Source organism: Diabrotica virgifera, chromosome 2 (assembly GCF_917563875.1).
Source record: "Diabrotica virgifera virgifera chromosome 2, PGI_DIABVI_V3a".
NCBI lineage: Eukaryota > Metazoa > Arthropoda > Insecta > Coleoptera > Chrysomelidae > Diabrotica > Diabrotica virgifera.
The window spans coordinates 262,678,219-262,750,307 of record NC_065444.1 but is presented as its reverse complement, the minus strand read 5'-3'; the positions used below and the strand labels follow the sequence as shown (position 1 = coordinate 262,750,307).

Here is a 72,089-nt window from a genome sequence, read left to right as displayed (position 1 = left end):
AGTACAAATTTAGTAGTTGAGAAAAAAAACGTGAATATCATAAGTACTTGCAAAATCATAAGTACTTGCCAAATGAGACATATCTCTTCTTGCTATAAGTAGCTTGGAGGATTTTGAAATTAACATTCCTCATTTCCATACGTTTATACTATCATGGCAACTTTGATTTACATATGATTATATCGTTATTAAATAGTTACTCAATTTTAAATTAAATTATACATCAAAAACGAGAAATGCTATTTTTGTTGTATGATTCAATTCTACAACTATAATTACTATAATTCCATTACACTACCACTGTACACATGTTTTAGCTCAAACATGTTGGAGTTACGATGTAAATTTTATTATATTATTTGCTATAGATAATTACATTAGGAATATGTATGTATCTGCTGGCTCGCCGGCCACTATTTTATACAGTTACCAATTATTTGATTACGGTAATATAAATTATATTTCATTTGAAATAATTATACAGTGAAAGAATCGTATGGATTTTTTTATCTTTTAATTATTACTTCTGGTGTTCAATACGGCTCTCTAGACTCGAAAGCTTATATCCTATACGAATAATTTAAGATTCATTTTATCTGAATATTAATGTAGAAATATGAAAACACTGAGACTATGCAGGGCCGGCGATAACGGGCCTGCAAGGGATGCACTGCAGGCGGGCACCCCTGTTTGCGGGGCCCCAAAATGAGCTAATTTTTCTGCTGGTGTTAGACAAAATACCAATTTAAAAAAATCAAAGGGCGCCTATGCTAGCTTTGAAGGCGGGCACCTTATACCCTAGCACCGATAGTGAGAATATGAAATATAAAAACTTAAGAAAAAAACTATACGGACCTACTCGTATTACGAGAGCTTAATAAAGATATCAATAAACTAATGAGAAAGGCCGAACATACGAGAAGATGTTTCAGCGAAGAAACAGGTAGATACAAGGGGAGAACATCAGAAGTGGGGAGAGGGCTATATTCATTGTGATTTGGCAGGACAAGTAAGGTACGTACAACGTGGGATGTCGTACAGACGGAGCACTGAAACCGAATCTGTGCAACTCGCTGGACTGCGGGCATAGATTATAGACTTATCTGACCCAGGTGCTTACAGGACACGGGAGCTTCTGAAGTTACTTGCAGAGGTTCAACAATGCCGAATCGGACAATTCCCTGTATTGTCGGGCTTCGAACACTGTATCACATACCCTTTTTGAAGACTGAAGTATTCAAGCTCAGGTAAGAAGAATACTATTGTTAAGCTAGCAGATTGAAATGGACAAAATATAAAAATAAAGAAGATAAAAAAGACGGTATCAAGTTGTAAAAAGTGGAATATGGATTCAGGGTACATTCCAAAAATAACAATTAAAGAAGTCTAAAAGCCAATAAATAAATGAAAAATAATAAATCAGCTGTAAAAACCGATGACCATTTCTATATTGAGGTAGTTAATTGTGCATTAGCACAATTATATACCTTATGTCTTTCAAAAGAAGTTATGGAACCGGCTCAATGAAATAAAGCTGTTATACATAGTAGTTATGCACAAAAAGTGACGTAACGGAGCTGAAGAACTGTAGATATATTAACAGCTTTTTATCTCGCATTTATAAGTGTTATATGAAGATAAATAACTAATAAATTGACATCAAAACTAGATTTTTCTACCAACCTTGTGAGTAAGCAGAATTTAGAGATGGATTCGGAACAAATAAGCATTTACAAACCAACAAATCGTTAATTAAAAAAAATCCACTGAATATAATACACCTTCATATTTTAGTCCGGGATCCGAATATAGGTCGATCTGTACCCATCTGCTTGCCAGATGAAACATTTTTTATGAATTTTCATAAATAGACAAATATTTCTAGCATGGATTGACAATCAAAATCGTGTCATAGCTATCCTTAAGGGAGCGCCGTAGGGGTTGAAATCAATATTTCAAGCACATTTTTTTTTGAAAGTATGGTAGAATTATTTTATTTTTAAATTAAATAGTCATATTCAGTACAATTCATAGATTATTCAAGAAAAAATTCAAGGAAAAATATCGAAAAATAAGCCAACGGTGGCAAATTTTTGAGGTGACATATGACACCTCAAAATATAATGAATTTTGCGGTTGACATTAGAACTCATCATTGGATCATGGTAAACAAAAAATTCAAAAAGATTTTATTAGCTTATGAGTTTCTCGAGTTTTGATTTTTTTGATATCACTCAGAAGTCAAAACAACGAATTTTTTTGCAAAAAAAGGTGAAAATAAACATATTTATTATTTTTAAACAAAAATAAGCATAAAACAAAAAATACCTCGACACAGCGTTACCTCAACTAATGTCTAAAGAAAATATATACAAAATTTCAGGTGGGTTGGTCAAATAGTTTTAGAGTTACAATGTCTACAGCCTTTGAAAAAAGCGTTTAAAGTATTGTGAACTTTTATTTTCAATTTTTTTTTGTCTGTCAAATCGTAAAATGTTGTCACATTCTTGAGGTAATGCTGTCAAGATATTTTTTGTTTAATGCTTATTTTTTGTTTGACAATAATAAATATGTTGATTTTCACCCTTTTTGCAAAAAAATTCATTGTTTTGACTTCAGAGTGATATCAAAGTCTAAAGCAGATAAAACTAAAAAAAACTCGACAGCGTTACCTCGAAAATTTCATAAGCTAATAAAATCTTTTTGAATTTTTTGCTTGCCATGATCCAATGATTAATGATGAGTCCTGATGTCCACCGCAAAATTCATTATATTTTGACGTATATTCAAAAATTTGCCACTGTTGGCTTATTTTGCAATATTTTCCCTGAATTTTTTCTTGAATAATCTATGAATTGTACTGAATATGACTATTTAATTTAAAAATAAAATATTTCTGCTATACTTAAAAAAAAGAATGTGTGTGTACTATGTATGCACGTAAGAAGATATTCTTCTATTATATAATGGGTAATTTAAACGAAGTAAATATACTTAAAAGGTTATTTGTATTTTATTTAAAAATCAAACTAACTTTCTTATCTACCACTTTAAAAAAATTTTTATTAAAACAACCAAAAATAAAAAAAATATGAATCGCCCGGGAATTGAACTCGCAACCTTCCAATCTCAGTGCTAACGCATTTCTAACTACTCCATCAAGGCACTAGGAATAGACATGTAAGTTTCGGATATAATTACACAACACGGCGACATATAGTGTAAAAATGTTATGCTTGCATAATATTTTATTAATCCAAAAACACAAGAATTATAATAAATAATACATTTCCTAAAACCACTAATATATTCTTTTAATGACTTATTTGCACGGTTACAGATACATACATACCTATCTTGAAAGATTAGCAATGAACTACATATTGTCAGAACTACATACTGTCAGTGTGCGCAGGCGCGCGGTAAATGTACAATTTTACCCTCAATCGATTCGCCGCTAAAGAAGAATATCTTCAAAAATGTGCTTGAAATATTGATTTCAACCCCTACGCCCCCCCTTAAGGATAGCTATGACACGATTTTGATTGGCAACCCATGCTAGAAATATTTATCTATGTATGAAATTTAATAAAAAAAATGTTTCATCCGGCAAGCTGATGGGTACAGATCGACCTATATTCGGATATTACACTATTTGTCTTTGTCGACTTTTAAAAAGAATTTGACACGGCCGCAAACGGAAAGTTGTCCGATGTGACATAAATAACTGAATAAAAGAAGTCTCATGACAGGGGTAATATTTTTTTTAAATGGTAGGCAGGAGGACCATAAGCATTTTCAATATTCAATTACCACACAAAATTAACATTTTTCCTATTAACTTGTATTGTGTAATCTGATATTATAAAAAATCTTTTTTCTCAGTTATAAATATTTATGTTTATCTTTTATGTAAAAAAAAACGCTGTCATTTATGCAAACATTCAGATGCCGGTATTATTATCGTTCTAGCCCACACTTATTGTTTTTAATTTGACCTTTTAAGAACAAATATGATTCTAACGGTAGTTTGTTGGCTAATATCGGCCGGTGTTCTATTCTCTACAATTATTTATTTACTAGCCTATCATTAAAGTTATTTGAAATTAGACGTGGAACATATTGAATGAGTCACTGTTGGTTACATTTCATGGGTATGCCCTGGCGATTTTGATCACAAAGATTTACCGGTTTCATTAAGCCGGGATCCGATAGAGTGTGGCGTGGCACTCTTCACCAGTTTACGTCGGCAAAGAGAAACAAAAAATATATAATAGTGAAAAGAAAAGAGATCAGGGTTAACACCTACCTTTACTAAGCAATTAATAAATATTTACTTTTTGATAAAATCGGTCGGAGCATGATTTTCCCCTAGATTATCGAGGGTATACCATCAGTGTTGGCGGTAGAAATTTTAGTAAGTTGATTAAAATAAAATAATAGGAATCTCAGCCCAACGTCGTTACATCACAAAATTACCTCATCCTCTACCGATTTCATTCAAAACTAAGTATTAGGAAAAAATTTGACTTGAGTTTATATAAACTTCAAGCCGCTTATATCCACAATTTGTAGCCGTTCAATCGGTTCAGATTATGGCTTACGCTTTCACGCTATTCTGAGATGCATTAGTCCTCTTTCCCTTTCTTTTGTTTAAAATTTGTTATGTGTCCTGGCTGATTTGGTTATCTGTCTCCATTTCTTCCTATTTCCGCATTTCTCTTTCCTTTGTTTTGATTTTATTATTTTTGAAGTTATACTTCTTTACGGGCGTAATGACGGTGAAATTTTATATGGGAAAACCTAGCGACCGGGCGCATGCGCATTATAACTTTGTTCTGATTGGATGTTCAAATGACATGACAAAAATTATCCAATATGGCAGCTGTGGCACAGCTGTGGGACTGTGCATGGTTTGGTTATAATGTATGCTTGTTGCGTTTTAAAATTTGTAGGAAGAGAAACAACAAACAAAAAGTTAGTTAATGGTTATACTGCCTTTTTAAATAGTTTTCATATTATATTTTTGAACTTATTTACATAGAAGAGATGATTGTTGCATGCCAATGTGAAAGCTCATCAAACTGTGCCTAGTATGAGTGCCGCAGATCTCGCTTATTCAAAGCTAAAGAATCTTTCACTGGTAAGTGTTTTATAAATAGTTGATCAAATTTTGTTATGATATTTGAACATAGCCACTTTGCACGACGCAAGTGATTGCGAAATTTATTAGTCGTTATACGGGCTCCGATACCTACCTTGAACCTACCAAAATACATAAGTAGTATGTAATACTTTTATTTACATAATTTGATTACCATCAAAATTTCTATCAATATTCACCTAATATATTGTTTTCTTACCCTATGTTTTGTTGTATTTTTTCAATTCTAAATCATTTCAATTCAAAATCAAAATAATTTGATTTACATAAGTTAAAAATGTCAAAAGGTTAATCTGTTTAGTTAGACGATCTTCGCACATAATGACAAGCTGTCTCTGTGGCGAAGTTTTAATGCGGGTGAATCCCAATACAACGCAAATACCAGCCGCGTGGTAAGTTGGTTCGAATCCCAATAGAAACTTTTATTTTTTTATTTTTTTTATACATTTTATGATTGTAAGTATATTTATTATATAATTTTATTTTCAGAAAATACGTATTTAGTTAAAAAAATTTCCGACAATTAATGTTCAGAAATCATTTGTGGCATTTTTAATGTGTTTTTTGGCACTGTTTTAATAAAAATGTTTGAGAAGTAGTAAGTATAAATTAATTTAATATTTAAATAAAATATAAATAAAAAGTATATTAATTTCGTTTATAATCATATAATCATATAATAGAAGTATAACTTCTTACGTGCGTACAAAGTACACACACATTCTTTTTTGTTACTTTTTTTATCGGAACTCGGAACTACTTTTATCATCTCATTTGCCGAAATTCTGATGAGGTTTATTATCCATTCCAAGATCTTAATTAATCTTACTGGATTTGGTCTCCTTACACTTTTCCTAGGTCATTTTTCCAATTTAATTTGCTTTCTTTGTGTGAAGTGACATCAAATTGGTCTCAATATTTTCCTTACAAGTCCTCTTAATTTTCTTCCTGCCGTTCATCAATTGCCTTTTGGTTACACTAGAGTTTGTTTCCACTATGACCACTAAATCATCTGCGGCTGTAATTATACAGTGAGGACGTTTGAGTTTGCATAAATTCATTATCTCGAGAATGGGCAAATTTAAAGAGAAATTCTTAGATTTTTATTTTTAAATTAGGACTTTTTGTCATATATATAAATAATACTAGTGACGTCATCCATCTAGGCGTGATGACGTAATCGATTATTTTTTAAATGAGAAGAGGGATCGTGTGATAGCTCATTCGAAAGGTTGTTCAATTCTCTATTCACTAATATAAACATTAACATAATTATTTATAGAAGGTGCCCAAATTTTTTTTTATTAATTGAGACAAAAAGCAGGATGTATATAATTTATTTAATTCGAAATACATTTTACTGTGGTCCGAAATCAGGAAAAAATGTTAATTGGAAAAATAACCATTGCTTTTCGCTTAAATTAAATGTTCAAACTGCTAAGACGCAGGTGGGTGGCAGCTTTAATATTGAATTTAAGCGAAAAGTAATATATGTTTATCAAATAAACATTTTTTCCTGTTTTCGGACAACAGTAGAATATATTTCGAATTAAATTATATACCTACACATTCTTCTTTTTTATTCAATTAATTTAATTCAAAAAAATGTTTTTGGGCACCCTGTATAAATAATTAGGTTATTGTTTATATAGCTAAAAAGAGAATTGAATTACCTTTCAAATGAGCTATCACACAATCCCTACTCTCATTTTAAAAAATCATCGATTACGTCATCAAGCCCAGATGGATGACGTCACTAGTGTTATATATATGCCAAAAAGTTCTCTTCAAATTTGACCATTCTCGAGATAATAAATTTATGCAAACTCAAACGTCCTCACTGTATGTATGTTACCTATGCATTGATATATTTTTATTCTTTTTTATATTTCTGTTCGTTGGTATTTGCTCAAGCATCAGGTTAAATAATGTTAAAGAGATGGAATCTCTCTGCTTTTATCCTTGGTCCGAGTTAAACGTCTCTGTAACGTTTCCTTTAAACTTCCAACCTGTTTAATTTTCAACAGTTTATCCCAGGATCATATCTGTCAGTTTCTTTAATATCGTTGATAACTTTTAATGCTTTCATCATCTTGTCTCTTTTTATCGCGTCTGGAAGGAAGCAGGATTTCTATCAATGGGTATCTGCACATACATACTAAGCTTTAATACTAAGCTCAATATCAATATTACTATGGAGCAAATTTATATACGATCAATTTTGACGAAATATGCGCATATATATGCAGTAAAAAATTACGAAATATGCGCAAGATATGCACAAAAATTCAAAAAATGCGCATTTCAAAAAACCACAAATTTTCTGTTCTATTCTATTCTAGCGGGTTCTTTTATAGGGGGGGGGGGACGGTAATCTTATTTATTATCTTTGAAATAAAATCATTATTTTAAATATACGCAATTTATTCACATTTTTTACAAAAACTGATACCAATAGTTATCTATTTAAAATAAAACAACAATATCACTATATATATCTTCGATTATAATTCACTACAATGGGTTTTTCCAAATTTTTTACGAGGAAACATTTTCTTTGATCAGATAAAATATAAAATATTTTTATAACTTGAAAAACTCCTTTCAACATCAACAGAAGTACTTGGGACGTATTTAAAATAACTTGTTAAAGCCGAAAATTCTGCAACAAAATCAATTTCAAAATTTTCATTAAAAATTTCTCATATGTCCTCCAAAGTTTTAAAGCCGTTTAAAGATGGGATCTGATCTGAGCATGAATATTTCAATTTCCGTTAGAAAATAAATGTGTAAATTCTCTTAACAGTAGGGGATTTAAAAGAATCACCAGAATTATAGGTACCTACCTACTAAATATAATAAAAGTAAATAAAATTCGGATTTCCCGGTAAACCATCCTTCATCATTTTAACATCCTACAATCATTTTATAATAAGCACTATAAGTACTTTGTGTAAAGATCGGGTATTTTCTAAGAAAAAAATGAAAAGGCAGTGAGTAAGCCGTCTCTTTTCAGGTAGTTCTCGAATTAATAGAACAGCCTGTGCGGGGAAATATTTTGTGTCGAATTAAAAAATTAAAATTTTTTTTTAGACTTAAATGTTTTTAAATAGGCACAAAATATGCATGTTTTTTAAAAATATGCAAAATTTAGTAAAGTTCTCAAATATGCGAAATGTGCATGCGATATGCATTTAGCATAAAATCCTCTCCCTAAATATTACTGTAAGGGTAATAAATGAGTTTAAAATAATTATTTAATAGTTTACCCCTATTTTTCAATGCCTGTGGATGTCTTGAGAGAGAGACACAAATACAACTTTAATTCAAAAATAATTATGCACAAATTATAATTTATATCACTACAGCCTCGATCTATTCACGTAATTCCTGACTTACACAAATGTACTTATTCCATAAAATTGGATCCATTAGCAGAGTGCGTGAGCAACCAGCAACACGTTTTACCAACCAAACAAAAAAATTAATTCTCTCAAGCTTAAGCTATTTTCTTTCCATGTTAGAATGACTTTGATTAATTGTATCTATTACCTACACGTATACCTACTACACAATCTGTAATTGTGCAAAAAGGGACATGCTCCATGTGTAAGCCGCTGTAGGGTACTTCTTTGGTAGTGATGTTTAAAGTACGATTACCTTTGACGCATTAATCCATTGGCGTAGAACAGGTACATACACTGATTTTACAACATTATATTCACAGTTAAACATATCAAATAGCTTAAACTTATTAAAGGAATATACAAAGTATTCGTGACGTTTCAGAATGTGACCTTCCTGTAAGCTTCTTGTAGTGGTTTTAATACTTATTTTATTTAGTTTTTATTTTAATTTATTTACACTTATTTTAATTTATTTAATTGATTATCCGATTTATTATTCAGACTCCTTCATGCAATACAAATTCTCTCTTAATATTCATTACGATCTTGTTTCAATTTTCCGTATTTTGCTTTAATAGTTTGTTATTTATCTGCTGTTATGCTATGTTATTATTCATGTTTATATGTACCTGTTTTTCCCGTTATCCCTCTGGGAATCTCAAATTATTTCTGGCGATAGTTAGTTAGACACACTAGCAATTATGATGGATACATGAAGAACCAGCATGTTTAAACTAAAAGATTGTGTACACTCCCCTTATTATTAACTTGACCCAGGACTCCACTCCCGGCAATACCTCTCAGCGGCAGTGTTATAAAATGGAACTTTTTAAAACACTAATTACCAGCACTCTCATAGACATATATTAACATAGACAGAGTTGACAGAGTTGTCATGTTAAGCGAAGTGACGACACTATCTTTTTTGGCTCAGTGCCGTTTCACTCGTGCGCATAGTAAAGCTGCGACAGTAGTCCTCCCCTTCCGTGCCTATATCCCAATTAGTTTCATGTTAGTTTTTCGGTACAATGTGCTAGAAAGGGATACCGCAAACCACCAAACCAGTCCAAGAGATCTTGTCGTCAGGAAGCACGGAGGGTACGCTCAGTATTTAATATATACGAGTACGTCCATGAGCACTCTATATCCTTAGTTGCAGTCTAAAGGTAAAAACATGCCGAAAATACATGGATGAACGCGGTGTAGGTCGCGATCGCGGTCGAGGATTACATTATAGCGTTTGAAAAAACTCCAACCATAAATTTTATATCTTGTCCTAAATATTTTAAAGCCCACCCTGTTTGAAGGTTTCAATTTGTTACGAAATATTATGCAATGTTAGGAAAGTACCCAACTCCCCTGTAATTTGTGTGTTAATCCCGTCCTAAGTAAATAAATTTTTGTCAAATAAGCACCTCTAAGGATCAGAATCGCTCGGTAATTGCGCGGTTCTTTTCTCAATCTGTGGCTTCAGAGCGAAGCGCAGTTCAGTTCTTAAGTACCCTTCATGCTGGTAACATATCTGCCAGCCGTGGAACTCCAGATGCCGTACCTACCGGCTTGAAATTGTTTGTTGTCTGAGTTTAACGAAGAGAATGTCTGATCCATCGTTCTGAGATCATTAAAGAACACTGGTGAAAGTTTCACTCCATGATGTTGGGTTTATAAAGTGAAAATCACAGTGCAGATTGTGCGACGTAGTTGAAGCCGGTAGGGAAATGTTGTGGTTTCTGTTATCTTTTGAAGCCCTAGTTGTTAGCCATGAAGTTCGATGTTCCCGTATTAGAGTCCCCTGTTGATGTCCCAGTGAGATGTTTGTTTCCCAATTTCGTCCTGTCTCCATTCGCTTGAGCCTGTTTTCATCGACAAGAAGTCCTACCCTCCCCCCTCCCCCCCACCTGTAGATTGACACATGAAAGTGTTTGAAGTGTGACATTGAGGAGTTTCTTTTGAAAAGTGTTTTAAAAAGGTACGAGATATTATTGTTTTTAATTAAATTCCAAGTGGATATTACAAGTTGATAAAATTTTAAATTTTTTTATGAAAATATTTTGTTTTCACAATGGTAATTTTTGACAGTGACATTTGACATGACATCTGTCAAATTTAGTATTTGTTTTGATCTTGTTTTGATACACTGTAAAAAGTTTAGTATTAAAAATCATAGATATTTGTAGATATTTTACCATTGATTTTACCCCATAGTAAAGTCAATCACGTCAATCATTTGAGGTTTTAAATCAATGTTTTTGAAGATGTACCTATTTTATTTCTCTTGTATACCCTTTGGAAAGTTATTAACCAGATGTCTAATGCAACTGTATAAGTTTTGGTGTCGCGAAAAAAGGTCGCCAACAATTGGTCGAGCGAAAAAATGTCGCGCACATTTGAGCGCGTATCAAAAGGTCGCCGGCGAAAAAACAGCGCCGACGAAATAAGGTCGCGTGCAATTGATCGCGCGAAAAAAGATCGCGTCATGTTTTACATTATTAAAACCATTCAATTGGTTTTCAAAAAGGTTCTAAAGAAATTCTATTTGCATACTTTAACTTTATGCATTATGAGCCGATTAGTCTTGGAATTCCATCTAATTACTTTTTAATGTATTTTGGATGTATAAGAAGATGGGAAAAATAACGTATATCTAAATACTTTTTAATGTATTTTGGATGTGTAGGAAGATGAGAAATATAGGAGAATGGGAAATTATTTCATATGGTATTTTCAGGTTATTCAAGTGAATATACTTGAAAATTGAACAATTTTTAACATGAAGAAAGTATTTTTTTTGTTCTACGTGAATAATTTTAATATATGGATCTAAATTCAGAAAGGTACTTTCCTTCACACTTTTTACAGGCTTAGGACTGTCAGCAAAAAACTGGCGTGTTTAAAAGTGTTTGCTCTTCCTAATCGGATATCGTTAAAAATGTACAGTAATAATAGTTCTATTTACAGTATATATTACATACAAACGAATACCAGGTACCAGTTTACCTATTTTTGGTATTTTCAGAGACCGGTAATTAGCATAATTGGTTCTTAGTAGAAAGTCGTTATGCAGATTAGTGAAGAATAAGTAGTTTAGATAAGGGCACCTTATTGTGTAGGTATTTATTAGGAATTCCATGAAGTCATTACGATAAGACATTATTGGAAATGCTAAAATAAATATTGTACAAAAGTTCTTTGTCTAATTGTGCGTTATTCACTAATGTGGTAATTATTATTCCATATTCGTGAAACGTACTTTTATTACTTTTTAATGTATTTTGGATGTATAAGAAGATGGGAAAAATATCGTATATCTCATTATTCATTAGCTTGTCGATTTGTCAAGATGGTCTTAACTTACGTAAAGAGTCAAAAAGGTGCCAATATGTTGGTGTATAATGGATATATCCATAGAAAGGAAAAAACGATTGATCAAAAGACAATTTGGAAGTGCGCTCAGTACAATAAGCATAAATGTACCGGGAGAGTTCACACAGTGGGAGATGAAGTAGTGAAAAGTACAAGTCACAACCACGTTGCCGATGCGTCAATATTAGAAGCAAAAAAGGCTTGTAACAGAATGAAAGAACTGGCTCATCAAGTTGAACTAACAACACAAGGAATCATAGCTACCGTTTCACAAGAAGTGTCTGTGGGTGCAACTGGGCAGCTACCTTCTATTTCATCCCTAAAGCGAACTATTCAGAACACACGCCAAAGAGTGGAAGCTATTCCGGCAAATCCAAGAAGCTTAACAGAGCTTATTATTCCGGAAGAATACACCAGAAACAATAACGGCGAACCGTTTCTTTTATTTGACAGTGGTCCAAACGAACAGAGAATTTTAATATTTTCCACTGAAAGAAATTTAACTTTGATGGCGAGCTGTGAACACTGGTATGCCGATGGAACATTCACATGTACTCCTCTATTGTTTGGTCAGCTGTATACAATACATGGCGTACAGTATAGCAACGTTATTCCAACTGTTTTTGCTCTACTTCCTAATAAAACTCAGGCAACATACACTCGACTCTTCCATGAATTAAAAACGTTACGACCAGGTTTACGTCCTACAACAATAATGGTGGATTATGAAAAAGCAGCAATTAATGCTTTACAACAAGAGTTTCCTGAAGTCAGAATCCGTGGATGTTTCTTTCATTTCACACAATGTTTGTGGAGAAACATGCAAGGTACAGGACTGCAACAAGTTTATACAGAAGACGCGAATTTTGCTCTACATCTGCGACAATTGGCAGCCCTAGCCTTCGTACCTGAAGTAGATGTTGTTGCAACATTCGGAGAGCTACTGGACAGCGAGTTTTACACTCAAAATGAAAATTTACTAACACCTTTAATAAACTACTTTGAGGATGTATGGATAGGCAGATTGGATCGACGACAACAAAGAAGACCGCCAATGTTTCCAAGGAATCTTTGGAATTGCTTCGAATTTATAGAGGAAGATCTACCGCGTACTAATAATGCTGTCGAAGGTTGGCACAACAGCTTCTCCTCGATATTAAATGCAGCACACCCAAATCTATGGAAGTTTATTACGGGGCTAAAGAAAGAAGAGAGTTTAAATCGATTAAAAGTGGAGCAATACATAGCTGGAAACCAACAACCTCAAAAAAAAATTTATAAAGATACAGCGCGGCGAATAAAAACGATTTGTTTGCAATACGGGAACCGGCCAAATCTAGAATATTTAAGAGGAATTGCCCAAAATTTTCAACTGCAAGTATAAAAAACTAAAAAACAATTAAAAAAAAAATTTAAAAAAAAAAACAAAAAAAAAATTAAAATTAAAAAAACACAAAAAAATAAAAATAAAAAAAAATAAAAATTAGAAAAAAATAAAAAAATTAAAATTAAAAAAACTTTTAAACACGCCAGTTACTAACTGCCAGTCCTAAGCCTGGATAAAGTGTGAAGGAAAGTTAAAGTATGCAAATCTGTTATTAATATAAATGTATTCTTTAACTATGATATCTTCAATAAGTACTCACCAGTGACAATGTATTAATGAAATTGTGCCTGTTATATAATTTTTAACCACAATATCATTATTTTATTTGGGAAATTTTATTTTAATAAAGATGGTAGCCCTTAACCTACCCTATCTATATGTAGTATATACCCTGTAAAATATATTAAGCTTATATTAAAACTTACTCTTAAATAACCAAGGGTAAATTTTGCGACACTGCCAAGTCGTGAAATAATACCTCTAGGTACTTTCCCTACAACATTTACAGTTAAAATTACCTTAATTCGACCATTAAATTGGTCGAACATTTTACATGATCAATTTCAAATAGGATTATTTACTTCCAATTATTTTCCTATTATTTAAAGTGGAAAATAAAACTAAAGTCATTTAGAAGTCAATATTGGGTTGACGAAATATTTTTTACCAATAGGTTAAAATGACTAATAAGAAAATATTTAACTGTTTGGGTCATTATTTAACAGCAATCCTTTAGTTCTATTGCATCATCTAAATCTGACCTAAGCCTGGATTAAGTGTGAAGGAAAGTTAAAGTATGCAAATGAAAACATATTTTCTGACGCGATCTTTTTTCGCGCGATCAATTGCACGCGACCTTATTTCGTCGGCGCTGTTTTTTCGCCGGCGACCTTTTGATACGCGCTCAAATGTGCGCGACATTTTTTCGCTCGACCAATTGTTGGCGACCTTTTTTCGTAGATCCATAAGTTTTAGAGTAATAGTAACAATGGCATAGAAGCCAATGTTGATGATATAATAGCCCAGTTTGCCCAAATGAGGAATCTACGATGAATGTCCCCCCAATTGGTACCCGTAAGTACAGAATAGGTTCAGTAAGTACTCAGTAATGAACCAGAGGATTTATTTCAAACGGCGTCCTTTTTTAAATAGTAGAAAAGTCCTCTAGTCTGTGTAAGTATCCTTTGTTTATTTGGTTATGGCAGTTAGTCTTTTTTAAACCCCCTCACCCCCAACGATTCCACGACTCGCCACCGCACAACCCATGAGCTGCCGTCTCGCATGAAGGTTTAATGTGTCTGTTCCTTCTACTAGACACATTTCGACCCCTAGTATCTTTGTTAGTAGTTTTATCCTTGATCCCATTAGAGCAGACATGTAAAACGCTTCAACATCGATCAACCGAAGATACTTTCCGTATCCTGTTTTGGCATCGACATCGCTGTAAACCGCGATACAAGGTCGCGAGGGTGAACGGGTGACACATCCTTGGTATGTGCGATCTCATAAGAAAATAAAGGTTTATTTTGTTATCGATGTAGCGACCGCAATCGCGTCCTACACCGCACTCATCCATGTATCTTCGGCATGTTTTTACCATAACTGGATGAGTCCTTGCTTTTGCTAATATTCAGTCGTGTGATGAATGACCGAAGTTAACTTTAACGTTTGAGTTAAAGTTAAGATAACTCTAAGGAATAACGATGCCCATAACTATTTAGGTAAAATTCGGTGTGATGGATCGGTCAGAATTATGAGATAGTTATATCATCAACGTTATATTAGAAATAAGGTTTGAGGCAAAAAGGTTAAAGTAACAAAGAGAACCTTTTGTAGAAATAGTACAAGTTGGAGTGAGCGCGAGAGATAGTTCGGAACATAATAGTAGATGACCGTGAAAGTAAATCCCCATCGTCGGCCACCGTCGATGACCGACCAGTGCCGAACAGCAAACAGCTGTTCGGGTTCGGTGTTGTTTCAAACAGTAGATAGAAACAGGGTTGCCAGATTGGTGTATTTTCCCACAATTTTGGGGTAATTTGAAAGCGTGGAAATTTTTGTAAGCAGAAATTGTAGTGGGATTTTTTGGGGGTGGAAAATTATGGAGTATTTTAAGGGGTCATGGTAAATTAAATTTGCGAATGTACATAGAACTGCGTATATTATACCGGTGATTATACTCCCATAAAATGAAGACCATAGGAACTATTAATTATTTCCAGGGCCCTGGTTGATAAGTAGTATAATTTTGGTGTACTGTTCTCTTCATTTGACTACTAATTTATTAAAATGCGGCAAAAATTTAAACGTGTCGTATTTGAGCTTCAATTTGAGGGAATTTCAGTTTCTAAGTGGGAAATTTATAAAATATCATCTGGCAACTCTGGATAGAAAGCTCAGTAGATACTTAAAATAAAATTTCAACTTATATCTCTCGATTTGATTTTTGTATCATTTTTAAAATTGTATTACCCTTCTATTCTTATTTATTAAATTATTAGCTTCTAAATTCACTTGATTTCTGTCTAAAAACAAGTCAAAAGATGAACGTAACCTTACATATCCTTACATAACTACAAAGTTATCTCATAACTTGAGGTTTAACGTCGCGTTATAAAGTGACAGTTGATATACGAGATAACTCAAGAACTGTCAAGAAATAACGCAAGTAGTTAAGTTAAGTATGATACATCACACCAATTCGAGGGTTATAACATAACTACAGGATAACTTAACGTTAACGATAACTTCGGTCATTCATCACACCGCTGATTATCTTATGACTCCTACAAAGTATCTATTTTAGATTAATTTTAATTTTTGTTTGTTTCAGGTTAGTGTTACATTCACTTTTTCTGAGATCGAGTTTATTAATTGGACATGTAAGTACATAAGTAAAAAATAGTGTGCATAATGGAGGCACCACTACATATGTGTGATTTGTTATGCGCCTTATTCGGCCACGTAGGACGAAGTGTAGAAGGTTTATTCGTCAATATTCGCTTTATGCGCAAGCATAGCGAATAAGCAGGCATAGTAAATACGTCTATCCGTCCAGTTGTCGGTTTTTACACACTTCAAATGACAAATATTTGGGCGCGTACAGCATAGCAGCATAACAAATAGTACACAACGAAGTGTGGTGCCGGCATATACGCTGGGCTAATTAGCAAAATTCATGGAAAAGTTATTTACCAGCAATTTTATTGCTGAAATCGAATTATAAGATCCTATATATTAATAATATAGGTATGCAAAGTCTGCAAATAGTGTGCTACTTTTTTTATAAACAAAATGGCGCCGACAAATCGTATTTTTTTCAATTATTGCTCTATAACTCCGAATATTTTAATTTTACAACAAAAACACCCAAATAAAAATTCACCGCAATTAAATTCTGCGTAGAGATATGTTTTTCACGATTTGCTCCGACGAAAATTTTCCTCGGAAAATGCGGGTTTTCCTAACAAAAACTCTAATTTTCAAATAAAGTTTTAGGTAAGTAATTATTGATCAATAATTAAATAACTTAGTGACATCAAAGCTTTCTTGGTATAGATTGTAATTCCAGAAGCCGGTAAAAATTAAACGAATATTTTAGCAACAATTCAATTGTTAATTAACAATTTACGATCGCAATAATAACCAAAATAATCATGATACATTGATCAAACTTATAAATAAAGATTATAAAGATGAGATGCTTATTTAATATTTTATCGACAAAATATAAATTTTTCTTTTTTTTTGCATAATCTTTAAATTTTGAAAAAAAAAATAGTTATATACGCTGGTCTAATTAGTAAAGTACAAAGAAAGGTTATTTACCAGCAATTTTATTGCTGGAATCGAATTATAAGATCCTATATATTATTAATATAGGTATGCAAAGTCCCCAGATAGTGTGCTACTTTTTATAAACAAAATGGCGCCGACAAATCGTATTTTTTTCAATTATTGCTCTATAACTCCGAAGATTTTAACTTTACACCAAAAACACACAAATAAAAATTCAACCCAATTTAATTCTACATAGAGGCATGTTTTTCCCGATTTGCTCCGACGAAAATTTTCCTAGGAAAATGTGGGTTTTCCCAACAAAATCTCGAATTTTCAAATAAATTTTTTGGGTCGGTAATTATTTATCAATAATTATATAGCTTGATGAAATAAAAGCTTTCTTGGTATAGATTATACATTCAGAAGCCGGTGAAAATGAAACGAATATTTTAGCAACAATTCAATTGTTAACTAACAATTTACAGTCGCAATAACAACCAAAATAGTCATGAGACATTGATCAAACTTAGAAAGATTATAAAGGTATGATGCCTATTTAATATTTTGTCGACAAAATATAATTTTTTCATTTTTTTGCATAATCTTTAAATGTTTAAAAAAAATTGTTATAAACAAATTAACATTTCTCAGAAATTGTTTATTATATTCTCATTTTAAAAAATACTTAAAATTCGTATTTCGTAGGTCTTGAAAATGAATGCTTTAAAAAAATTTTCCAACCATTTGCAAAAAAGTTATGAAACAGCAAAGTAAATATACGATATCTCCGTTGTTTATAATTTGTTTTAATTGTTTCAAAGCTTAAAAGTGAGTCTATGGTACAATCTAATTACTCACAACGAATGTCAAAAATTAGTGCAATGGTTATATTTTAATACAATATTAAAAATACTTTTTTTGTAATTTTTAACGCAAAAGTAGGCCTGATACAGAGTCGGAGCTAAAATGTTCACTCGAAGCGACGGACACGCAGCATACATTATTTATTAAAAGAGTACGTCGCGCGGCCGATCGTCGCTCCGAGTGAAAATTTTAGCTACAGTACTGTATTAGTCTACTTTCGCGCGTGTAAATTACAAAGAAATATATTTATAATCTTTAATTAAAATATAACCATTAAACTGATAATCGATATTTTTTTGTAAATAATTAGCTTGTACTTTAAACTCACTTCTACGCTTTGAAAGAATTAAAAAAAATTATAAACACCGTAGTAATCGTATGTTTACTTTGCTGTTTCATAACTTTTTTTGCAAATGGTTGCAAAAAAGTTTTAAAGCATTCATTTTCAAGATATTTGAAATGCGCATTTTAGCTATTTTTTTAAATTATAATATAATAAAAACTTTCTGAGAAACGTTAATTTGTTTATAACTATTTTTTTTTAAACATTTAAAGATTATGCAAAAAAATAAAAAATTTATATTTTGTAGAAAAAATGTTAAATAGGCATCTCATCTTTATAAGATTTCAAAGTTTGATCAGTGGATCATAATTATTTTGGTTATTATTGCTACCGTAAATTATTAATTAACAATTGAATTGTTGCTAAAATATTCGTTTAATTTTCACCAGCTTCTGGAACTATAATCTAAACCAAGAAGGGTTTTAAGTCACCAAATTATTTAATTATTGGTAGATAATTACTTATCTAAAACTTCATTTGAAAATTAAAGATTTTGTTGGGAAAACCCGCATTTTCCGAGGAAAATTTTCGTCGGAGCCGATCGGGAAAAACACGTCTCTATGCAGAATTTAATCGTGGTGAATTTTTATTTGGGTGTTTTTGTTTAAAATCTTCGGAGTTGTAGAGCAATAATTGAAAAAAACACGATTTTCGGGCGCCATTTTGTTTATAAAAAAAGTAGCACACTATCTGAGGACTTTGCATACCTATCTATATTATTAATATATAGGATCTTATAATTCGATTCCAGCAATAAAATTGCTGGTAAATAACTTTTCCCAAAAATGGCCTATTTCCGATAATCAGCCCAGACTAATAAGACAGTGGTCACCTGGTCACTGTTGTAATGTTTATGTGGATGTAAAACGGGGACTGACAAGATAGAGTGAAGTTACCTTCACTCGGGAGTAACATGTCGCTAAATAGACTGAGTATGGAGAGAGAAGAAATCTACATTTTAATTTCTTTTATCTCGTACTAATTATTTTCATACACATACACTTTAAAATATTGCTGAATATGTATATGGAGTGAATACAAATTTAATTTTTGCTTACTAGACTAGTTTCTCGACATAATCATCCACAATAAAAAATGAATTTTCTTGTTTTCGGGTATATCTCGATTCTAGATTATTTAATTATTCTCACGGTATCTAAAACATTAAGGTGTTTTTTAAATAGCGTTAAAGGAAATGGGTTGTTTTACGCTCTGCAATTGTAGCGGAATATGAAAATCATCTTGTGTTGTGGTCCATTGATTGAAACGCGGTGGTGGTAGTTCAAGGAAAAATGCACATTTTGTACGTGATCAGTACTTCTTAAGACTTAGTCAGCAATTAAATTACACTGTCCAATAATTTAAATAATGTTTTGTGATCCAAAACAAGTAATTACTATTATATTTTTGATTACTAAAATGAATAATAGTAAAGTCGATTCACTAATCTGAGACACAACTGTCTAGTGACGTTGGTAATTTTTGAAAGTTAGGTTGCTAGACGTGACTGGAAATTACTAAACAAGCAAACATACCTGCTCATAGCCAATATTATTAATAGTAAACAGACATAAATAACATAAACCTTACGCCAATTAATAATTATTTATTTACACCATTATAATGTATTGATAACAAATGAGAAAATTACAAATAAATTCCACAAAATTGTATGAATTTAGTATACACTCTATTTCCAATAATTCTTCTTTTTTATAATGAAGGATTAAGTTAATTTGAGCAGTCAATAGTGTGAGGTAGGAATTTGTGTGTTGTATGTTTCCTATTCCGAATGTGTCAAAATGAAACTCAACTGAGCGAATTCAGTATATTTATGTAGTAGCTTATATTGATTCTTAGCAACAAATGTTTTCAGTTTAAGGGAAATTTAGTTTTTCGAAGTTGGCACTCCCGCTAAATGACAAAAAAGTTTCGTGGATGTGACTGAAGACTGTTTCTTACCAATCGATATAGGATTACCAAAAGATATGAGATATTTGCGAAGAGTACAGGGAGTAACTAGAAGATATCGGGTAAGAAACAATAATATTAAGAAAAGAGATAAAAAAAATAGAATCGATGGAACAGTATGTTGAAAAACAGGCAGTTAAGTTGGAGGGGTCATATGCAGAGACTTTAAAATGAACTACCGATCAAAAAGATGTGGGAAACGAAAGCACTGGCGAAAAAGAAGAGACGAATACCTAGGGAGACTTCGAACGATTTAATACCGATTATATTTGTCAATATATTTAATATTAATACCTTAAAAAAACAAATTTTGTAGAAAATGTTTTCCAAGTATACATAATTATAGTTTTATAATTCTATAGGATATCATGTGACCTTATTTGTAACTCGTGACCTAACCTTAGTATCATATTGATATCTGAGAACTTATTGTGCATTCAACTAGCAAAAAATTCAATTTGAAACAATATGTCCTTATTGCAGACTTCTTGACATTGTCTATTGTTCGTGGAGCAGCTGAACTTGAGTGACATTGATGAATGCTTAGAAATTGCATAGACGGGTGTACTTAATATACAAAAAATTCATAGTTATTATAATATTCATTTATTCATATTTTGCGACAATAATAGAAGGTATTTAAAGAATTTATTAGGATCTACGGGATGGTTTTTACGGTTATAATTTTATAATACTGATGCTACTCGTAATTTATAAATCATATTTTGAAGGTATTTATAATTATCATCATCACAGCTTCGGTAGTCTTCTTGTTCTTTTTCCTACTGGCACTTGTTTGCTTATTTTTGTGGATTTCACCTTCTTCCATTGTTTCCACATGTCCCATCCAACACAGATGTCTTATTTTAATGAACGTTATCTAACCTTAATTGTCTTACCTAATATACATACGATTGCGAGTTTTTATATGATGCACCTACTGTTATACGGTATATAAAATATTCACTAAAGATGAGGCCATTGATCCACAGATATGAATGCAGCGCAGATTATTTTAAATTACATGAAGAGAGCAAGTTATCAACGAAGAGCCAAAGACAGATCATATTCGCATGTTCATTAAGGCAGATCTTACTATTACTATACTATTTTCACTACAAAAACACACTTACGTCATTCAAGATTTCTGACAACAGAGCATTGCCAAAACATTAGAATATGACTTTTCATCATGACCATGTTTCTTGTTTAGTGAGAAGCTAGACAGCACCACTTGTCAGAGATATTTTTCTTTGTTATTCTTTATTCTAATTATTGATATCAATCGCTTTTCGTTACTGGCCGAAATATGTTAATAATATGTCAAAATATATTAATTAACAATAATTTTGGGGCGGTATAATAACAATAATGGGCGATAGAGAGATAAAAAATACTCCGTTACGCTGATGACACCGTCTTAGTAGCAGAATGCGAAGACGACCTACAAAGATTACTGCACGAATTCAACATTAACGCAAAAGAAATGAATTTCAAAATATCAGCCCAAAAACCAAAAAGGTTAATAAGAGCCAAAGAACCAATAAAATGCAAATTGGAGTTGGATAATCAAATTATATCTACAACAAGTAATGACTTTCAAATACCTGGGAATTAATCTATCAGCCGACAATAATATCGAAGAAGAGGTAAAAGACCAAATAACTAAAGCCATTAGAACGGTCGGATACCTTAACGACACACTTTGGAAAAACAAACACCTAAGAGTGGAAACAAAGACCCGGATATTTGTCAGTTATTAGGCCAGTTATGACTTACAAGGCCGAAACAAGACCAGACACAAGCAAAACACAAAAACGTCTGAAGACTAACGAAATGAAGATATTAAGAAGGATTGCTGGAAAAGGACTACATGAGAGGGTAAGAAGTGAGGAAAGCAGACGCACATGTGGGGTAGACAATATAAATACCAGGGTAAAGAACAAAAAGGAAGAGTGGAATCAACACATAAGCAGGATGTCTGAATCAAGGATAGTAAGAATACCCAGGGACAAGTCACCGTTAGGCAAAAGAAGTATGGGACGCCCAATTTAGGGGCAGAATAAAAGGCACCGTTGAAGAAAAACAGGCAGTACTGACTGTATAAAAGAAAAAGAAGAAGAACAACAATAATTTTATAGTATATAATCATAAATTGGCAACAGTCTTGTCAGTAAAACTGAAATATTATTTCTTAAAATTTACTGCCTAGAATTTTGGTATTATATTTTAAAACTATATTTTTATGAGATAAAAATACATTTTTAAAGTAATATGGATAAAGTGCCAGATTATTCGCTGTATTATAAATACATGCTACTTATACATGCATAGACAACTTTATTCTATGACAACGATACATACTACCTTTATCTGAAAGTACATGTCTGAAGTATGTTAACACATTTATTGAATAAAATCTCGATTAAAGTTTTATTACCTAATTAAAGAAACAAACATCCGTATTGTATCTTCGTAATTAACTGCACATTTTTATTATTCATTAAAATTGAATCAACATTCATTAGCGAGCCATTCACATCTGTAGGCCAATGTCATGAGCGTTAATTGCATCACTGATACTTTTATTTGTAATTTTAAAGGGGTTTATTTGTTGAAGTCTAAATTTAAACTTGGTGTGGTTACTAACTATAAACAATTAATTACTTTGGTTTGATTCAGTAGATTTTTCAATATTTCCAAATGGACCAGGGCGAATCATGTTTTTTCATCTAGGATAGAGCAGGCCAGAGCCGCTATTAGAAGGATATTCAACGTGTTATTTAACAGGGACCTAAAGGGTACCCCACGTTAAGATAGGCAAAATGCCCTCACTCTCAGAATTCAATCTTTTTAATTTTTTTACGTTCTGTGCAATTAAAAAATGAGATAACGTGGATTTTTAGCTCGCCACCCCCCTTACCCCTCCCCCCACAGCCAAAAACGCAGATTTTTAGATTTAATTTTTTTTAGTTGAAATTCACACGTGTAGCTGAGGCTTTTACAAAACATGTCCATTTTTTATGGACCCTTAGATCGAGTGTATATAACCTCAAACTTTTTTTATCTTTTTAAAACCTATAACTTTTTTTTGGAGGGGGCTGCAGGTCCAATTTTTTTTTGCATTTTGTGTATTTTATCAAAAGATATCTCTTTGATTTTTTTCAGGTTTTTCCGTCAGGTGCGCCATCTTGAAAAATTCGGAAAACTGTTTTTAGGGGGTTTTTAGGGATTTTCTCCATTTTATAGACTGCAACATAGATCAACTCAAGGTTTTGTTAATAGATTATGTATAATTTGAAATAACTGAGTATATTAGGATATTCAAAAATTGGGCGAAACACTTTTAAACCCCCCAAAAACCATGTTTGTTTAGTTTTGTAAGGATTTTTGCGGGTCTAATTATATTTTTTGAGATCGATAGAGCCTGAATATTTTTTTATTGTTTTACGTTCTATATGATTTTAAAAAATTAGGACTCACTGCAGTTTTAGCCCACTTCCCCCATTCCCCTCCCCCACAGCCAAAAATGTCAATTTTTCGATTTTATTTTTTTTTAAGTTGGTTTGCAATTAGATTATAAATGTTGTTCTGAAGCTATATATTTGTGGCATTTTTGTAATTAACTATTCTAAATGGGAAATAAGCCACAATTTAACTAAAAAATGATTTTATTTTCCATCTGTAATGCGATAGAGAGAATTCGATAATCTGTGACGCACTGAAAAAATGGTTTGTGTGGGACGATCTATATAAATAAGTCAGATTAAATTAAATTATTAGAAGATTTTTTTACCAAGCAACATTTTTGTTTAATTTATTAATATTTTGCATTTTGACAACGACGTCCGTGGTGGACGTCGAAACGTTAATAAAATCATTTTTTAGTTAAATTGTGGCTTATGTCGCATTTAGAATAGTTAGTACCTAATTATTAAATTATAAATTACAAAAAATTCACACGCAGAGCTGAGGCTTTTACAGAACGTCTATTTTTATGGACCCGAAGGTCGAGTGTACATATTATAACCTCATTTTTTTTGTTTTTTAATTGGTACGTATAACTTTTTTTGGCGATGGCTGCTAATTTTTTTTTGTCTTTTGTGTATTTTACAAACCATCTACGTTTGGCTCCTAATACAAATAGTCCACGCTGTATGCTTGTCCCGTTAGGTAAATTATTCCGATTAATTTTTTTTGCACAAACTTACTCAAAAACAGGTCCTTATAACAAATCCACAAGGTGCCAGGCAGTACCGCAGTCGGAAAATTGTTTAAACATTTTTTAAACGAATTCAAAAAACAAATTTTTTCTCTTCGGACAAATTTGTTTTAGATTCTCTGGATCAAGCTGAGTAAAAAAGGTATCTTGTGATTTTTCTATAAAATTGACTGTTGTCGAGTTACATGCAATTTCAAATTTGAAAAACGCGAAAATGGCTATTTTCAAGGCTTAATAACTCGATTAAAAATTATTATTATGAAAGTCATAAAGTGACCAACTCAAAGTTTAAAGCCCCCCTGCAATAGGGGGGCAATATTATTTTATTACTAACTATTATTTTTAATAATTAAAAATGAGCGCTAAGCATGTATTGAAGCGGCCGTCCGCGAGAGAGAGAGATGTACAATATTCATTGGACGTTTTAAAAAAATATCGATTGGAAGTCAAAAATACGTTTTAAAAAAATAAAAATGGAATTTTGAGGTTATATGTATTGTACACTCGACCTACACGGGTCTATAAAAAAAAAGATATGTTTTGTACACGCCTCATAAAAAATTTTAAATTAATTGCAACTTTAAACAAAAAAAAAAATAGAAAAATTGACGTTTTTGTGGGGGGGGGGGGGGGGTGGAGTGCTAAAAATGCGATTAGTCTTATTTTTTATTCACATATAAAGTAAAAAAATGAAAAAAAATATTCAGGCTGTATCGATCTCAAAAAATAATATCATTAAGCCCGCAAAAACTCTTACACAACTTAAAAAAACATGGTTTTTGGGGGGGTTTAAAGGTATTTTGCCCAAATTTTGATAATCCTAAAATACTCATTTATTTCAAATTATACATAATCTATTAACAAAACCTTGAGTTGATCTATGTTGCAGTCTATAAAATGGAGAAAATCCCTAAAAGCCCCCTAAAAAAACAGTTTTCCTGATTTTTCAAGATGGCGCACCTGACGGAAAAATCTGAAAAAAATCAGAGAGGTAGCTTTTGATAAAATACATAAAATCCAAAAAAATTGGACCTGCAGACCCCTCAAAAAAAAGTTATAGGTTTTCAAAAAGTTAAAAAAAAATTCAGGTTATGTACACTCGACCTAAGGGTCCATAAAAAATGGACATGTTTTATAAAAGACTCAGCTACACGTGTGAATTTTTTGAAATTTTTAAATTAATTGCAACTCAACTAACAAAAATTAAATCTAAAAATCTACGTCTTTGGCTGTGGGGGGAGGGGTAAGGGGGGTGGCGAGCTAAAAATCCGCGTTATCTCATTTTTTAATTGCACAGAACGTAAAAAAATTTAAAAAATTGAATTCTGAGAGTGAGGGCATTTTGCCTATCTTACCCTTTGGCATTGAGGATCCCCTACTTCGCTGCTACGTGTTCTCGGTCTTACTTTATGGTGTCTATAGGCCAGGTAATAAGACAAAAATATACCCTGTTCGTGACACTTCAGCAGCCAAGGTACTGAAGCGTTTTTTCGACAGGTAATACCTATAGGAACAAATTGTAACTATTTTCTGCGTAGGATCTTTCGGCCATTTTTAGTTATAAACAATTAACTGTAAAAAAATGGCATTTCCCCCTTTTTTTTCAAATCAACGGAAAACAGTGAAACTTATGATTTTTTTAGTACAAGTATCTTCGAGATTATGGAAAAAGCTTTAAAATGACGTATTACAAAGTTTGACATACTCATTTATTAATACAATTGCGAAAAAATGGCGGAATTGCAAATAAAATTATTTTCGCAGTAACTGTTATAAAAATTATTGTACAGCTTTGAAATTTTTGTCAAATGAGGGTTCTTTGGTGCTTAATATGTTATAAAAATTTCAAAGCGACTTGTTTAAATTTTATTCAAATTGTTTATCCCAGAGAGCATTTTTTTGCAATAACATAAGTCAGAAAAAAAATTACGTTGGAAGCATTCCACAGGTGCCAAATGAAAGAGCATAGCTACATTTTCAACATGGTTTAAAAAAGTGAATAAAAAATGCATTTATTAGTAATAAATAATTATGCAAAAGTATCGTCAATTTTTCTTTATAAACTTTTTGAATAACTTTTTCCAAAAAAATTAACTTTTTTACCCTGTTTTAAGTGTACAACTACCAAGTAATGTTATTTATATCATAATTGATAAAAAATTGTAATAAATATATATAATTTCTTATATAACAAAATAAAAAGTTAAGGACAGATTTACGATACTTTTGCATAATTATTTATTACTAATAAATGCATTTTTTATTCACTTTTTTTAAACCAAGTTGAAAATATAGCTCATGCTCTTTCATCTGACACCTGTGGAATGGTTCTAACATCATTTTTTTCTGACTTATGTTATTGCAAAAAAAGTGCTTTCTGGGATAAACAATTTGAATAAAATTTAAACAATTGAATGAATCGATTTGAAATTTTTATCACATATTAAGCACCAAAGAACCTTTATTTGACAAAAATTGCAAAGCTGTACACTAATTTTTACAACAGTTATTGCGAAAATAATTGTTCTTGCAATTCCGACCTTTTTTCGCAATTATATTAACAATAAATGAGTATATCAAACTTAGTAATACGTCATTTTAAAGCTTTTTCCATAATCTCGAAGATATTTGTACTAAAAAAAACCAAAGTTTCCCTGTTTTTCATTGATTTGAAAAAAAGGGAAAAATGACATTTTTTGACAGTTAATTGTTTATACATAAAAATGGCCGCCAGATCCTACGCAGGAAATAGTTACAATTTGCTCTTATAGGTCGAAAAACGCTTCAGTACCCTGGCTGTTCAAGTGTCATTGAAAAAACCTTATTACCCTGGACTACTAGTCTTGGACTGTGAATAAAATCGATCTAAATTGCCTGGCTTTCGAAATGTGGTGCTATAGAAGAACTTTAAAAGTTTCTTGGGTGGAGAAGATTGGAAACTCCACAATACTAGAACGTCTTAGCAAGACTACTGAGATTATAAAAAGCATTAAGAAGAGAATGCTTGACTATAGGACATATAGTGAGGTAATGAGAGGTCCCAACTATAGGTTGTTTCAAAATATCATGCAAGGAAAAATAGCAGGCAAACGCAGTCCAGGGCGAAGAAGAACCTCATGGTTGAAGAACTTGCGAGATTGGTATGGTGTTGATATGGTGAAGCATGCTATTTAGGGTGGCAGTGAATAAAATTAAGATAGCTATGATGGTATAACCAACGTTCTGAAAGGACATGATACAGGAAGGAGAAAAAGGATCATATTTTACTTCACTATTTGCAGTAGGAATACTGTTGAACTTTTTGATACTGTTGTAGAGTCTGTTTGAAATACAATTTCTTATTAGTCTACTAAATAACATTCTGAAGCTTTTCTTGCGAATCATACAGAATAGAATATATAGAAGATGTGACAAGGTTACCTACCGGTCAGGATGAATTTGTCTTCAGGGAAAGCATGGGCATACGAGAAGCAATATTCTGTTTTCAAACTCTGTCAAAAAGGTGCAAAGATCAACAAGCACACCTTTTTGTCTGTTTTATAGATTTCTTTAAAACTTCGATATAGACCTTCTTTTATAGATTTCGATAAAAGAGATTCTAAAATTATAGAAGCTATTCATTGGAATCAGACAGCAAGCATAAATTCAAATGGTAGTACGTCAAGGCTAATTAAAATACAACGAGGTGTCAGGGCTATGTGGTATCACCGATATTGTTTAACGTCTACTCGAAGGTAATATTTGCGAACGCTTTTTCTCGCTCTTCAGGAGGTACCAGAATGAATTGACAAAGAGTATATAACATCCGCTATGCAGATTACACTGTTTTAATGACTGATTCTGAGCCTAGTCTCCAGATACTATTAAATAGGGTTACTAAGAGTTGTGAAGAAAATGGGGACTTCTTCTTCTTCTTCTTTTTATATAGACATTACTCTGTCTGTTTTTCAATGTGCCTCCAGTAAGTTATCATTCCATCTATTTCGTGGTCTTCCCACTGATCGTCTTCCTATTGGGGAACCTTCTCTCGCCGTCCTTACTACTCTATTTGCTGTCATTCGGCTTATTTGGTCGTTCCATTGTACTCTTCTTCTGCTTTTCACCTAGTTATTAATGTTGTCCACCTTGCATCTCCTTCGTATATCTGCACTTCTAGCTCTATCCCACAGCGTCTTACCATCGATTTTTCGCAATGTTTTCATCTCTGCTGTTTCTAGCATTCTTTTTGTCCTTTCTGCATCAGGTCGTGTTTCTGCCGCGTATGTCATAATTGGTCTGATGACTGTTTTGTAAATTATGCCTTTCACTTCTTTTCCGATGTTTTTATTTCTCCATATTGTTTCATTCAGGCAACCTGCGGTTCTGTTTGCTTTATTAACCTGATCTTCCACTTCTGTTTCGAGCAACAAAATGGAGTGAATATCAATACTGCAAAACCTACTCTAATGGTGACCAGACGCACACATGGCAGAACATGGGGAATTAAACCGGACATGATGTATTGGATATACAACATGATGGTAAAGCCCACAATAACGTATGCAGCATTGGTCTGGTGGCCAAAGGTGCAGCAGAGAAATGCTATAGAGAAGTTAGGCAAGATACAAAGGCTTGTCTGTCTCAGCATAACAGGAGCAATGAAAGGCACACCAACTGCAGCAATGGAAGCCTTACTAGACCTTCCTCCCTTACACATCACAGTGAAGGGCGAGGCAAGGATGGGGTTACATAGACTGCAGGGAAATCAAAGCAAAATTGCAGTGGGCAAAGGACACTGCAGCATTAAAGATATATGCGGGGATCCGATATGGGAGATGATAACAGACCATTCTATCACCAAATATAAAATGGAAATACCTTTCCAGGTGGAAATACCTTTCCACAATGAGAAAGGAAAAGTACCGCCTTGCGCAACTGATCATCCAGGGGAAGATTGACGGAAAACGGCGCAGATTTCTTTTCTTGAAAATATCAGAGACTGGACCGACCTTCATTTTACAACTTTGGTTAGAGCCGCATGGGAAAGTCGAAGCCACATTGGACAGTGACAGTTCTAGTGTTTTAGATATTTATACTTCCATTATGGATTGTTCGTGGCTACACATAGTTATTTATCTTTGATATAAAGTTAGGATATTCTAACCCTTTCCAGTAAGTTCTCAGCCAAAATATTATTTCCGTGCATAGGCTGCATTGGTCATTTACCTTTCTTTATACAAGAGAAGTAATATCATAAAATGTATATAAAAATATGATTGTGTAAAGAATAATAGTTTAAATAACAAATTGATATTACAAAAATAAGTATACGATTATTCCTGCTTCTTTAACTCCTCTTCGGAACAACTTTCACTGGCAGATCGAATGTCCACCGTAGAGCCTTTTTGAATAGTCATTCTAATTACCTTAAAAATCATAACAGTCCAAAGACAGTGTAGAAACATTAGAATCAGGAAAAGCCCATTCCACACGTAATATACAGAGGCTTGTGATAAAACACCACGGGAATCCTCTAAACAAGCTCGTATGTACCAAAACGGTAGAATTATTAACCTGGTTATTACCCAGGAAATAGCAAAAAGTCCAAAAAGTATTTCAGGACATTTAGGACATTTTAGATAGTTAAGACACTTTGACAGTTCCATAATGATATCATTAACGTCGTGCATAAGAGGAGCTAAAGAACCTATTCGATGTAGTTTAAAAATCCAGATGATGGCAACCATTGCAACCACTGTGATATGATGTATGAACATAATCCAAAAGTCTTTACGTCTCACATCTAGAAACAATTGACCAACGAACGCTGAGCTGTAGTATACTATAGTTAAACTACCATAGAACCATAGATCCACGCTGACTGGATCGTTCCCGAAATCGGTCCAACTTGCGTTAATATCCCATAACCAAGGCTTGTTCCATAAAACTGCCATTCCAAATGTCCAGATAAAGGAATACCACATGAGTCTTATACAGCTCTCCGTGAATCTTGTCAACTTACTGGGTCTGGAAGTCTTTTCTAATAGATCACTTGAATGAGCAGGTTGGTCTAAAATAGATTGAATAGTTAGGTTAAGTCTACAAATAAATTAACAAAGAAGGCAATGACTTTGATAGTAATAATTACAGAAGTGTATCAGTAATAACTATAAGTTATGTCTGTCTGTTTCAAAGCTATCGCAAAATCTAAATGGAAATGGCAGAGCATGTGGCAAGAGAAAGTAGCGAAGAGAAGTGAGCAAACAGAATAATATAATGATAACCAAAAATCACATAAACGAGGCATTGGAAGAAATTGGCACCAGATACAAGGGGGGAGGCCTGTGCCCAAGACTGGACCAAAAGAGACTACTGAAGAGGAAGAAGAAATGTCTGTTTTAAATAAGTTGTGAGAAAAAACTAACTATCAAGAAAGATACCAACACATCTAGTTTTCATAGATTTATCAAAAGCATTATGATAACATTCACATGAATCAATTGTAATAAACTCTTCAAAACTATCACTGATAAAGTACAGTCACAGTAAATACTGATAAGGTCAGTTAGTATATAAGCGATTAAAACAACAGTGAGGAACTAAAAACTCAAAGAAATTCTAGGAACACTAGAAAAGGAAAGGAAAATTGACACCAGTTCTAGCACCTGACGTTACTTCCTACTTCTTCTTAATATTCTTCTTAGGGTGCCTGTCCGTTCCGAACGTTGGCGATCATTCTGGCTATGATGATTTTGTTGGTTGCTATACGGAATAATTGTGTTGAGGTCTTTCTATACCATGCTCTCAGGTTAGCAAGCCAGGATGTTCTTCTTCATCCTGGGGCCCTTTTTCCTTCAATTTTACCTTGCAAAATGCATTGGAGCAGCTCGTATCTGCCTTGATTTCTCATTATATCTCAAGTACTGCAGCTTACGTCCCTTCACGATGTTGACCAAATCTGCGGTTGTGTTCATCCGTAGTACTTCTTCATTGGTGACTTTGTCTGTCCATGGTATCTTTAGGATCCTTCTGTACAACCATAGCTCAAAAGCCTGAAGTTTCGATGGAGTTTCCGCCTTCAATGTCCACGTTTCTACTCCTTATAGAAGCACTGAGTACACGTAACATTTAAGGACACTTATTTCCATATCTTCGACAGTATGGAAAAACCTTTAAAATGGCGTATTATAAAGGTTAATATACTCATTTGTTGTTAAGATAACTGCGAAAAAATGTCGAAATTGCAAAAAAATTAATTTCGCAATAACTTTTGTAAAACTTAGTGTATAGCTTTGAAATTTTTGTCAAATGAGGGTTCTCTGGTGCTTAATATGTGACAAAATTTTATTAAAATTGTTTAAATAAGAGAGCTTTTTTTGCAATAATATAAGTCAGAAAAAATTATGTTAGAACCATTCTACAGGTGTCAAATGAAAGAATATGAACTAAACTTTCAAATTGGTTTAAAAAAGTGAATAAACAATGCGTTTATCAGTAATAAATAATTATGCAAAAGTATCGTGAATTTTTCCTTATAAACTTTGTATTTTTTTATATTATCAATAATTATATATATTCATTACAATTTTTTATCATTTATTATATGTCTACATAACATTACTTCGTAGTTGTGCACCTAAAACACGGTAAAAAAATAGATTTTTTTGAAAAAAGTTATTCAAAAAGCTTATAAGGAATGATTGACGATACTTTTGCATAATGATTTATTACTAATAAACGCATTTTTATTCACTTTTTTAAGAAAATTTGAAAGTTTAGCTCATGCTTTTTCATCTGACATAGTCCTGTCGTCAGGGGGTACAACGGCCTCCTTTATTCAGATGGACTTATCCAAGTTTTTTTTTGTATTTTGACCCGTAGAATACGAATTTTTTGGGCAACAGTTGTTGATCCGGATTACGATAAGATTGTTATAAATAAAGAACTTGAGGAATTGCATAAAAGGGATTTTTCGCCAAACAAAATGTATGTTATCTTTTTGTATTTTTTGGGTCATTCTAAGCAAAAAGTGTTCTTACAAGTTTTTTCGTAGGATGCATACTTTTCGAGATAAAAGTGGGGTGAAAAATTGCAATTTTCGAACCCAAATAACTTTTTATTAAAAAGTAATATCAATTATTCTGCTTACCGCATTTGAAAGTTCAAGTCAAATTAAACCGGTTTTGACTATTTGCATTGCTGAAAATTAATTTTTTTATTGTCAAACAAAGCTATAAACACGTAGTGCTTGGGTGTATGCGAGCAAATCGAACGAGTAGGCGCGCTACAAACAGGCTATTTCTACGTAGCATGCATTAAAACACATGCATTGTGCACGGGACACAAAAATTAGTTTTTAGTAATGCAAATAATCAAAATCTATATAATTTGACATGAACTTTCAAATAGAATTGTTATTTTATTTTTTAGTCATAAGTTATTCCGGTTCAAAAATTGCAATTTTTCGATTTTTTGAAAGTACAACCGCGTTTATCTCGAAAACTTGTAAGAACATTTTTTGCTTAGAATAACCCAAAAAATACAAAAAAATATCCACAAGAAAGAATTTCCTGTAGCTGTCTGTATACCATTAATTACAAGTAAATTTAATGAAAAATTCGTCTTGGTAAAAGGTATATTAATTTAAAAAGCCCCTAGAAGGGCTACAAATATAAAAACAAAACGTTTTCGCTCTGTAACAAGAGCATCATCAGTGTTACAAGAACATGGTGAGTCACCCAAAAATACAAAGGTTAAAACCTTTTAAAAATAGACTAAAAGGCTTACATATGTGTAAACATAGTAAAATCCAAAGGATCTATATAAATCCTATGGATATGGCCTTAGGACAACATATGACTCCCACACTCCCCATGACAACCATGACTCCCACACGTGGTAAGTGGTAACAATTAATTAGGTCATTATGTTAAAAGAGGTGAAAGACGACAAAACAATGTTTTGTTTTGCGAAAAATCGCTGTTATGTAATTCCTCAAGTTCTTTGTTTATAACAATCTTATCGACATCCTCAATCGAATACCTCAAACGAAGAAGTGCTGGATATGATAGGCAAGGCAAGAGAACTTTTCAATACTGTGAAAGATAAACATTATAATACCTAGGCCACATACTGAGAAATAATAAGTACCAATATGCTCAACTTATAGTGAAAGGAAAGATCGAGGGAAGGAGAGGACTAGGAAGAAAAAGACTATCGTGGCTCAGAAACATCCGACAATGGACAGTGGTCAATTTTGAACAGCTAATAAGAACAGCCGAAAAGAGAGAAGAGTTTGCAATTGTAGTAGCCAACCTCCATTGAGGAGACGGCACTTTAAAAAGAAGATCGACATCCAGATCGACTGTTACCCAAAAAATTCGTGTTCTACGCCGTTGTATCCCCCCCCCCCTGGCGACAGGACTAACACCTGTAGAATGGTTCTAACATAATTTTTTTCTGGCATTTGAAAAGGTCTCTTTGATAAACAATTTGAATAAAATTTAAACAATTGAATGAATTGCTTTGAAATTTTTGTCACATACTCTCATTTGTATCACAATTATATTAACAATAAGAAGATGATTGGATTAACTCTCGAATATGATTGTACTAAACAAACCATAAGTTTCACTGTTTTCCATTGATTTGAAAAAAAAAGAAAAAAGATCGTTATTTGACATTAAATTGTTTATAAATAAAAATGGTTGCCAGATCCTACGCAGGAAATAGTTACAATTTGTTCTTATGGGTATTACCTATCGAAAAAACGTTTCAGTACCCTGGCTGTTGAAGTGTCACAAACAGGGTATATTTTTGCCTTATTATGTGGGCTGTTCGTGGTTACACGTAGTTATTTATCGTTGACATAAAATAAAGTTAGGATATTCGATTTTCGAATAAACCATTACCAGTAAGTTTCCCATTTCCAGTAATTCCCATCCAAAATATTATTTTAGTGCTTAGGCTCCATTGGCAGTTTACATTTATTTGTACAAAAAACTACTATCATAAAATGTATATAAAAATATAATTGTTTATAAAAATAACAGTTTAAATAACAGATTAACATTAACAAAAATAAGTATACAATTAATCATCCTTGTCTGATTCCTCTTCGGAACAACTTTCACTTCTAGATCGAATATCCACCGCAGAGCCACTTTGAATAATCATTCTAATTACCTTAAAAATCATAACAGTCCAAATACAGTGTAGAAACATTAGAACCAGGAAAAGCCCATTCCACACGTAATATACAGAGGCTTGTGATAAAGCACCTTGGGAGTCCTCTAAACAAGCTCGTATATACCAAAACGGTAGAATTATTAATCTGGTTATTACCCAGGAAATAGCAAAAAATTCAAAGAATATTTCAGGCCACTTAGGATACTTCAAACACTTAAGACACTTTGACAGTTCCACAATGATATCATTAACGTCGTGCAGAAGAGGAGCTAAAGAGCCTATTCGATGTAGTTTAAAAATCCAGATGATGGCAACGACTGCAATCGCTGTGATGTGATGTATAAACATAATCCAAAAGTCTTTGCGTCTCACATCTAGAAACAATTGACTTAAGAGCTCTGAGCTGTAGTACAATACAGTTAAGTTACCATAGAGAAATAGATCTATGGTGACTGGATCGTTCCCGAAATCGGTCCAACTTGCATTAATATCCCATAACCAAGGCTTGTTCCATAAAACTGCCACTCCAAATGTCCAGATAAAGGAATACCATATTAGTTTTTTACAGCTCGTCGTGAATCTTGTCAGCTTACTGGGTTTGGAAGTCTTTTCTAATAGAACACTGGGATAAGCAGGTAGGTCTAAAATAGATTGAATGGTTAGGTTAAGTCTACAAAGGTGGGCAAAGAGAATAATATAATGGCAACCAAAAGCACGTAACCGAGGCATTGGAAGAAACTGGCACCAGATAGTTCATGACAGGCAAATATGGGAAACACAAGGGGAGGCCTATGTCCAGGACTGGACCAAAAGAGACTACTAAAGAGGAAGAAGAGATGTCTGTCTTAAACAAGTTGTGGGAAAGAACTAACTAGTAATATCATATAAGCGATGAAAACAACAGTGAGGAACAAAAAAATAAAAGAAGACATTATTTCCTACTTCTTCTTAACCTGTTATCGTCTATTTTTGAACATAGGTCTCTCTCAGCTACTTTAATCGATCTCGATCCTTAACAAGTTGTTCCTGTATTTTTTAATGCCATCTACCCATCTCATATGTGGTCTTCCTCTTGGTCGTGTATCTTTGTAAGATTTGAAGGTCCAATGTTGTATTTTGGCATACCTATGTTGGTCATTTTGTCTTGCGAATCACCATTTGAGTGTGACAGTTATTGTGATATCCACGACTTTTGTTTTTGATCTTACCCAGTCTATGTTCTTACTCTTATGTACCTTACTCTTTCTATGTGACAGTCGTATATCTAACATTGTCCTTTTATTGCCCTTTCTTTTGATGCTGGTTTTGGACATTGGTTGAACACTTTGCTCCTCAAGTATTTAGGTATTTTGTGGTTCTTAAGTGTACAACTGAGTTTTCCAAATTCTACCTATGCCAGTCTTGCTGTTCTATTGACTTCCTCACTTCGGGTTCTCTATTGTTTCAAAATTTGATCTCCACCATGCTCACCATGGTCTAGGCAGATATTCTTGGGCTTGTTCGATATCATTGCCATTTAATGAATCTGAATTGAAATCAAATATCTAATTACTAAACGTTTTAAAAAGACTAAGTTTTCAATCTAATAGCACATAAAACAACATAATGCTACTCTACATCCTACCAGACTGAAAATAATGGGAACCTTCTCTGGTAACAGCTCCGAGGCGTCTGCAATTTGCAAGCCATAACGGATGCTGAGACTAAGGAAGATGAGGGAATTTTACAATTTATAATTCACGTCCCATCTGCTCAGCGCGGTAAAGTTCCAACGAGATGTGCCTCCTGGTGAGAGACTAATAAGTTTCGAAACCGGTAGAGGTGCTTGCTGCACTCACTGATTGGACTGGAATAATGATGCGGCTGTAGTTTCGTGTTGCAACGAAATTGAAAATGGATATTCATTTTTAAGCCACGGTTAGACAAGACATATCTGAGAAGAATATTTGTATGACCCGATAGAGAAATATATGGAAAAATGTGGTAAAGAAAGCCTACTGTAAGAATGGATAAAAGCAAAGAAAGAATAATTGTTATTGTATTATGACATTGCTGCACTCACCTGGTGGTATTCCTAAGTAGATTCCCATTGGTTTTATTAAAAATGTTTGTATAATACATCTCATCGCTATCGCTAAAAATGTTAACGGTACTAGTGGGAGAAACTGTGTCGGGCTGTGATATTGGCGGTTTTCGTCGCTCCATAGTGTATAAATGTTCTCCATATTTTTTGCACTTTGTGATCAAAAGCAGCAGAACTACAAAATATCGAAAAACAATTAATTCCAATAGTTTTACATGTTATATAAATAGACTGGCAGGATGTCTTAATAACAATATATGGCGAAACCGACATATTACTGAGATGAAGTCAAGAATTTATAAAATCAGTGTACAACCAATAATGACATATGATCAGAAATAAGACCCGATACAGCCACAACACGAAGACTACTAGAAACGGCAGAAATGATAGTACTGAGAAGATTTATAAAATACGCTAAGCTAAGAGATCGAAAGAGGAAGAAGAAGCCAACATGTTGAGAAGTTTTACATGTTTCTTTTATCAGAGCCGATGCATCCTGGCTACCACGAGGGTATAATGTTTTAACATTAAATTTAAAAAATGGGGAGAACATGGAGTAACTTATTGAATATAATAATTATAACTAAGAATTGAGTATAATAAGAGCCTCAAGTTCTAAAGAAAAAAATAACAATTGACAAGAAAAAAGAGAAAATAACGAAATTAAAGGATAACGATGGAAATATCATCACCAACGGTGATGAAGTACTAAGAGTAGTAGAAGATTTCTACACAAAATTATACAGAAGTGAACAAAACCATGATGAGCAAAGATCGAAATTGATGCCTGACATATTAATAGACACAATAAGGAAGGCACTGAAGAAAATCAAATGATTTGATTCTTTTGATGGCTACGGGAAAAATAATGTCGTTATAGAAGCCGCAAAGTTTGGAGTGGAGACTTTAGAGAATATAAGTGAACTGTACAACATATGTCTGCACCAAAGTGAAACACCTACATCAAGGTGGCACAGTGCACTTATGATTTTATTACAAAAAAAGAGCGACCGCGATTCAACAGACCTTGAGAATTGCACTCCGCCGAAACAGCTGTAGTCACTTAGTTATAATAAATTTTGTGGAAGTATAGAAAACAAACGTTTTCAGTGTTTTATTGTTAGACTTAAGAATTGCCTTCGCATAAGTCTGTTAAACCATCTTTACAAGCTAGTTACGAAAATAAAAAAGTAGATTAGAAATTAAATTAGATTCTACATAAATCAACTAGCTCCACTGCAGTAAAGGGTAATATAGAAAAATCCATCGAATACCAAGATATGTTTAAGATATGCATATTATTATGCTGAAACTCGCAGTAGCTTTATATTTAATGATTGTTCATAAAAGCAAGATAACGGCAAGAACCACAACAAATCACGTGATGGATGTCAAATGGTATTTAGGTAAAAAAGAAAAGAGAAATGGATCTTGAACATAAAGAAGATTCTAAAATAAAAGGTAAATACCTAATGAGGTTCTGTGAAGGGAACTTAATAAGAAAGAAACAAAAATGCTTGGGCGAATATTTTTAGTGAGCAAAATGATTAGTACTATTGTTTGTTTTTTAACCAAGAGGAGTGATTCAAATTTACCGCGCTGTAATGTTCGTTTCTAATTGGTCCAACCGCAGGCAAGTTTACTCCACTGTTATTAAATTTTGACACTAATGACATTTATGAAATTTTGGCACTTCTATCATTTTATAGGTTAATTAAGTATATCGGCGATTTTTTGTGTTTTCTGCATTATTCCTTTAATTTTTAGATTTTTAGTCTAGTTTTATATAAAAATAGTTGTCTTTAGAACTCTTTAGCGATGTGTTAGTATAATATAATATGTATGGATTATCATTGAAAGCTGATATGATCAACGAAAAAAGAAGATGAATTTGGTGAGTTTTCTAGTAACTTTCTTGGGTGTGAATCTGTCTTTTTAGTTTGCTCCTCTTGGTTAAAAAATCAACATTAGTAGAATAAAATATAGTGGAAGTCTAGGTGTGGCACCAATTGATACTAGAATGAGAGGGTACAAGTTGGAATCATTAGACTGACTAAATCAACATTAAAATCACAATCACACATAAAAAACGCTGAGTAGAGTAGAAAATACTAACAAGGGAAAATTACAAATGACAAATTGGACGGAAGAGATAAGTTTTTAAACGAGGTTATTATTGATATGACAGGAACATGTGACAAAAACGTTATATAAATAATACCCCTAAAAAGAGAAGAAAAATATATGCATTTGAAGTATTAATAACCACAAAGTAGATCACATTGATTATCCTTAACGTAAACACTGGGGGTTATTTGAAAGCTTTAAGCAGTATTATGATAAGAATAATGTATATTATAATAGTTAAGCTCTCTATCCTAAACTGTGGCAAATTAAATAATGTACATTATAATGATAAAAAACAAAAATATGGTACTTACTGTTTAAACATATATTCAATCAATGTGCCACATTTACAATTTCTACATCTTGACGTTGGTTTTAATCATTCCCTGCAAGGTGCGCTTGAAGTACAGCGTTGAAATGAATGTATAAAATATGTATCAATAAATGCATATTCATCTTATCCATTTTTACGTTTATCTAAAAATATTTTTCACAATACAAATTGAAAAGTTTATGACACATAATAAATACGGTACCAATAACTTTGTTATTACCATTGAACACGCACAACTGCAATTGTTTTGGAGATAAATATAGTTAACACCTATATACTATACATGGCGATTATTGTTCTGTCCTTGTGGAATTTTAGTTTTTTTTTCGAATAAATCATAATTGTTAGTAAATCATAATTGTAGAGTTAATCATAAAACTGATCATTGTTTAATGATTTTACCTTCCAATCATGTAGTAAGATTTTTCATCACGTGTTTAATTCTGTCCAATCAGATTATTATTACAGCGATTATTTCATTCATAGGAGATTCTGACCAATAGAAAGCTACAGAAATGCAAATTAAGGTGATAATTTTTGATAATATCCCGTCGTTAAGTATATTACGTCAGATGCCCTTCGTTGCTACGAAAAAATACATTCAGTAACTGTTTTAAAAATTATAAAAGTGATGACTTTCAATCGTCAAATATTTATAAAAACTGTGTGTTTAATGGTACTAATTTGTACTTACATAAATAATTTACAATAAAATTTTGGTTTTGAAAAGTTTTATTCATGAAATAATCGCAACAAATTGCACTCGAGCTCTGAAATTAATATGGAATTTTTGCTCTCGTGACACTTTGACATAATTTCACTCGCCTTCGGCTCGTGAAATTAAAACTGTCAAAGTGTCACTCGGGAAAACTTCAATAATTTCAGAGCTCTTGTGCAATTACTACTGATTATTTCATTCATATGAGATTCTGACCAATAGAAAGCTACAGAAATCTGCATTAAATCGATAATTTTTAATAATCTCCCGTCGTTAAGTATATTACGTCAGATGCCCTTCGTTGCTACGAAAAAATACATTCAGTGACATTAATGACAATTAATGTTTTAAAAATTATAAAAGTGATGACTTTCAATCGTCAAATATTTATAAAAACTGTGTGTTTAATGGTACTTACATAAATAAATTACAATAAAATTTTGGTTTTGAACAGTTTTATTCATGAAATAATCGCAACAAATTACACTCGACCTCTGAAATTATTATAGAATTTTTGCTCTCGTAACACTTTGACATAATTTCACTCGCCTTCGGCTCGTGAAATTAAAACTGTCAAAGTGTCACTCAGGAAAAATTCAATAATTTCAGAGCTCTTGTGCAATTACTACTGATAATTTTCTACTGTACATTATTACAGTGGGAATAATTTTAAGTAAATTGTTTCTGTTTAATTGCAACCAGTTTCCTAGTTTTGATAACTGTCACATTTAAGAAAATATCCCTAATAAACTTTTAATTCTGCATCTAATGCCAAATTGTCACGAGGAGAACACAAATCGTCAATTTTAAGCGCTCGAGTTTACTTCGGTAAGAATATTTATTTCAAAATCCACGAGGAAAATAAACTTCCTGTAGCTGGCTGTATACCTACCATAAATCACAAAAATACCAAGTTTCTTGTAAAAGGTATATATTAAAATACCCTAAATAAGGGTCACAATACAAAACGTTTTCGGATTAAGGAATCCATCATCAGTGTTTAAAAGCCCTAAAATTAAGTATAACCTAATTAAATGAGATAAAAGTTAAAATTGACAGAGGTTTTCAAGAACAAGAGGTCATACTTACAAAATTTGCATGCCTGAGCCACCAAAATGTATCGGGTAAAAACCCTTTAAATGTAAATAATAAGGATGTTTTACATATTTATATAAAATTCATTGGATGATATAGATAAACCTGGATGTTACCCAGGGCAACACAGGACTCTCCCCACGTGGTTGGAACTTTTTTTTTTGGAGAAAACCTCACATATTGGATTTCAATGGCCAACTGACAAGTGAATTCAAGAGCAACCCAAAATGACATCAAGAACTGTCAATGTAACCTAGTTGTAATATTACTTCAGCCACAACATTAAAGATTAATTTAAATGTTTTAAGATAAAAAACAGTATCAAATTTACAAATAGTAAAAATAGAAGATGTTCACAAAATATGAAAGATTTTTTTTTTATAAAAATAATGCATTAATTAAGTATTCAAAATAGGGAAATGAAATGTTTACGTTACAGGAAGTTATGCAGTCAACAATACCAATAGGTGTTGTATTAGTGGTATAAAATTGTCAATACGATTAGACAAATAATGGTAAAGGCCTTATACTAGGAACACAAAATAGTATGTAATGTGTACATATGTGTACGATTTTAAGAGTATTGATGAAATGATAATTGTTTAATGACTGATAACTTTCTTGGTAGTCGACCCCACATAAATTGTATAATGATAGAAAAGTGATATGATAATTGTAAAAATACTGTTTTGTTTTTATCTGATTTTTATCTGAAAATGAGACTAAAGTAACTTGATGAAACTGAGTCCTCCAGAGACCTGACATCAAATTGGTTAAAAATGAAATGGTTGTAAAATATGGGGGGGAGTAGGACGGTATGAGAAGTCTGACAGAGTATGTTGTGATATTGGACCATGGAAGATGTGTAGTGTGTTGTTATGAAATAATAGTTATCTAATCTATAAGCTGTGAGATGAGGCTAAGAAGACAGGTGGCTGGAATGAGACTCAATTCTGATGGATGTGGTTGTATATGTGATGTAGGAGTTAAATTTTGGAAAAACTTAAAATAAAAAATTTAAATAATATTTATTTCATGAGTAAAACTGTATTTATAAATAATTGTAACTAATATTTTATTAATATCTTTGTCTAAATATTTCCTAAACTGTGTTGTTCACTTTAACAAGTTGAAAAATGTGTGTCACATTAATTGGGATCAATGTCGCTGAATGTTTTTACACAAAGACTTGAATTTTATATGTAAGTATTAAAAAATAATCTATCGATATCACACGATAGTAAGAATAAATAAAGAAAATGCTCCAATTTTTTTAAACTTGTTTCCAATCGGCAATAGTCACTCAAGCCATGCGGGTACTTGTGTATATTGCCAGTAAACAAGTTTTCGAAAAATTGTCGCATTATTGTCAATTTATTCTCACTCTCTTGTAATATTGATAATTTTTTTAACAATCTTTTTAACTGCATCATTAGAAGCCGTTTTGTCTTGGTTTTACATCCTTCCATCCTTACTGGCTTGAAGAATATCTTAATTTATCTCATCAAAGGGTTGTCTACTGCAGGTTTTACTTTTTCCAATGATGACACACACGCAATCTAAGATCTATGTAGTAATGTAAAGCGCTTTATATCCTTTATATTTATAATGTCCATTTTATAGCATCCTGCGAGTTCCGGTTCCCAGTCTCCATTAATGTATATCGGCCTATTCTCCTGGTCGTAGATCCATCTGATATATTGTCTTTTGGAATTGAAAACAAAGGTCCTGAAGCAGATAGCTTCTGAGCTTTTAAAACTTGGTGCAAAAAATCTGACCTGTTGTATAATATGCAAATAGGCTAGTAGAAGTGATTTGATCTATTCCGGTAGGTGTGTGTGTTGACGGAATTAATTAAAAATATTAAAAATAAGTGTAACGACGAACAGTAATATAAACTGCTCGTCAAAAGTTAGGGATATAGAAAATTCTGCTGATTTTCATAGTTGATTTTTTCGCGAACAGACGGATTCTGCTATTTTTTTTATTTTGGCCTTTTCTTTAGTATTTACACAGTTGTGCAAAGGTTTACTTAAACTTATTTTTTGTACTTATACCGGGTGGAAGAAAAAAATAGGTTTTTCTTGTGTTAAGTTTGAGACACCCTGTAGGGAGAACGAGGTACAAATGTGAGTATACATCAGAATAATATTGTAGTCCTATGTTTTGTGAACATGCTGTTGTTTGAATGTCCCTGATATCTTTAGAAACAAAAAAATAGACGGTTTTGTAATTTAACATGTGTTTTAACCGAAACAAAAGTTTGAGACACCTTGTAGCGAGAAAAAGGCACAAAGGTGAGTATACCCCGATATTGTGTTGTAGTCTCATATTTTTTGAATATTTTATTTTTTAATTTCTCTGATATCTTTAATAACAAAGAAACTAGACTGTATTACTCTTTAATATGTTTTTCTATGTTTCACATGTGTGATGTGACGCATGTCGTCAGTTAAAACACATATTAAAGAGTAATATCGTCTAGTTTCTTTGTTATTAAAGATATCAGAGAAATTAAAAAAATTAAATATTCACAAAATATGAGACTACAACAAAATATCGAGGTATACTCACCTTTGTACCTTTTTCTCGCTACAAGGTGTCTCAAACTTTTGTTTCGGTTAAAACACATGTTCAATTAGAAAACTGTCTATTTTTTTTTATTTCTAAAGATATCAGGGATATTCAAAAAACAAAATGTTCACAAAATATAAGACTACAATACGATTTCGATATATACTCCCATTTGTACCTCGTCCTCCCTAAAGGGCGTCTCAAACTTAACATAAGAAAAACATTTCTTTCCTTCCACCCGGTATAAGTACAAAAAAAAGTTTGAGTAAACCTTTGCATAACTGTGTAAATACTAAAGAAAAGTCTAAAATAATAAAAAAAATTAGCGGAATCCGTTAATCTGTTCACGAAAAAATCTACTATAAAAATTCAGCAGAATTTTCTATATCCCTAACTTTGACGAGCAGTTTATTTATTTATTTTGGGTGAACAAGCGGTGTGTTTGCTTATATCTCAAACGAGGGTTGATTGTCAGCGAGCCGAGGGTTTGTCTGCATCGTTTGCATGCTGTGTAGTGACTGGACCACCACTTTTATGTCAACTGGTTTTGCGGTTTTGAGATAATGACCAGAAAAGGCCATAAATTCTGCATCTACCTTTTAAGAACCTTTTTGTATTTCAAGAAGTTGCCATAACGAGTGTGGCAGTCTGGGGGCATCGCAATCTATTAGTGTTTCCTTGAAAGAAACATTAATCTTACACAATCTGTTTAAGGGATAATATTTCGTTTCTCGAAATCAACGGCATATGGTTTGTATATCACATCTGGATTTTAAGTGACCAATGCCGTTTCGTTTTGAGAAAAGTTATCAAAAATTAAGAAAATAAAATTAGCAAAAATAGTAATTAAAGCGTACCGCTATAGGTCTACCAGGTAAAACTACCAGACGACTGGAACGTAATAGGTATAATTGTATCTATTCACAAGAAAGGAGATCAAATAATGTGTGATAAGTATCCTCGTAGAAAAATTAGATTCCTAAATGTGACCTACAAAACATCAGCCTTCATTCTTTAACATCGTCAATCAGGATATTGTAAAAGCATAATAGGCAAATACAAGTGTCGGTTTTCCAAAGAAAAAATCAACTATTTATCAAATATTCCTTCTAAGACCAGCTCCGGAAACACATATGAGTGAAGTAGATGTGCGTATGACATTGTAGAGAGAACCGCACTATACAAAGCCATGGTAGAATCCAACTTAGAGAAATTGGTGAAAGCATAAGGCACCTATGACTGCCTAATAATTCCCGACCTAATAGAAGACATAAAAAACCTAAATATCCCAATAAAACATAAAGATTACGGAAATGACAATGGAAGGATCGATGGCAGCAATTACAGATGACGGAATCACCAAAAATATAGAAATAGCAACTGGAGTACGACAGGGCAAGTCTCTATCAACGTCACTACTTAATGTCGCTATAGAAGGAACAATAAGAGCTACACAAAGAAAGATACAATTACAAACATATAACATCGACACATGTCGCAACTTGTGGCGTACACTGACGACATAGCTTTGATTAGAAGAAACCTGAACAGTTTAAAGGAAGAATTTGTAAAGTTGTGCCAGGAAGCATCCAAAAGGGGTTTGGCAATAAATCAAAACAAACAAAATACCTAGTAAGCTCAAGAAATAGACAGTTAATGTGACAAGTTTAAATATTGGCAAATATTGGAAAAAGTAGAACACTTTATATATCTTAGGGTATCAGTTAATGGAACTAATGATATAAGTATAGTAATCAATCAAAAAATCCTGACAGAAAAAAGAATCTGCTGAAACTACAACAACTTCCTCAAAGATAAGAAGCTTACTCAGAATACTAAACTGAAAATTTACACAACAGCAATTAGACCGGTAATCACATATGGTGCTGAAATAATGTGTCTGACATAAAAAAATTGAGGATCCTAGAGAGAAAAATAATTCGGAAAAAAGCAGGCCCAAGAAACTTAGGTAAAAATTAATTTAGAACACTTACAACCTATAAGAGAGTTTTTTAAAGGATTTGGCAATCTGTCCGATTTGGCAATTTATCAAGGCACAGCGACTCAGATGGATGAAACGTATCGAAAGGAGAAATTCAGAAGCAGTTATCAAGAAAATCACTAAATACCACCTGATCTAAGTTACCACCGACCGCAGTATGTTTCCCTACATGTTGTCCCATGAAATTAGTTTGTGTTTCTAGTAAAAACAATGAAATAATTTTGATTAAAATTTAATTAAAATGAATTAGAAAAGACTATAAAAACATTATTTATTCATCTTTGGTATCATCATCATCGTCAGATCTATCATCTTCTGGAACTCCTGTTCGAATGGCTCTTACGACTGATCTTAAAATCATATACGTCCATATGGTATGCAGACCCAACAAAACTAAACTGACTCCATTCCAATAGTAGTACAAGTTGATTTTTCTTAATACACCATACCGATCTTCGATACAAGACCGCAAGAACCAAGTCGGATAGAGGTACATTCTGCAAACTAACCATGCCACTACGAACATAACGAATAAAACTTTTGTAGGAACTTCAAATTTAAGATATTTTGTACATTTAGCAAGTTCAATAAAAATGTCAGAAAAATCGTGCAAAAACATGTTTAGAGTACCGATCGCATAAAGACCATAGTGCCACACTACTGCTACTATGCCCATTAGGCAAATATGATGGACAAGCATCATATTGGAGTCTTTTCGTCTCACGCTTACGAAGTGCATTGCACAAGTTTCTAGGTATGTGGCCGTCAAGAAGACTCCGTAGTACCAAACGTCGCGAGGCAAACCATTTCCAAAGTCTCTCCAGCAGGATTCGATGTCCCACATCCATGGTCTTTTCCAGTGCATTATTAAGCCATAGGTCCATATGAAGGTGTACCATACGAATTTGTTCCCACTTTCGCAAAATTTATCAAATTTGGAGTATATGGGCTGGTTTGATGACTTCTTCTTTTTATTTGGTATTAAGTTACGTTCATCACTTTGAAGATTAGAAGATTTTCGGCGAACATTTCCTAAAAATAAGGAGAAAAATCTTTAACTACGTATCAATAAGTTTTTTTGGTGTCAAATATTAGATGATTTTATTCGTTTAAGAGCGTAATCGCAAAATTTTTGGGCCAATTCTGTTTGGATGCATTCATTTTTTCGAATCCTTAGAAAACTAATAAGTATTTTTGAAAAATTTAAACGCACAATGAAAGATTGCAATATTACCGAGATTAGACTTAGAATAGGCAAAATCTTCTCAAATCTCACAGATAATGTGTTAGAACTCCTCGTGTCACTAATTAATGATTCCTTTGAAAACGGTAAATTTCCAGAGTGCCTAAAGACAGCCATTATTATTCCTCTTCATAAAGGTGGCGAAAAATCTAATGCCTGCAACTATAGACCTATTGCCCTACTACCGGTACTCTCCAAAATTATTGAGAGGCTCATTAAAACCCGACTTATGTCCTTTCTCTTTGATAACAATATTCTATCACAAAATCAGTTCGGCTTCTTAACTAATAAATGTACAACTGATGCCATGTTTTCTGTACTTCACGAGGTTTACCAAGCACTAAACAATAATCTTTATACTGCCACTGTTTTCTGTGACTATTCCAAAGCTTTTGATTGTGTAAATCACAACATTTTGATTAAAAAACTTAATTACTATGGAATTCGAGGTATTTCTTTGAATTGGTTCAAGTCTTACTTAGATAATAGGAAACAATTGGTTAGAGCAAATGATACTGACTCTAGTCTCAAAAACATTATATGTGGAGTACCACAAGGTTCAGTATTGGGTCCTCTACTTTTCCTGATCTTTATAAATGACATCACTAATTTAAAAATCGATGGAAAAATTTTTCTTTTTGCTGATGATACCAGTATCACTTGGAGCAACTCAACTATTGCAACTCTTCATGCAACTATAACTTCTGATCTTCTTACGATAAAAACCTGGTCTGACTCTAACTTACTCTCCTTTAACGTGGATAAAACGGTAGCATTATCATATAAAGGTGCTCTTCAACCACTGCTTGTGAATAGCAGCCAGATCTCTACCGTTGATTCTGTAAAATTTCTTGGTATTCTTTTAGACAGCAACCTCAAATGGTCCCTTCATATCGATTTGTTAAGTAAGAAACTCGCCTCGGCCTGCTATGCCATAAGATCTGTTTCGAAGGAACTCAATTTAGCATCTTCTAAAATAACATATTTTTCTTTATTCGAGTCTCATCTTCGATATGGTCTTCCTTTTTGGGGGTCTAGTACAGCTGCCCAATTTGATGTTATTTTCAAATTACAAAAAAGAGCAATAAGATATCTGTTTGGCCTCAGAAGAACAACCCATTGCAGAAGTTACTTTAAAGATCACGAAATTTTAACTCTTCCATCTTTGTATATTTTAGAAACTGTTTGCTTAATTCGTAAACACATGCATGTCTTTCCAGCAAGGCCTCATCATGACTATTCCACCAGAAATTCAACTTTTGATGTCTATTTACCGATCCCGTCTTCTAAGTTAGTAAAGAAATCTATACTATATTCCGCAAAAAAACTATACAACCATCTCCCTTTACAACTCAAATCTGCAACATCCTTTCTCAAGTTCCGTAAAATGACAAAAGCTCATTTATCTAAAAGACCATATTATTCAGTAGAAGAGTTTCTTAATGACTAACTAAGAAATCACAGTAATGTACAAGTAACTAAAGTGTATTTATATATATTTGGGTGTCACATACAGCAGCTTAAACTTATTAGTTCCTTTGTTTGTGTTTTATTATATTATGTTGTATGTTCAATTTTGCAATTTATAGTAATTTTGCAATATATTGGTTTTTGTTTTTTTACTTCACTTTTTTAACTTGTTTATATTTTTTTTATTGACGATTTATCTAATTTTATAAAATTGTTTTTGTTATTGTTATGTATATCTTTTTCGTGAATCTATGTTAATCTTTGTCCATAAAATTTTATAATTTTCAGTGACAATAAAGCATATTTCTATTATATTCTAAGGTTTCTTTTGAATGAGATATTTGAAATTAAAAGTCACACAAAATTTTCTCTTCTTTTTCACGCTTGTAACTCATTAAAATAAACATTATAGAAGTTTTCAGGGACTTTCGGCCACTAATGTAATATTTCGTTCTCCGTTTAAATTTAAAAAAAATACTTATTAGTTTTCTCAGGTTTCAACAAATGCATTTAAAAGATATTGACCCGAAATTTTGCGCCTACTCTCTTAAGAATATACAGTATGGTGCAAATGAAAGGAATAAATTCGTTCGTCACCTGGGATGATGACGTAATCGATGATTTTTAAAATGAGAATAGGGGTTATGTGCTAGTTCTTTTGAAAGGCTATTCAATTCTCTACTCAGTAATATAAACATTAATATAATTCCTTGTACAGAGTGCCCAAAAAAGTTTTTTTGAATTGAATTAATTGACACAAGAAGAATTTATGTAATTTATTTATTTCAAAATACATTTTACTGCTATAAGAAGACAGAAAAAACGTTTATTTTACAAATAAACATTGCTTGCTCTTCTCTTAAATTCAATGTTCAAGCTGTTACCCACCTGCCTCTTCGAATTTAAGCAAAAAGCAATGTTTATTTGTCAAATATACATTTTTCCTTTTTTCTGAAAGCATTTTGAATTAAATAAATTACATACATTCTTCTTTTGTGTCAAATAATTTAATTTAAAAAAATTTTGGAGAAAGAAATAATTTTTTAAAACGGAGCTTGATTTTTTCCTAAGTTGAATAAATCAGTTGATTAGGTGGTAGTACTGTAGTAACCATTGACCAAAATTGAAATTGAAAAAAATGACCAAAAACATGTCAGAATTACTGTTCAAAAGTTATGAGGAATAGAAATTTCAGTCAAAATTCACACTTGTATATTATATACCTGTTGTAGTATATACCTGTATAGTATATACCTGTGCAGTATATAGTATATACAGGGTGTAACGAAAATACAGGTCATAAATTTAATCGCATATTCTGAGACCAAAAATAGTTCGAATGAACCTAATTTACCTTAGTACAAATATGCACATAAAGAAAGTTACAGCCCTTTGAAGTTACAAAATGAAAATCGATTTTTTCGAATATATCGAAAACTATTAGAGATTTTTTATTGAAAATGGACACGTATAATTCTTATGCCAGGAATATCTTAAAACAGAATTATAGTGAAATTTGTGCACCCCATAAAAATTTTATGGGGGTTTTGTTCCCTTAAACCCCCCAAACTTTTGTGTACGTTCCAATTAAATTATTTTTGTGATACCATTAGTTAAATTCAATATTTCTAAAACTTTTTTGCCTCTTAGTATTTTTTCGATAAGGCAGTTTTTATCAAGTTGCGGCTTCTTTTTTAATATGTTTACATAAAAATTTTATGGGGGTTATGTTCCTTTAAGCCCCCCAAATGTTTGTGTATGTTCGAATTAAACTTTTACTGTTGTACCATTAGTTAAAAACAGTGTTTTTAAAACTTTTTTGCCTCTTTGTATTTTTTCGAGAAGGCACTTTTTATCGAAATATTACTTCTTTTTAATATGGTTCAAAATATACCTAAAAATGTAAATCATAAATAAATTTTCACATTATTACCAAGTCTCCATAATCGTACTTTGCCATATACCAATATGTGGTGGATTTGACAAATATATTCAAAATATCTCGATAAATACTGACTTTTCGATAAAGTACTGAGAGGCAAAAAAGTTTTTAAAATAATGTGTTTAACTAATGGTACTACAATAATAATTAAATTGGAACGTACACAAAAGTTTGGGGGGCTTTAAAGGAACAAAACCCCCATAAAATTTTTATGGGGTGTTCAAATTTCACTATAATTTTTTCTTAAGATACTACTACCATAAGAATGCCACATGTCTATTTTCAATAAAATATCTCGAATAGTTTTCGATATATTGAAAAAAATCGATTTTCATTTTGTAACTTCAAAGGGCTGTAACTTTTTTTATGTGCACATTTGTACTAAGGTAAGTTAGGTTCAATCGAACTATTTTTGGTCCCAGAATATGTGACTAAATTTATGACCTGTATTTTTGTTACACCCTGTATATAGGGTGTCAAAAAACTAGCGGAACGGTCGAATATTTCGCGAACTAAACATCGGATCGAAAAACTGAGAAATACGTTTTCAATAATTTTTAAAAATCTATCCGACGTCCAATACGTTCCCCACTCCATTCCCTAGAGGTAGGGTGGGGGTAACTTTTAAATCTTAAATAGAAACCCCGAGTTTTTATTTCAGATTTGGATTCCTTATGTAAAAGTAAGTAACTTTTATTCGAGACATTTTTTCGAATTACGGATAGATGGCGCTATAATCGGAAAAAACAATTTATCGTGATACCATAGGTAAACTATAGAAACGGTCTAATATCTCGAAAAATACACTTCCAAATGAAAAACCAAAAATCATGTATTTAATATTTTTTAAAAACCTATCGAATAACGCTAAACAGGACCCTCCATCTCACCCCCTAGAGGTGGGTGGGGGGTAACTTTAAAATCTTAAATAGCAACGTCCATTTTCTATTGCAGATTTGGATTCGTCATAAAAAATTAAGCAACATTTATTCGAAACATTTTTTAGAATGTTTAATAGATGGCGCTAATAAATAGTATTTTTCCAATTATAGCGTCATCTATGAACAATTCTAAAAAATGTTTCGAATTGTTGCTTAATTTTTCATAACGAATCCAAATCTGCAATAAAAATGGAGGTTGCTATTTAAGATTTTACACCCCACCCCACCTCTAGAGGGTGAGGTGGAGGGTCATGTTTAGCGTTATTCGATAAGTTTTTGAAAAATATTTAATACATATTTTTTGGTTTTTCATTTGGAAGTGTATTTCTCGAGATATTAGACCGTTTCTATATAACTTACCTATGGCATCACGATCAATTGTTTTTTCCGATTATAGCGCCATCTATCCGTAATTAGAAAACATGTCTCGAATAAAAGTGTCTTACTTTTACATAAGGAATCCAAATCTGAAGTAAAAACTCGGGGTTTCCATTTAAGATTTCAAAGTTACCCTCCACCCCACCTCTAGGGAATGGACCGTATTTGACGTCGTTTGATAGATTTTTAACAATTATTGAAAACATATTTTTCAGTTTCTCGATCCGATGTTTAATTCACGAAATATTTGACCGTTCCGCTACTTTTTGGACACCTTGTACATTAAATAGGACTACAAATGAACGTTAAGAAAACCAAGTTCATGATTATTTCTAAGCAACATAGAGTAGAAAGGCAAGATATCGAGGGAAAACAAATATAAAGAGTAAATAACTACAAATATCTAATTAGGAACTTGGGTAAATGAAAACAATAACCAAGGTAGACAAATCAGGACACGCATTGAAATTGCAAGACAAGCATTTATAAAAAAAAAATAAAAAGACCTTCCTCTGGAACTGAGGAAAAGAACCTTAAGGTGCTACGTGTTTTCGACTTTGTTTTATGGAATGGAAAGCTGGATACTAAAAGTAGACAATATAAAGAAGTTAGAAACATTTGAGATGGGGAAATATAGAAGGGTTTTGAAATTATCATGGATCCAACGCGTTAAAATGCAGAAGTGTTAAGAAGGGTACAAAAGGATTGCCAGGTGATAAAGAACATCATAAAGCTGGAATATTTAGGTCACATTACCAGAGGTGCATAATATGAGGTATTAAGAATCATAATGCAAGGTAAAATTAAGGGTAAAAGATCCATAGGTAGAAGAAGAATTTCCTGGCTGAAAACTTAAGAGTAGTGTAGTTGCACCTCAGTAGATCTTTTCAGAGCAGCCGCTAATAAGGTATGGATACCTGTGATGATAACCAACCACAGATTGGAGAAGGAACTACAAGAAGAAGAAGAAAGGTACCTTCGTTTTTTAAATAAAATGTGGAACTTAAAAATGAGAATGATGCTAACCAAGCCAAATTGAATTTACTCATAGGCAGTACTTTTTGATTTATATCTTTTATTAAACTTTAGCCTAATAAAATAAAAAAAAAGTCAAAATGTAAATTCGTACAGGTTAAAACAAATTTTATATCAAAGTGTAGGTGGGTACAAAAGATATTTTCAAGAAAGTATCCAAATCATAGAAGGGGATCATTGTTTAAATAATTAAAAAGGGGTCATTTTTGCAAAAAAATACTTTTTTAACTGTTGAGATAATTCACTTATTAATGAAGGTCTATGGGATCTTTTTCTGCAAAGCTGAAGGGTAAATCTTTCACATAAGACTTACTAAATTAAATTTGACCCCCTATTTATTTAAATAATTGTATATAAAACTTAAAAAACAAATTCCCAAAAAAATTTTTTTAGCGTTTTAAATAAGCACTATAAAATATCTTATTTTACAGACTGAGTTGCGCTGTGTTACCATTATTAAGCAAAAAAAAATTGGTCAAAAAATATTTAATATTTTTTGAGATATTGAATTTGTTTATTAAATGTTACTATATTTTCAATTGCAAAAACGCAGTTGTTGCCAAAGAAATATTCACCTGCTTAAGATCTCATTATTTTTATTTTTATATATATTTTCGATAAATGTATGGATAAATTCAAATTTCAATTAAACTCTCCCCTAAAATGGCATTTGAAAATTATTCAAATTTGTTTATAATTTGTTTTTTTCTTATAACGTCGCGGGGATTAAGTATTTTAAAATGCCGTTTCGATATTTGGGTTTCTGGGAATTTTTTACTAATTACCAAAATTTTTTTGTCGTTTTTTCTTCTTCTTTATTTCCTTGGCGTTATATTACTACGGGCTCTTTTAGGGTTAAATTTTATTAAGAATGTCGAATCTCTGAGATGTAGATTCTAGACCTAAAAATATTATGATTTAACTAAAATCTCTTAAATAAAATGTGGCTACTTACTGAGTTACAGGGTGTTTTATTTAAAAATTTAAAAATTATAGTTACCAAGTACTTTAAAACTATTTGACGTATCCTTATCATACTTGGCAGAAAGTGTGGCTATTATACACCCTACTAAATTGTGATTAATAAACGTTTCTAGCTAGTGCCAGAGGCGTACGACAGGGGAAAGTGAATGATTGAACCTTCCCAAATTCTACGCCACTGAGTGAATTACTATTTTAGCGAAATTTTTCGATTTTTCAATACTTTGTATGTAAATAACTTTATTGGTATCGATAAAGTCATCAGTTTGAGAGATATTGGAAGTTTAAAATGAATGAATGAATGAATCAAAATAACTATGCCGTTTCATTTTTAGCGTCCAATATCTCGAAAACTAATGACTTAATCGTTACCAGTAAAGAGTATATTATTTACATAAAAAGTATTGGAGAATCGAAAAATTTCGCTAAAACAGTAATTCCCTCAGTGGCGTAGAATTTGAGAAGGGTCAACCATTAACTATCCCCTGTCGTACGCCTCTGGTAGTACCTAGAAACTTTTATTTATCAAAATTTAGTAGACGGTATAGTACCCACACTTTCTGCCAAGTATGATAAGGATACGTCAAATAGTTTGAAAGTACTTGGTAAAAATAATTTTTTATTTTTAAATAAAACACCCTATAATTCAGTAACCAGCCTCATTTTATTTAAGTGATTTTAGATTAGACCAATCTTAATATTTTTAGGTCTAGAATCTACAACGTAGAGATTCGACATTCTTAATGAAACTTAACCCTATAAGGGCCCGTAGTAATATAACTCCAAGAAAAAAAAAAGAAGAGGAAAAAAGACAAAAAAATTTGTTAATTAGTGAAAATTTCCCAGGAACCCAATTATCGAAACGGCATTTCAAAATATTGAATCCCCGCGACGTTATTAAAAAAACAAATTATAAACAAATTTAAATAATTTTCAAATGCCATTTTAGGGGGAAGTTTAATTGAAATTTGAATGTATCAATACATTTCTCTAGTGTTAGGGCAAAAGGACTTAAGTCCATTTTTGGCCAAAATGAATTATCTACACATTTGGTTGTAAATTGTGAAGATTTTTGTTTTGGTAAAAAAGAATTAAGTCTATCTTAAAATATCAGGTTTTTATTAAGACTGGTTCAAAGAACATAAGTTACATCAGACTATTTTTGTTTGAGCAGACGAACATATGTAACTTAAATCCTTTGTTTTGTCCGATATAAACGACTTATGAAACTTAAGTCCTCGTAAGTGTTTATGACATAAATCTTACTGATCGTGCTAAAACACTTACTTGTTGATTTATAAACGCTAAAAGTTTTCTTCTTCTTCTGTTTCTTTTTATAAGAGAAAGTACTGGACTTACAATTTAACTGTACATCATTGTGCTTCACGAACAGCTTCCTGTTATATCTGGCATAAATCAATTGCTCACCGTGGTGCAAATGAGATTGTTTCTTGTCTTTTCAAGGAAATAATGAACCTGCCACTTGAAGTCACTAAAATAACCTTTTACTCAGATACATGTGCAGGGCAGAATAAAAATTTCCATGTAGCTGCCATGTTCATGTCAGTCTTGCAAATGAAAAGCACAATAAATGAGATCAACCATAAATTTATGATCTCTGGGCATTTACACATGGAATGTGATATCGACTATTCCCTTATTGAAAAACAGAAAAAAAATCGGGAAGGAAAATTGCTCATCCTCATGATTGGGCTACTCTCATTAGATGCACAAACAAAAAACGTCCATTTAAGGTCATTGAATTAACTTTAGATGACTTCTACGATTTTGCTGCTTTATTATGGACAACGTTTGTAAAGAAGCAAAAATATGTTGATGGAGAGTTGTTCAAATTGCAGAAATGTCGTTGGCTGCAATGCAGAAAAAAATATGCTACAATATTTTATAAGAGTTCTCTGGAAGAGTCAGAAAATTTTAAGAAAATTCATTTTACTAGAAGAGGTCGACAAAGTGCAATAGAACATCTTCTATATCTCTTACCGCTTGTACCAGAAGTACACAATTTTTTTATCAAGAACTGCCAACTACAAGTATGAACGATAAGGACCCAGATGTAGAGGAGTTTGTTTCGGATGACGAATAACTTCATCATAGTTATATTATAATATAAAAACTAAATATTACTGTTATTAAAATGTAAACTTGTATATTTAATATGATTAAAATATCGGGTCAAAAAATCTTAAGTATTTTATTCTGTGATCCAAAGGACTTAAGTCAGATCAAACTTTATTATTTTACAATATTTCATATTAAACTATATTATATATTGTAAATAAGCTGTTTTTGACCCATATGTGCTGACACAATATTTAATTAGGATAAAAATAGATTTAGCATGTTTCATCAAATCTTTAAAAATTATTTCTGCAATATTCCATTTACTGACTTAAGTCCTTTTACCCTAACGCTAGAGATTTATCGAAAATATACCTAAAAATCAAAATAATAAGATTTAATACAGGTGAATATTTCTTTGGCAACAACCGCGTTTTTGCAATTGAAAATAGAGTAACATTTAATAAACAAATTCAATATCTCAAAAAATATTAAATATTTTTGGACCAATTTTTTTTGCTTAATACTGATAACATAGCGCAACTTCTCCTGTAAAATAAGGTATTTTATAGTGCTTATTTAAAACGCTAAAAATAATTTTTTGCAAATTTTTTTTTAAAGTTTCATGTATAATTATTTAAATAAATAGAGGGTTAAATTTAATTTAGTAAGTCTTATATGAAATATTTATCCTTCAACTTTGCAGAAAACAATCCTATAGACCTTCATTAGTAATCGAATGACCTTAGCAGTTAAAAAAGTAATTATTTTTGCAAAAATGACCCCTTTTTAATTATTTGAACAATGATCCCCTTGTGTGATTTGGATACTTTCTTGAAAATATCTTTTGTACCCACCTAAACTTTGATATAAAATTTGTTTCAACCTGTACAAATTTACATTTTGGTTTACATGTAATGAAATTTTATTTTACTAGACTACTTATTTTTTACGTGGCTTACCTTTATGAAGTCCATAGTGTATGGCTATTCTTTTTACAACGAACTCACTGATACCGAATTTCACAAGCAAAAAAGGAACTGCAACTGCCCCAAAAGGAACGATTGGATGAAATTTGCCGAATTGTTGATCATCTATCTGTGAAGAATTTGACTCCATACTTAATTTAAAGAAAGTTGTTTTTCTGTTAAAGACGTCTTTTTATAAAATGGTAAAATTACTTTCAAACGAAAAGCAGTAGACTAGAACGCTACTACGAATTTGAAATTGTAATATATTTGATTATCGCTAAACTAACCTTATCTGTAAAATAACAATAAACTAGAACAACACGTACTGCCAAAAATATTACTTATAGTACTTTTAAAACTCCAAACAACGTATACACCATAATGGTTTAGTTAATGACGATTTTTTGCTACCTAACAAAGATACACTTACAGGTTATTACTATCATAGAAGTGGTATGAGGTCAAGAAATGACGGATTGTCATTGTCAAAATATCTACCACAAAATAGCCATGTCATATGTCATAATACTTATCTGAGTTTTGTGGTGGAGAACATTATATTGAATAAAACAAAACTATAAAATAGTTTTAAAATTTTTTTAGTTTAGCTTAATGCATCGACAATTAAGGTCCATTGGATTAGAATAATTATTATATGACATGTTTTGTGCTATACATTGAGTATTGTGTTGTCAAAAAACATGTAGGCATATAAATGCATTTTAATATTGAATCTGTGCTGTGAGAACCAATGAGAAATTTCTTCGAAGGTTATTAATTATACATACATCGGAAAAGTCTACTTAGGAATATTTTTAGAAACACGTAATTTCTTCTTAGTTGTTTTGGACAAATAATAATCTATTTTTAGTGATTATTAGTATTTAATACACAATAAAGTTTGTTTAAATGTCAAAGATAACAAGAATGCCTTTTTACAATTAAATGTAAATTTATAAACTGCTCGTCAAAAGTTAGGTATATAGAAAATTATGCTCATTTTTATAGTTGATTTTTTAACAGATTAACGGATTCCGCTAATTTTTATAATATTTTAAATTTTTCTTTAGTATTTACACAGCTATTAGACAAGACACTCGAAAATACAACCAAGAACAAATCGAACATACCATTGATAGACCAGGGCGCATCTGTTTTGAGATGGACGTTGAGAGGTGACTCATATTTTTTTGCAGAAATTGCTTGAAAATATTTGAAATAATAATATTTGAGTTATCCTCCCACTCAAAATGGTCCGGAACATTGTTTAAATAATCAAAATGTCAAAATATGAAAGAAAAATTCTATTTTTTTATTGGTTTTTGATTATAACTTTAAAACTATTCATTTTTGAGAAAAGTTGTACTAATATAAAAGTTGCGTAATTAAATTTCCTACAACATGTAATTGGTTAAAAATTTAAAAAATGGTCACCCTTGTTGCAAAATAGCAATAATTGCCAAAAAAAAACATACAAAAACAAGTATTCGCATTTTACGTTTTTCCAACCATTTATGCTACACTTAGGACCTTCATATTTTACCCAGAAAAACTATATGATATAGTAAAACAACACTGTAAATTTCATTAAGATCAATTTAATAGATTTTGCAAAATAAATTTTGCAATCTAGCTTTCGCAAAAAAAATTCATTTTTTTAAATATTGCAGGACTAAAAATAAAGCAGATAGCAAGTTTAATTTTTTTTGCTTATAGAAGTGTACTGTACCTTTCATATGCAATTTGCAAAATTAAAATCGATTAATTACCACGGCGTCAGGAAATTTTTTAAATAAACTTTAATTTTTGGTGCTACGCGCAGGACAGCGGTGTTCGATTCACACAAGTTTATTTCCACTTTCACAATCTTTATCTATTATATTATTTTCTTACTCTATATTTTGTTGTATTTTAATATTTTAATTCCACAAAAATCAAACTAATTTTATTATTAATTGTGAAATATGTTTAAACAATTGCATATGTTTAAAAATAATAAACTTTTATTCTCTAAGTTAAAATATATGAACAAAGAAAGTTTTTGCTAAAAAAGTGTTATTTCAAAGGATAGAGTATGTGTTTTTATTTTGCAATAAACAAATTTATTTATATCGAAATATAATAAAAATTAAAATGTAACAATCATTATCAAAGGTCATTGGAATGCCCAATCAGAGCAAACTATCCGCTGTCCTGCGCGTAGCACCAATAATTAATGTTTATTTAAAAAAAATTCCTGACGCCGTGGTAGTTAATCGATTTTAGTTTTGCAAATTGCAAATGAAAGGTACAGTACACTTCTATAAGCAAAAAAAATGTCAACTTGCTATATGCTTTATTTTCAGTCCTGTAACATTTTGAAAAAATGAATTTTTTTGCGTAAGCTGTATTGCAAAATTTATTTTGCAAAATCTATTGAACCGATTTTAATGAAATTTACAGTGTTGTGTTACGGTATCACAAAGTTGTTCTGGGTGAAATATGAACGTCCTAAGTGTAGCATAAATGACTCAAAAACATAAAATGTGAATACTTATTTATTATATGGTTTTTTCGCAATTATTGCTATTTTGCAACAAGGGTGGCTATTTTTTAAATTATTAACTAATTCTATATTGTAGGAAATTTAATTCTGCAACTTTTATGTCACTACAAGTTTTCTCGGAAATGAATACTTTTAAAGTTAGAATCAAAAAACCAAGAAAAAAAAACGAATTTTTCCTTCTTTTTTTGTCATTTTGATTATTTAAACAATGTTCCGGACCTTTTTGAGAGGGAGGATAACTTAAATATTATTATTTGAGTTATTTTCAAAAAATTTCTGCTAAAAACTTTGAGTCACCTCTCAACGTCCAAATGTACTAATATTTTTACAGATGCGCCCTGGTCTATGAGAACAATAGAAGTATGAAAGTATTGAAAAGAAGACTAAGAAAGGGGTAAGGCAGATATTGTAATAAAGATTAAAGATAAAAATGGTCATCTTACAGCCAACAGAGAGGAAACCCTTAAAATAGTTGAAGACTTCTACAAATTGCTGTACACAAGCCAACAAAAAGTAAATAGCAAAGAAGATCAAGTACCAGAAATATTATCAAGGAAAAAGGGCATTGTCAACCAAGGATCAGAACTGCTACCGGAAATCACAATAGACGAAATAAAACTAGCCCTAAGAAAAGCTAAGAATTACAAATCTCCAGGCGAAGATTGTGTAGTTACTGATGCAATCAAAATCGGAGGCACTTGTCTTCTTAAGAAAATAAAAAAACCTTTTTAACCTGTGCCTTTTAGATAGTAATATGCCCGACAAATGGCACAATGCTGAAGTAATTCTATTGTACAAAAAAGAGATCCCCATGAATTAGAAAATTACAGACTTAAAAGCCTTCTTAGTCACTTATACAAACTCCTTACAAGAATAGTAACGAATCGTCTTGAGAAAAAACTTGATTTCTACCAGCCAATGGAGCAAGCGGGATTTCGTACCGGATTTGGAACAAATGATCACCTACAGAGCATTAAAACGGTAAAAGAAAGGACTATCGAATACAATCGACCACTCGTTTTGGCTTTTGTAGATTTCCATAAAGCCTTTGACACGGTAGAATTTGACAAAATTCTTGAAGCACTACAAGCATGCCGCATTGGCTACCGATACACAAGATTAATTTACAATACCTACAAGAACGCAACTATGTCGGTGAAACTAGATAAAAACACGGACCATACCCCAATCGGCAGAGGAGTCCGACAGGGCGATACCTTATCGCCTAAACTGTTTACCGCAGTACTAGAATATGCTTGTAAAAACTTAACCGGGAAGAGCGAGCCCTGAATATTGACGGTAGAAGATTAACAAATTTAAAATTCGCAGACGACATAGCTTTATTCTCTGACAACCTCAAGGAGATATGTACAATGCTACATGAACTTCAGTTAGTGTGTGCCAGTGTAGGTCTTAAAATAAACATCTTCAAAACCAAATTCATGACAAACCTAGTACCTAGCGGAAATATCAATATTGGAGACAACGAAGTAGAGCTACTGGAAAAATACATATACCTTGGACACGAAATAAAGATCACAAGAGACAACCAAACATGCGAACTACGAAGAAGAATAAACCCAGCATGGGCAGCCTATGGAAAACTCAAAGACATCTTTAAAAGCGATATACCAATTTCTTTAAAACGTAAAACATTTAACCAATGTGTGTTGCCTGTGATGACTTACGGTGCCGAAACTTTGACATTGACAGCTACAACTTCTAAAATGCTGCAAATAGCCCAGAGGAAAATGGAAAGGTCAATGCTGAGTATATCGCTTCGTGACCGAGTTAGAAATGAAGACTTAAGACGAAGAACAGGAGTTACCGATGTAATTTCCCGAATTGCCACTCTGAAATGGAACTAGGTCGGACACGTCCTCCGAATCAGTGATGGGAGGTGGACGAAAAGATTACTTGAGTGGAGGCCGAGATTAGACAAAAGAAGTAGAGGAAGACCACCTACTCGTTGGACTGACGATCTCAAGAAAATGTCAAGAAATTTAATGCAAAGTGCTCAAAATAGAGCACAATGGACAAAAATAAGGGAGGCCTATGTCCAGCAGTGGACGCAAAGGACTGGGGGTGATGATGATGATGATTTACACAGTTGTGCAAAAGTTTACTCAAACTTCTTTTTTGTACTTATATCGGATGGAAGAAAAGAAATGTTTTTCCTATGTTAAGTTTGTGACACCCTGTACGGAGAACGAGGTACAAATGTTAGTATAGATCGGAATTGTATTGTAGTCTTATGTTTTGTGAACATTATGTTTTTTGAATGTCCCTAATATCTTTAGACACAAAGTTTTAGAACATTCATTTTCTCAGGTAGATGTAGCTTCATCCACAGATGTGTTAGTTGTTGCTCTGGAATCCTTAGGGTCTTCTAAAATTATTGCCACAAATTGGTTGCATTGCTCTTGTAGTGATCCTTTCCTAAGTTAACATACACCTATTCTAACTTGGCTATACCATACTGATGACGACTAATGAGTCAGAAATAAGTATCTTCATTTTATTTGCATAATTTTAAATTAAAAGAAACGTATCGATATCAGTAACTTAAAATTTATTAATACAGTAAGTCAACTATAGTATAATTTTTTGGACAATGCGCATATGTTATTTTAGGAACAAGGTCATATATAGTTTTATCACAGCCAAAAATATACATATTCAAAACTTATTTAATTTGCTAAAACCTTTTTAGGTCAAGAGTAGTGATGTTGAAAAAGTAACTATTCGTTACAAAGTACTCGTTACTTACGAATACCGAAAGTAACGATTACTATACAGAGAGGCAAATCGTTACTTTGATTACTCTGATTACTTCGTTACTTCATACCAATCGTATCAGAGCGAGTAACGACTGTTATATATACTTTGATTACTCTGATTACTTCGTACCAATCGTAACAGAGCGAGTAACGACTAGTGATGTAACGAATATTTGTATTCGCATTCGCATTCGCGAATATTCGCATGTTTTTGCATATTCGCATTCGCATCCGCATTCGCGAAATTTGTGCGAATGTTTTGCGAATATGAAAACCAGAAAAAAAATAATTTTAAGATAATATTAGGTTAATAAAATCAAAATCTATTCACTTCTCATCTTTTTTTATTAAGAAAAGGTAACTTAACCTCAAACATGCAGCTACTCTCAAATGGAAATATGCAGGACACAACAGCAGACAAAGAGAAGGAAGATGGAATGAAGCGATAACTCACTGGAGACCTTGGGACTACAAAAGAGGAAGGGGCAGACCACAGACGAGATGGTCGGATGTCCTAAAGAGATCCGCAGCGACCAGATCGACAGCATTAGCACTGAACCGAGATGAGTGGAAAAGTAAGGGGGAGGCCTACGTTCAACCTTGGACAAATGAAGGGCAATAGATTTGTATAATCACATTATCAGCCTTCACTTTTTTTTATTTGGTATTATGTAATAAAGCTTAAGATTCAGATTGATTTACACTAAATCTGTGCTCTGTGCGTAAAGTGAGTTAAGTCCAAAAATGGTCGAAATTGGCAAATGCACTATCTGTATGTTAGAATTTGATATCTACATGTGTGTATAATTTGTCAAGTCCAATTCAATTTCTAAACTGAGATATTCATTTTACACAAATGAAAAACAGTCAATACTAACTGTGTAAAGCGTGTTAAGTCCCGAACTTAGACATATCACTCTTTACACTAAACATTGTTTAAGAAACAGGAAGACTCAGTGTGTTAAGTCCCACAATTTTTACGACTTAACACAGTGTAGACTAATAAGTTATTACGTTGACTCTCTGTACACCGCGCGCCTTTAAAGCTGATTTGTCTTTTGTACTAAAAGTATTTGGAGAAAGTCGGAGATACCTATAAACTAGTATTCAAAAGAAAAGATCATCTTCTTCGGGCACAATCCAACCGGATGAAAGAGGAAATTTTAGAAAAAAAATTATAACTGAAACAGAAAGGAATAGAGTAAATCAATTTTTAATTGGAATCCCAGTTTATGAAAGCCACTACTCCAGACAAGATTGTGAGAAAAATTTGTTTCTCCACATTTGACGATAGTAAACTATAATATGAAGAATACAAGCGTACCCTATCTGAAAATAGTTTAAAACCTGTAAGCTATAGTAAGTTTTGTGAGGAGTTCCACAACTTAAATTTAAAAATTAAAAAGCCTAAATTAGATACCTGTTCAAAATGTGATAGGCTCGACATGCAACTTAAAATATGTTCTGAGTGTGAAAACCAGGAGATTTTAAAACAAAAAAAATTACCACCTTGATAACGCGGAGTATGCGTATGAGTCTAAAAAGTTAGACAAAGAAAATTCAAACGTTACCGATTCAACCAAAATTGTGACATTTGACATACAGCAATGCCTTCCCACTCCACTCGTGCATAGTTCTGTAGCCTTCTATAAACGCCAACGTTGGACTTTTAATCTAACAGTCTAAGACTGCAGTGATGGCACAATTTACTGTTACCTTTGGCATGAAGGTGTAGCTGGGAGAGGTGCTAATGAAGTTGTCTAATGTGTATACAAATTTATTTCTAAAGCTTTAAAGCCTGTTGTGAAAAGTTTGATAATACAGGTACTCAGATACATATGGTGGTCAAAACAAGAATACTCATGTACCAGCTATGTGTATGGTAGTCCTGCAAAATTCTCCTGACTTGGAAGCGATTAATCATAATTATTTTAGTACCTGGCCACACGCATATTTAGTGTGATACATCACACGTTCTTATTGAAAAAAATAAAACAGCTTTTGCTGGACGTTCCACCATACTCATGATTGGGCCGAACTTATACAAAGCACTGGTAAGAAACGCCCTTTGAATTTTGTTAAAAACAATATGAGATGTGCAGTGGCAGAATTTTGTTAATAATGAGCCTGGAATAAGTTACTATAAGAATACCTTAGACCTTAATCAACCGTTTCAATGCATTAGTTACAAAAGAAGAGGCAAAGAAACCATTAGCAAAATGGACCCTGGTTTACGTTACCCAGGACAAAATTCTATACCCAAGTAGAAAAAAAAATAACCTCAACCTGCTTCCATACATTTCACCAGTATTTCACCAATTCTATAAAGAATAATATAACCTCGAACGAAGCAGAGAATACCTACACAGATGACATTCCTGATGAAGCAAATGAAGAGATAGTGCAACTACATAGTTGACAAAAAAAGAAAGTAAATATGAAAACCACGAAAAAAAAATGACAGCTAAAGTATAAATAAATATAAAAATATATATTTAAATTAAAGAAAATAAATCAACGAAACAAACTCTCAGGAAGAAGGGAAACAATGTAAATATTAAATAATAAAACTTAAAAAATATTGATTTGTTTTCCATATCAGTTTTTGTTTATTTTTTGTATTATTTTACTTAATTTGTATTATTACTTACTTGGTTTATGATAAATAAACACAAGTTTTTGTCTTGCTAAATGTTGTTCTATTATTATTAAATATTATTTTTTATGCTTTTTGTTATAGTTTGTGTTATGCGTTAAGCGAGTTAAGTTCATGATATTTGTGCAAATTGTGTTAAGTCCATGTAAGAAAAAGTTTATTATTTTTTCTATAATACTTATATGGTTTGTATATAAATATTTATTGATTATGTTATTGAGAGAAATAAATATTTAATTGATCCAAAGTATTTAAAAGAATTTTGAGGGATACATTCTTGTAAAAACTCCAAAAGTATAACTCGAACATATTATTTCAAACTTTAAACGCGTTTCTCTCAAAACAGTGTTTTAGGACTTAACTCTCTTTACGCACTGAGCACAGAAATATCAATTAACTTTTCATTAAAAATTTAGGAAACATTACAAAAATAGAAACAAATTTAAAAAACTGGACATTCGCATTCGCATCCGCATTCGCGAATGTCAGTAGCAGATATTCGCATTCGCATTCGTATTCGCGAATGTTAAAAAAATGACATTCGTTACATCACTAGTAACGACTATTGTATCTACTTTGATTACTTTGATTACTCTGATTACTTCGTACTTCGTGTGAAGGTCGTTATTATATCGGAATACTTATACAAAATACCTACCTACTGAGAAATACGATTCTCGATATGATTACCGGTACTCAAATGCAAAAATAACAAAAGTAATCATAGTAATCAAATCATTTTTATCCTTTAAACAGATTGGCGAAGGTCGTTGTTATATCGGACTACCTATACAAAATACCTACCTACTGAGAAACACGATTCTAGATATGATTACTGGTACTCAAATACAAAAGTTACTCGAACAGTTCGTATAGGTATGGAAAGAATGATTATGATAAGTATAAACATAGTTTCAGAAGTTATGCATCACTTAAAATTATGCTCATTTTCATAGTTGATTTTTTCATGAACAGAATAACTGATTCCGCTATTTTTTAGTTATTTCAGATTTTTTGTTGGTATTTACACAGTTGAGCAAAGGTTTACTCAAACTTCTTTTTTGTACTTATACCGGGTGGAAGACAAGAAATGTTTTTATTATGTTAAGTTTGAGACACTCTTTAGGGAGGACAAGATACAAGTGTGAGTATGCCTCAAAATCATGTTGTAGTCTTTGTGCTTAAACTGAAACAAATGTTTGAGACACCCTGTGAAGAGAAAAAGGTACAAAGATGTAGGGGTCGCCAAGTTCTTGAAAATTTCAAGATCTTGTCTTGATCTTGTCTTGATTTCAAGACAAGATCAAGACAAGAAGTAATTTTAGATTTCAAGACAAGACAAGAAATTTGATGTCAATACCAAGATTTCTTGTCAAGAAAACAAGAAATCTTGAAATTTCTTGACTAATAATGAAAACCTGGAAAATCAGGTAGAAAAAAGAATTTTATTCTGTCTGTAGTGCCAGTATCGCCTCTAGTACTACTGCATTGTTAAATGCTGCTGCTTTTTCCTTTCGCTATCGCAGACAGCTACAGTCTCGCTGGTTTCAGTTTTGTCATTTTCAGTATTCACACTCGCACGAGTAGTCCGTTAGTCTCACTGATTATTTCATATTGACTGAAACCGTAGCGCTTACCTTTCTTTCTATTGTTTTTTGGTAAATATTCTGAGCCAGAATCGGAGCCAAATGACTCAGCAGACATACTATTAACTGCAGAGTCAATGTCACTCATGGTAAAATAAGAGATAATTTTAATATAATCTACTATTTATCACCAATATTCAAAAACTCGCATCAAAAATATAACGAAACCGGTACAGGCTACTACTTTGTAATATTAACCACTTAACTAAACTGGATAAAGCATGCAACTGCACATGAATTTTGAGTTCGTCAAGAAATACAGCAGATCGGGGACTCATTGGGGTCGGGAGACAGTGGCAGTGAAGGCCGTGTTAGCACGCAACACAATAAAAATGTCGCCAAAGAATGACCGGACCGGGTAATCAAGAAATTTCAAGATCTTGAAATTCCTTGAGTCAAGACAAGATATAAGATGTCAAGAAAACGTCAAGACAAGATTGTATAAAATTTCTTGATTTTTTCTCAAAACAAGACAAGAAGTTGTTATCAAGACAAGAATTCTTATCTTGTCGACCCCTACAAAGGTATACATCGAAATTCTGTTGTAGTCTCATATTTTGTGTACACTTTATTTTTTTAGTTTCTCTGCTTTCTTTCATAACAAAGAAACTAGACGGTTTTACTCGTTAATATGTGTTTTAACTGACGACATGCGATACTTGAGGAAGTTATGTCTTATCATACACTAATATTTACTACATGTGGTGCGAAAGAAACAGAGCGTTTAAAGAAAAAAATATGTGTAATGTATCTCTCGCTATTTAAAGAGCCTCTACGTAGACACTAAATCTATATGAGTGGCCAGTGACCAGTTTGCCAAAAGCTGATATGTCCACTTTCGATATTTTTCAGAAGAGCAAATTCAAATGTCCACGATGTTCATAAAATCACAGTTTTAGAAATATCATATTTGGTTTTGAGTTTAATGTTTATACCAGCTATTTATGTGAGTTGACATATAAGAAAAAACTGTAATTTTATGGCCGTCGTGGAAATTTGAATTTGCTCTCCTGAAAAGGACCAAAAATGGACATATCTGCTTTTGGCAAACGACCACTGATATTTAATCTCAAGGAAATTCGACCATAAAACATCACAGAGCCTCCATTAAACAATCTCGTCTCTCTTATGTTGCGCTGCGCATACCGCTCACTTGTATGTGCCTGTTCATGAAAAAATCAACTATGAAAATGAGCATAATTTTAGGTGATGCATAACTTTTGAAGCTATGTGTATAAAGAAAGGTTAAAAATTTAGTGTTGATTGTATAGGTTACTAACCAAAAAGAGACGAATCTCTCGATTTATTAATTTTTGCGTAGAGTTAATTCGATTATATGATATTATTTCAATTATTGATATAACATACTGCAAAATTTTCTTATTTTCTTGGTGTTCTTTTGCTCTACTAATCACCGTTTGAAATATAGACCAGGGCCTATCTGTAGAAATATTAGTACATTTGGACGTTGGGAGGTGACTCAAATTTTTTGCAGAAATTGCTTGAAAATAACTCAAATTATAATATTAGAGTTATCCTCCCTCTCAAAAGGGTCCGGAACATTGTTTAAATAATTAAAATGTCAAAAAATAAAAGAAAAATTTGATTTTTTTCTTCGTTTTTTTATTATAACTTTAAAAGTATTCATTTCCGAGAAAAGTTGTACTGTTATAAAATTGTACTAAAAATTTAAAAAATAGTCACCCTTGTTGCAAAATAGCAATAATTGCGAAAAGAACATACAAAAACAAGTATTCGCATTTTACGTTTTTCAACCATTTATGCTACACTTAGGACCTTCATATTTCACCCAGAAAAACTTTATGATACAGTAAAACAATACTGTAAATTTCATTACGATCGGTTCGATAGATTTTGCAAAATAAATTTGGCAATCCAGCTTTCGCAAAAAAAATTCATTTTTTCAAAATGTTACAGGATTGAAAATAAAGCAGAGAGCAAGTTGAAATTTTTTTGCGTATAGAAGTGTACGGTAACTTTCATTTGCAATTTGCAAAATTAAAATCGATTAACTACCACGGCGTACCACGGATAGTTTGCTTTAATTGGGCATTCCAATGACCTTTGATAATGATTGATACATTTTAATTTTTATTACATTTCGATATAAATAAATAAATTTGTTTATTGCAAAATAAAAACACATACTCTGTCTTTTGAAATAACACTTTTTTTAGCAAAAACTTTATTTGTTCATATATTTTAACTTAGAGAATAAAAGTTTATTATTTTTAAACATATGCAATTGTTTAAACAATATTTCACAAACAATAATAAAATTAGTTTGATTTTTGTGAAATTAAAATATTAAAATTCAACAAAATATAGAGTAAGAAAATAATATATTAGATAAAGATGGAAGAAATTTTGGAGGAAATCAACTTGTGTGAATCGAGCGCCGCTGTCCTGCGCGTAGCAGCAAAAATTAATGTTTATTTAAAAAATTTCCTGACACCGTGCTAATTAATCGATTTTAATTTTGCAAATTGCAAATGAAAGGTACAGTACACTTCTATAAGCAAAAAAAAATCAACTTGCTATCTGCTTTATTTTCAGTCCTGCAACATTTTAAAAAAATGAATTTTTTCTGCAAAAGCTGGATTGCAAAATTTATTTTGCAAAATCTATTAAACCGATCCTAATGAAATTTACAGTGTTGTTTTACTATATCATAATGTTTTTCTGGTTAAAATATGATAGTCCTAAGTGTAGCGTAAATGGTTGAAAAACGTAAAATGCGAATACTTGTTTTTGTATGGTTTTTTTCGCAATTATTGCTATTTTGCAACAAGGGTGATTATTTTTTAAATTTTTAACCAATTCTGCATTGTAGGAAATTTAATTACGCAACTTTTATGTCAGTAGAACTTTTCTCAGAAATGAATAATTTTAAAGTTATAATCAAAAAGCTAATAAAAAAATCGAATTTTTCCTTCATAATTTGACATTTTGATTATTTAGAATTTAGACAATGTTCCGGACCATTTTGAGTGGGAGGATAACTCAAATATTATTATTTGAGTTATTTTCAAGCAATTTCTGAAATAAAATTGAGTCACCTTTCAACGTCCATCTCAAAACAGATGCACCCTGGACTAATAATGCAGCATTTTTATTTCTTCTCCAGCACCGTTCATTGCTATGCATAGTTACTGTACATATTTATAACGATGCTGAGCAGGTAATTTAAATTTATTTATGAAACTTAACAGTAGAAATTAAAGTATATTAATACTTTAATATTATTTGAACCATGAAAATGAGGTTAACGAACTGAATACGTTGTTGTCAATTACTAAAAAAATCAGAAGAAAGAAAAACAAAAGGATATCCGCAATATTAAAATACACAGGACACTTGATGACAGAGACTGACTTGCAACGAATTGGTAATAACTCTTTTAGTAACACATAAATGTTGACATAAATGTAACACATAAATGTTGACGGAAGTAAAATCCATTTGTTTAAATTATATTTTCATTTAATTAAGGATTGTCTTCTTACTTAAATACTCCCTTTGAAAATGCGCCAGTAAAACTAAAAAAGTTGCATATATTGCTATGGAAAAATTAGTTCTCTTATCACATTTAATTTTATGTTTCTATCTGTTATCTCATTTTTTTCTAAATTAATACCAGTTTCATCATAGCCGTTCTTGCAATGTATCTCTCTGTCATGAATCTTTCTGTAGTACATTCTTTCACGGTTTTTGCTCTAAATTTTAAAGAACCCCTTGGATTGACATGAAATTTGGCATACGCATAGCTTACATGTCAAAGAAAAAAAGTGATATTGTGCCGATGTGTGCTTTTGCCCTGGGGGTGAAAAAATATATGTCCAAAATAAGTCCGGAAATGGATAAACTAGAGATGCATCAGGTCAAACTAGTTTGATTTTATTCAACAAACTTGACTTGACTTGAAAACCAAACTTTTTTTTGTAAAAAATTTTTGACTTGACTTGATTTCAATATCTTTAGGTTGGACTTGAAATCAAACTTCTTCAAACAGTTTGAAGTTTGAATATCATATTGCGCAACGTGTTTATTTCCAATTCTAATTGAGTGTACCGACTTTTGTTTTGACTTATTTGGATAGGTCTGAATCTGCTACTCCGCAAATTAGTTTGTAGTTCATATTATTAAGAAGTATATGCTTGGCTTGTTTATTACGTTCGTTTTGAAGTGTGTGCTTTGTGAAATAATATCTGAACCTGAATATTTTTCGGCTCAGAATAAGTACCAGATCAAATTGAGTCTGATTTTGAAGGTATTCCCAGTGCAAAAATTAAGAGAGAAAAATCTGCATACTTGTATTATGTAAAAATAAAGAACAGCATTATAAAATGACAAATAATAGTGAACTAATTCTTTAAGACGACATTGCAAAGTCGCAAAAAATTCATTAAACCTACTCTATCAAAAATATAATATTTTGTTGTTCCTTTATAAATTTTTGTTAAAGGGGCCGTTCAAGTATTACGAAACGCAATTTTTGATGCTCTTACAACCTCTTTATCCCATCTGTATCTTTTCATCTTTTGTTGTGAAGAAAGGTCCAGCTATTTATTGCAAACACGTGTTACTGTGCTTGATCTGGTTAATACAAACTTTAAGATTTTTCACTTGAATACTATTGTCCTATTGTAACATGAGCGGGGTGTGAGGGGGCAATATAATACAATCCAGGGGTTCTATGTAAAATATAAACGAAAGTTGAAAAGTTGAGAGATTGTGATTCCGTAGTTTTTTTATTTAACTTTAAAAACCATGTTACGTAACGCGCTGTTCGAACGTAACCCCCCTCCCCCGTATAACGCGCCGTAACGTCTTACGTGGCCCCCCTCCCCCTAACTTGCGTTACGTAATACTTTAAAGCTTCCAAAGTAGATTTAATTACACTTGGTATGATAAAAAAAACTATCCAACGAATTCTTTGTTTCAATCTAATAACACTCAAATATAAAAAAAGAATGTGTGTGTACTTTGTACGCACCTAAGAAGTTATACTTCTATTATATGATTATATGATTATAAACGAAATTAATATACTTTTTATTTATATTTTATTTAAATATTAAACTAATTTATACTTACTACTTCTCAAACATTTTTATTAAAACACTGCCAAAAATTAAAATAATAAAAGAATAAAACACACACAAACACATTAAAAATGCCACAAATGATTTCTGAACATTAATTGTCGGAAAATTTTTTAACTAAATACGTATTTTCTGAAAATAAAATTATATAATAAATATACTTACAATCATAAAATGTATAAAAAAAAATAAAAAAATAAAAGTTTCTATTGGGATTTGAACCTACTTATCAGCGCGGTTGGTATTGGCGTTGTATTGGGGTTCATTCGAATTAAACGCTTCGCCACGGAGACAACGTGTCATTATGTGCGAAGATCGACTAACTAAACGGATTAAACTTTTGACATTTTTGAATTACATAAATCAAATTATTTTGATTTTGAATTGAAATGATTTAGAATTGAAAAAATACAACAAAACATAGAGTAAGAAAACAATATATTAGGTGAGTATTGATAGAAATTTTGATGGTAATCAAATTATGTAAATAAAAGTGTTACATACTATGTATTTTGGTAGGTTCAAATAGGTAGGTACCTATGATACATTTACAATTATTACGTACCTGTTGCTTTAAAAACTATTTAAAAGTCACTACAATTATAAACTTTTTTGTTTCTGTCCTCACAACAATAAAACTAATATATTATACATTTGTTTACCTTCATATTGAACAATTATTTATTATTGAC

The 72,089-nt window shown here is 32.0% G+C and overlaps 2 protein-coding genes across 3 annotated transcripts; both read right to left on the bottom strand.

The window, feature by feature from the left end:
* Positions 1–29,736: 29,736 nt before the first annotated feature.
* LOC114334108 (ceramide synthase 6) lies at positions 29,737–39,346 on the bottom strand. 2 transcript variants are annotated; one of them, XM_050644601.1, is made up of 3 exons: positions 39,196–39,346; positions 36,731–36,926; positions 29,737–30,550 (listed from the first exon to the last, which is right to left on the bottom strand). In XM_050644601.1, the coding sequence occupies exons 2-3, from the start codon at positions 36,891–36,893 to the stop codon at positions 29,814–29,816; spliced, it is 900 nt and encodes a 299-aa protein (XP_050500558.1). In that variant the 5' UTR covers positions 36,894–36,926; positions 39,196–39,346; the 3' UTR covers positions 29,737–29,813. The 2 variants fall into 2 exon arrangements, with proteins under 2 accessions (XP_050500558.1, XP_050500557.1); XM_050644600.1 differs by lacking the exon at positions 29,737–30,550 and adding an exon at positions 34,492–35,309.
* Positions 39,347–45,820: 6,474 nt separating this feature from the next.
* Positions 45,821–57,038, bottom strand: LOC114334109 (ceramide synthase 5-like). The gene is made up of 2 exons (XM_028284129.2): positions 56,636–57,038; positions 45,821–46,636 (listed from the first exon to the last, which is right to left on the bottom strand). Exons 1-2 carry the CDS (start codon positions 56,790–56,792, stop codon positions 45,876–45,878), a joined length of 918 nt encoding a protein of 305 aa, XP_028139930.2. The 5' UTR covers positions 56,793–57,038; the 3' UTR covers positions 45,821–45,875.
* Positions 57,039–72,089: the final 15,051 nt, after the last annotated feature.

What these genes read in the sequence shown, in the direction of transcription:
- LOC114334108 (XM_050644601.1), bottom strand. Translation starts at nt 36,893, where the DNA reads ATGGAGAACATTTATACACTATGGAGCGACGAAAACCGCCAATATCAC. An exon ending in CTACTTAGGAATACCACCAG is followed by an intron (nt 30,551 to 36,730) that starts GTGAGTGCAGCA and finishes AATCTATTTTAG; the next exon opens with ACCAACCTGCTCATTCAAGT.
- LOC114334109 (XM_028284129.2), bottom strand. Translation starts at nt 56,792, where the DNA reads ATGGAGTCAAATTCTTCACAGATAGATGATCAACAATTCGGCAAATTT. An exon ending in ACACTATGGACTTCATAAAG is followed by an intron (nt 46,637 to 56,635) that starts GTAAGCCACGTA and finishes CCTTATTTTTAG; the next exon opens with GAAATGTTCGCCGAAAATCT.